This window comes from Coptis chinensis, chromosome 3 (assembly GCF_015680905.1).
Source record: "Coptis chinensis isolate HL-2020 chromosome 3, ASM1568090v1, whole genome shotgun sequence".
Lineage (NCBI taxonomy): Eukaryota > Viridiplantae > Streptophyta > Magnoliopsida > Ranunculales > Ranunculaceae > Coptis > Coptis chinensis.
In genome coordinates, this window is record NC_141458.1 from 11,334,994 (window position 1) to 11,407,082 (window position 72,089).

Genomic DNA, 72,089 nt, shown 5'->3' on the forward strand with positions numbered 1-72,089 from the left:
AGAGGATATCCCCGTGCCCAATAATCCGCGAGAGATTCAATTACAAAACAGTGTATTTAGAAGACGCTGCGATTGCAGACCTAGATTGGAGGAAACCTCAGGACTTGGAACAATGCTCCCTACATGGCCAACTACATTAGATACTGGACAATGTGATACTTCTGAGGTGCCTCTGTTCATGTTCTTTGTAAAAGCTTCCGCAAATGAGAGGGTTCCCCTTCTCGAAGTAACAGCAGTACGTAATGGTACTACCATTGCTTGAAGTGTATTCTTCTCTATATCTTGCTGGGTGTGAAATCTGTTGAGGAATGGATAGTAGCAGTAAATTTAAGTTTCCTTGATGTGAACTAGTCCTGTGTGCATCAAAATTTTGATTCGCTAACTGGTCTACTAAATAGCATCCTCCATGAGAAGAAGTCTGGATAAAATTAAAGGGCATTACATACAGGGGCGGCCCTGAGTTCTTAAGGGTCCTAGCCGAGAAATTAATGTGAGGCTCCCCCCCTACCATTGAGATTCTAAAAAAAACCCTATATAGAGAGTTGATTAAAATGAGGTAAATTTATAGGTTGGAGAAGAAGAAAGTGTCATTGTGTAGTACGCTTTCTGTCTTGTGAGCAAACTAGTGGTTTTCTTAGTCGACCAGTGAGAAAACATAAAAGGTGTAGTAATAATCATCACTGAATTCAGGGCCTTAGTTAAAAATTTGGGGCCCCAGCTGCTGCCTCTCTCGGCTACCCTCAGAGCCCCCCTGATTACATAAAGGACCAGAGAAATGATATTCAATTTAAAGCGCAACGATTAAAGTTTTGTGTTTGTAGCTAAAATTCTTGGTCTTAAGCTTTTAATCACACAGAAAATATTTTAGCCTTCTATTTATGGTTGTAGACTTGTAGTCAGAGCAAATTCACCCAAGTTCGTAAACATTTATGAACAAAAATCTGTACAAACTAAGTTGAACTGGATTTCGAGGACTAACGTAATCAAATTTGAACATTCGATAGGCAGTCTTAAATCCAACTGCGGTGAGCAAACCATGCTCATGATTCGAATTCGAGAATCTCAAACTTCTATCAGTTGGCTGATCAGAGACAGCTTCATAGATATTTCTTTGACCAGATTTACATTTTTCACCTTGCTGTGAGCATTTTGCACTATTTGCACCTTTTTCTTCACTCCCATCGCTTCTGCACGAAAAACAACCAACCGACCAAGTGCCTAAAATAACGTACCACCAAGAAGTTGCAATATATATCCTGTTATAATCATGTGGCAAAAAAATACAAATTATTAGTTAGTTTCGGTAACACCTTCAACTTGCTATAGGGAGCATAAAATCAATATCACACATAGTAGGGGTGGGCAATGGGCCGGGTAGGGCTAGCCCGGCCCTAAACATTTAAAGCCTTTAAGATATTAGAGCCGGGTCGGCCCGGCCCTAAAGTCAGCATAAAAAGAGGTCGGGCCGGTCACAAGTCGAAACCTCAGCTACTCGACCGACCCTCTTTAAAGGCTTTAGAATTAGGGCTTTAGGGAGCCTTTATATATTTTCTTTTTTTTTACTACATCGGTTTATAACTCATTTATATTACAAAAATGTATAATAATCTACAAACTCAAAGTCCAACCAATCTAAGTAATAATCTCCGTATAAGTCCAAAAATTTAAAATGCACATCCACAATCTAATGGCGGAAGACATCGAGAGTTCGAATTTGTTCTTCCTTGTACTCAAACCTCACTAAAATTACATTTAACATTGAAATACATAGACAAATAATTATATTATCATTTTAAAGGAAGAAGTAATCTCTATTAGTAGAGTATACCATAATTAACATGAACATTTAAATTGGACCAACCTTTTTTCTACCATGAAATACCCTTCATAAAATATTAAAATCAATTATTCAATGCTTTTAAAAAGGACTACTTAGTCATTTTAAAATTTACTACCATCTATACCCTTAAGATTATATAATAACTTAAGGACGTAAGTGTAAATTCAGGTGGGAAATCAACTATAGGCCCCTATTCAATTGTGCGCGACTTACCCAGCATTGATTGTCCAAATAAATACCTTTTATGAAATTAAAATCGAGATTCCAACCGTCTCTCTTCCACTTTACGACTTCCCCTCTTTTGCAAACAGAAAATGAACATATATCCTAGACGTCTTTCTCTTTTCTCTTTACTAAGTTTTATCTCTCTCAAATCTCCCCTGATTCAGTTACCAAAAAGGAATCTCCCCTCATTCCCTCTCTCTTAAAAAAGCTAAAAGCTAAAAAAAAAACATAGAACCCTCTCTCTACTACCGATTATCTCTCCATTGCCTCCACTGCCGATTATTACCTTAATTTTGTATTCTCCCTGCTGCTACAAAAAAGTGATTATTCAGATTTCTTCAATTAATGCAGGATGTGAATTGGGATCTATGCTAGATGACAATCAAAGTCTTATTAGTTGATTTTGTAAGATTGAGTAACTAAATTATGTTCTTATGGGAAAGCCGGACTTGATCAAGATATGTGGAGAAGCATGAGTTTTGTTTTGATGCTGTTTTGGATGAACAAGTTTCCAATGATGAGGTACCGTGTTTCATTTTTCAGAGTTTTCTTAGGTTCGTTATCTCTTTCGGTCTTTCCTACAGGCATTAACATTTAAAGTCGAACCAGATTAACTTGGCCCGAGTATTTAGCTCTTCATACGTATAAGCATAGGTTCTACATTTTTCTATTTACAGGATGGAACCTTTGAAGTTGAGGAGTGTGCTTAATATTCCACGTGACGTCGATAAGCTAAATTCTGTTGGCCAGGGATGGTTCTCAATTTGTGAGGTAGGCTTTGGCTTGCAATAGATTTATGAATAAACAATTTCTTAAAGTTTGATCGTTCAGATGAAACTCACCTATTGGAGAATCTATTTAAGACAAAATCCTTCCCTTCTCCCCCAATAAGAGCCTGGATGTTTGCTGTTCCAGGCGAGATGAAGGCTCAAGGCGAGCTATTTGATTCATCGCCTGGGGAGGTGGAGGGCCATGAGAACTCTAAGGCTCGAGCTCTACTTTCATTGATAATCGAGAAAGATAAAAATGTAGAAGAAGATTTGAATGAAAACTATTTTAAACCTAGAACTAACTTGATGGGCGGTTGTATTTTCGAATATCCGCTTTTGAAGTGAGAACTCCTAGCCAAGTGGGAGCTATCACTGGGGCCGATGACCCAACCCCATACCGGAAAAGCCCTTATGATGATGGGCGTGATCCATTGCCGATGTAGGCTAGAAGCGATATCGGTTGAAGCTATGGAGCACCCCTTCCGATTTCAGTCGATATTGAGTTCCATATCCTATTACAGATCCGGATGTAGAGAGAGCATTCTAAGCCATATGATCGAGATCGAAAGTAGCTATAGCAGATCTATTTAGAGATCGGAACCCGATTCGGGTACACCTATTTTAGTAGCAACGCCCCTAAGTCCTGCATTAGTCGGGTTTAGCCGCTAACTAATAGCATCAAAAGATTCAACTCTAATCGCGGTTTGAGGCGGACTAAAAAGTGATAAGACAACTTCTTTCGGTCGAACCGAACTTGAATCCAATAAATCGGTCTATCTTTTAGGGCTCACCGACACCGCTTTCGCTTCGGTTGTGTTCCACAAGTTGGTTTGGAACCTGCCTTGATTTCTCACTCGGTCTCCAGGGCGCCTTTTGATTTACCGAAGTCGAGGAAGAATTAGTAGTGGGCATTCATTTCTATAGTCAACAATATTATGCTCCCCTCCCGATTGTGAAAAACGCTTTTTTCGCTACATCCGCAAATGATCCGATTTCGATTTATCCGGTGGAATGAGAGATCACATGGACATCCACAAGAGTGACACCTCAAGCCCCGATGGCGGTGAGCCCATATATGAAGGAGAAGATTGGATACTACATTCATGAATCGATTATTATCGATCATAATTAAGTGCCCATGTATGAAGGAGAGGTAATTTTGGTGAACAATTTTGGAAAAGGCACAGACGAAGTCTCATGCCAATAATGATGTCACTCACCATAATGGTAAGGTTCTATTTGATAACAATGAAGATAGTGTAAACCGTACATAATTTTTGGCTAATTTGACGTATATTTTCTCTAACCACCGGTTTTTTCTCTTTTTTTCCAAAATCTCTTTGCGGGGAGAAGTAATTAGCAATTTTTCAAAAACAATGCAAGCCAACTAACTATATATGGGTACCGTAATGCCTCTTTCTTCTGTCTTTGGGATTTTCCCCATGTGTTTTGGTTGGTAATAATTTGATTTTTGGCAAACTTTTTTCTTATTTAGATTATTTTGCTTACTAGAAGGTCCGAAGGAACGTGAGCTCGTGTTTTCTTAGTAACAATCATTTCACCACCATGTTCAAGGTTACTTATCTGGCTATAGTTTCTATTGTTGATTTCTTTATTCTTCTTTTTCTCTTCTTTTCTTCGACAAATATATGTGGTTTTGACATGATGACTTTGCTTGCAGTTCAAGGAGAACTTTATCTCCTTTTTCTTGACCAAGGTTTCATAAAACCAGCCTGATTTGGTATGGGAAAATTTAAATAAGGTAATTTTGATACTATACTTCGAAGTCGCTTTTACATGTTGCAATTCTCGAGAGCGAGGGAAAAGGATCGTAGTGACCCGGACTCACGACCGCAATTATGGAAGGTAATTACTTCTATCTTATATCTCTAAGTCGGAGTTTACAACTTGCCATGTTATTAATGGACTGTTTAAATTGCAACAAGCATGTCAAATGCCTACTACCCAATCAGAGTTTCAGCTTGGGGCCTTACAAGACACAGTTTTCAACCTTCGTTTGTGCAGTATGCATGAGGTTGGTTTTTCAAAACATGGCATGTTGCCGAGGTCTCAAGCATCATTTCATTCTGTGTCTTCTACTCGAATATGAGCCCATTTGGTGTTGTTGGAGTAAATAAGGTATCTCGCAATGATGTACCACAATTTCGGTCATTATGAACAAGTTCGACATGCTATTTTCCAGGTAGGACTTAGTTGCAGAGTTTCGTGTGTACATTTAGTTTAAGATAACAACACAAGTATGCAAATGGTGCATTTTCCATTTGATTTGTCCATTTTTTTATATCTTAGTCATAAACTAGATCATATGGTGTGTAAGCCACCTAATTTGGCAGAATAGGATCAATTTTGGTTTTTGTTTTTTATTTTTTTTTGCGGAGAAAGACAATAAGAGTGTTGTCTCTCCATTGTTTGGACGGATTAAGCGTGAGATGTCATTGGATGAACATCTTCAAGGACTGGATTTGTTGTGGTTAAAAGGAAATAAAAATAGAATAATGAGGTGCCTAATGGAGGTCTGTGGTTAATTTGACAAAGAGAAACTTGAAATAGGTATGAGTTATTCACTTATATATATATATATTTGTTGGCCGGATTTACGGTCCAAGAAGTTCTAATATTTTTAGGATAGAAAAGAGTCTGAGATGGGAATTACGTTATATGTGCATAACGGCTAAAGTTTTTATTATTTTTTTCCTTTAATTTTTCTTTATCATACATAAATTTTTTCATTAACGACAGTGTGAAATTGTTCCTTTCAAAGTTTTCTTAACAACATATTGTTGCAATGTACATATTTCCCAAAATGAATAGTCATACTTCTATGTGTAGAATATCTTTTCCCATTTGCAATTCTATCAGTATTGATTCTTCATTTTTGCTTTTGGATAAATGTGATTCTCATTATACTTTGAATATTGTGGCAGGGAATGTTCCATTAAAATCGAGGTAAATGATGGGCAGAGGCATGATATGTGGGTTACCTCTTCAGAACATTAGAATGGGAACAATGCATGTGTTGTTAACTAGAAGGTACATAATTTCACTGCTCCATTCGAATTGTTTTGTCTAATATGTTCCTTTAACATTAGATAATTCATATAGGGAGGACATACCGTTCATTATGTGAATTATTAGATCATCCAACCAGAAAAGAATTATAGAAAAATATTGTAAGTTAACGCATTGGGAATATGGGTCCTTCTTCGAAGTGTTGTTGATCAAACCTCGAAATCATAATAAAAATGATGCATTTCAAATTCAAAGAGGATAATGATTCATTGGAAAACATGAACTTAGCAAATGGAGAATAGATAGTTGGCTGATTGGAAATCGTACGATAATCTCATGCGTCAGTTCAGGGACCGGTCGTTTTCTAAATTGTAAAGTTTGAACAAGATCAATATGACTTCTATTCATAGTTCGCTTTTGAGTTCAGGTCAGAGGCTTCTTTTGTACATTGTGCTGTTTAATGATGTTAATACAAGTAAGTTGACAAACAATTTTCATAAGTATTAGAAAATAATACTTGATTTTGATTTGTGCAATTACAATTAAGTTCTCTGTATTTGTTGCATATGCATTTCAACATTTTGAGAGAGACGGTCAATTCTTTTGTTTCGTTGGACAAACAAGCCAAGGAATTACAGAAATGTTAAGCTTATACAGAGCTTCTCAAGTTCTATTTCCTAAAGAGCAGATACTTCAAGAAGCAAAGGAGTTTGCGTCTAAGTTTCTAAGCGAGAAACAGAGTCTTGGACATACTCTTCTAACAAATGTACTAAAACTACTCCCCACACACACACAAAGAAGATGAAAATGTAATAGTTGAAGTCAGCCTCCATTAAGCCACAAGGTGAGGGGATGAATAAGAGGATCGACTGAATCAGCTTTAGCGAAATAGTAGAACAAAGCTTGGCCATGTTGTGCATCGCCATCTTGATACCCCAGAGTCTTGTTTGAATGAAACATTGCTTGGTTGGTCCGGGAGTGCTATTATAAGTTCACCATAAGATTTTGTAAAGAGTAAGAAAAAGAATAAGGATAAGGCTTTCAAGAACCCCAAAGCCATTTTGCTGTGTGAATAAATTAAAGAGTGGTGAATAAGCATTGATAAAGCTTGATTTAAGCAAAAGGGTTTGTAGCATTGTTTGGTGAAAACCGACATTGATATTTTTAATAATGTATAGATCCGGGTTGTAAATTAACATTGGAACAAACGTTCGATGGATTTTATTATCGTCGGTAGAAACTAAGTTAGAAATACATGACCATTCTGTTTGTAGCGGTACTATCAAAGTATCAAGTATCAATGTCCATAGTCCATAGTTGTTTGTTTGATTACTTGCTACTTAGCTATAACATACATGTCCACAGTTATTTTTCAAGTTTTAACACTTCAATTTATAGGAGTAGTAATAAGAGATGATCATGGGCAAGTTATACTAGCGCATTAATCGGAGGTGGTGGCCAAAGATCAGTTTTATATCAAGAACCGAGAGAGCTGTATGCAGGCCGGATTAAAAGGTTGTCAAATGTTGCGGGTGCAGAAAATCATAGTGCCATCGATTCAATGAGGGCTCATTAGAATTCTGAAGGATCGGAGAAGGCGTCTTGGCAATGTGCATACTTACTAGCTGCGCGCAAGACTATTAAAGCCATTTTGAGAAGTGTTTTAACTGTTAAGTTTCTACATGTATTTAGGGAATCTAACAGAGCAGCAGACTTCCTTGCTGCTCAAGAAAATGAGTTTGTAACTAACTATTTTGTACCTCCCCTTAACTCTCATGAACATTATTGAGGAGGATAAGAATGAGAGGGTTTAATTAAGATTCTAATGCTAGGTTGGGGGTCAGCTATAACCCCCCACTCTCTTCCAAAAAAAAATACATGTCCACAGTCATTTCTTCGAGGTACAAGGAATCAATAAACCAAAAGATTGATGGCCATTTGATAGGCAAGCGGCAGCAGACGTCAATACTTTAGGTGTACCAATATTGACTATAGAATGACTATGACTGACATTATCTTGGACTCTAGATACTTTAGGTGCGGGAGTGCAGGACCATCACACCATACAACGTCTGAGGATGAACAAAAGGGCAAATTGCAAGAACAAAAAAGTACCTATTCTGGCACTTAGATGATTGGGGAAGATAAGAAAATATAGCTAAGAGCAAATGAAAACAAAGAGTTGGAGACGAACAAACTCAACCCATCAATTGTACAAAGCACTAGATGGATGGGGCAATGGTCAATGGAAGCACATCAACTTTGATTATTTGTCGGTATACATACACTAACTGCTTAGCTAGAAGTCATATTATATTCGTTGTATTGTTGGACTTAAAATTTTGATCAATCACTTTGATAGTGAGCCACTGGGTTATACAAAACATATTGTTTACAAAACAGTGAAATGATTTTTACATGATTGTATTACGAGCTTTACAGCCTAATAATATAGTAGTGTTGCATTAATGGGGTTTCTTTTTTTTATAGATTTCGGGTGTAATGTCGGGGATGATCAGTCACAACCCTCACATTTGTGAATACAATCCAACTTTTTTCATCTTTTTTAAATAGCCTGTTATGATATAACTCACCAAATGTATTAATGGCTACTCATCTTGGGACCTTGATTCAAAACTGCCAATTTATTGTCTAATATCCTTTCTTTCAAACTGTTTATGCTGAGCTTACTTCATCAATCAATGATACTGAATTTCATTGTGACTTCATGATTTATGATTTAATGCAGCTAGCGATTAATGCATGGAACTCTACAGTATGGTGACTGAATGCAATTTCTACCGGATTTGCCTCGGCTTTACTGATCTTGCTCATCCATTTCGTGTGTACGATAACAAATTAGCTTTGATATATTAATTTTGTCTCATTTCACATATGCATGTTATGTACTCATCTTTTATTATTTTGGTCTTCCATTTCATTCAATTCTATCATTTGGATCTAAATACAGGTTTCATGTAATATCAACCAAACAATGACTTTGGAAATACTTTTACACCATCGCTCATTTGTTGTAGTTGTATTGAACCTTATGTGATGGAAAAAAAAAATACACAGTATCAGGTTATATTTTTTTGTTTTTAGTCATCTTACCAACCCTATATGTATATCTTCCCTATAAATGACATTATGAAACTCTTCTACGTAACTTATTTCTACGTAGTTTTTTACCACTAATGTTTTTCCCTTCTATGTATGCACAATGGATCACGCTTATAATTTCTCTGCACTTATTCACCGTGCACTCTGCACCTGCTACTAAATACTCGATCATTACACTTAATTTGGCTCTCAAAAACCAACATTCCATTGCATTGTGTTAATAACATTTTCAAAGTTTTGCATGTGGAGTTGAGTGCTAATAACATTTCTAGAATGGGACCAATAACCAATGTAAGAATTCATCTATGCAACTACCTAGCATCCATAATTTCTTCCTTTTGTTGCCTCTATACAAATAGTTTGAAAAAATCACCACTTCATCATTTGAATCATTCAATCTCCATACACATGAAATAAGATCCACATTATATTGAAAGCTTTTAAATTGTAATCTTGCCACATAGCCATCTTCCTGAAAACTATTATTTACACATTTAATTCACTCCACATATTACATCCGACTAATTAATAGATCTATAGAATAAATATTAACAATGTCCAATGCATTTTTTCTAATTGTTTCCCAATATGATCGTTTCTAAATAAATAAATAAATACTGCTTTTGTTAGCTAGCTACAAATTCTTTCTGTCTAAGCTACCTACTTATTTAACCGAAAAAAAAAAAAAATGGTTGATTAGCTAGATCATTTTGAAGACAATGATAAAAAACAGGTTATTTTTTCACATTTTTTTTTATATATTTTATTCTCCAGTGTAGAATAACAAGTATGTTGCACACCATGATATAATATTCTTATATCTTACAGGTAGTACACTCATATGAATCCAATAATGTTCCTCAATCACATATAAATGCTCGACAAGATAATTACACAACTAGCAACACACAGGTTAACTTCATTAACATAATGCCTTTTTTTTGGTAAATTAGTTTGTATGATATGCACTAATAATTATATTTTGACTAAATTACAGATGGTTAAATACCCCTTCGAATATATTTATTCGCAACATGGCTGATCAGCAAAAATTGAATTGAACAGCGTATTGAAGTGTTTTTTCTTATTGAAGTTTTTTGTCAGACCTCGGCCTGTATTAATCGAAAACATTTTACATAATCTGTTCAAACAAATGTAATATGTTACTATTCTAATTTATATGCGTTCATTCTTTTGATTTTCTTCAACCCGATTTTGTTGTTGAGTTTTTTATTCAACATGGCACCTCTGACATACATAAGTTCCGTCTATTGCAAGCAATATTAGAGTTTTTAATACCAGTCCAACAATTTTTTTTAATGAATAACTCTATCATTTTTCTCATTACCTATTTTTTTTGTTAAATTAGTTTGTGGGAAATGAACTGATAATTATGTATTGACTAAATTATAGACGGTTAAATACCTCTTTGAATATATATATTTGCAACATGGCAGAGCATCGAAAATCGAATCGAACAAAAAATACAACTAGCGTATTAAAGTGTTTTTTTCTCATTGAATTTTTTAATTTTCTTTTCTAATTTACATGACGTTCATTTCTTTGATTTTCTCCACCCCAATTTTTCTTTCCTAGCACGTGCAACGCATGTGCCCATTTACTAGTATATATAAAGAAGAAACATAATAGTTTTGGTTAAGGGTCATGGAAGTTGTTAAACTATTTGTAATATCATAAATTATTTCTATAATAGATTCAAACAAATATAATATTACATTTCTTCTAATTTAAAAGTGATTCAAGCTTTGTATATGGAAATGAAAATATTGGCTTTTGAACAAGTGATGGAGAAAGGTTTGAGATTACAAATGTCATTTTTCTGACAAAGGTTGTTTTTTGGTTTATATGTTACAAATGTCTGCTCTGTATTTTGCTTTAATGGTGTGGAAGGAAATCTTTAGTTTTAGACTTGGCTTGGATGTGAATAAAAATATAATTTATAAGAAATAAGTGAAAAGAAATTGAGAATAATAAGTTATGGACTTTGACTTGATGATCAAAGGAATAAAGTCTTATTTTTATTAGGCTAGTGCTCATTGTTCTTCATGGTCGCTAAGTTGACAAGTTTTGTTATATAAAACAAGTTATTGGAAGTACCCTTGGGTGTAAGTGATAAATTACAAAGGACAATGTTATTTTAATTGAAAATATTTAACAAAGAGTTGGACAATTATGGTATGTGTATTTATAGTGAAAGTATGAAATAGGGCGGTTAGGGCTTGGTTAGGGGCTTAGTTAGGGTCGGGCCTATGTTTTAGAATCTTAGCCCTAGCCACCCCTAGAAGGCATTAGGGTGACCCTACCGCCCTAAACTCTGTGAGGGCTTTATAGGGTTTAGGGTCGGGTCGGTCAGGGCCGGGTTAGGGTCGTTAGGGCCAAATTCCCACCCCTAACACATAGTATCCTTCAAATGAACTTTTATTTGCAAAATTGCATGTGTTAGACAGGTTACTGATTCCGAACGAAACTTCGAAATTTTATCTAATATTTTGGTTTTTCAAAAAACCAAAATTCCAAATATAAAGTCGGAATATTGAATATTCTGAAATTATTTGAAATTCCAAATATGATAGAATCGAAATTTGATGAATTTCAGTTTTTTGATTTGTCGGAATTTTGAGAATTCCGAAATCCCGAACTATGGTTATAGATGCTTCGCTGAACATAAGAAAATAATCAAAATGGCCAACCACAATGCTACTTACATGCATTGTTTAGAAGGAGAAAACTATTTCATGATTATGCAACAAAGTTAAATTGGTACAATTGAGAATTGAGATACAAATCAAAGGTGTAAAAGAAAAAGTTTGTTTGTAAGTGAGAAAAGAGGGGTAGGGGACCCCGTTAACAACCTCGCTTGCTGATCAAAAAAAAAAAAAAGAAAAAGAAAAGAGAAGGGTGATCTTGGACACACCCATAAAAACACTCCTGTACCCCCACTACTACAGAATCACACTTATACCACTGTTTTTAAGTGTGGTATAAATATATTTACCACTGTTATGCAACCGTGACAATAGGTGGTGTGGTATATGATAATAACAAAACTGTGGTATATATGTTTAACGGATACCATGGTTTTTCAAAAAACCGTGGTTTGTATGCCCATTATATACCACAATTGTCAACAGAACCGTGGCATATAAACTATTGAAACCGTGGTTTATATAAGTGTATGTGTTATAATATCGTGGTATATAGTTATACTAAACACTATGGTTTATGCCAAACCATGGTATATATATATATTTTTTATTTAATAATAATATTAGTAACAGTTTTCCACTTAAAACCGAACTGCATAATAAAAATTTACACACACGCCCTCACGTACAACATTTCCTTCTTCCCAACAAATTCCAAAATGTACAATAAACTATCAAACATTGCAAAAAAATATAATAATAATAATAAAAAAAAAAAACTTCCATTAATTTTTTGAGTGCACTAAGAAAACAAATTTCAAATTCCTTTTCATAAATTAAAAAGGTAAGACTCATAAATTAAACTTGAGGGGTCCGAACATAGCTAAAACTCATCCTCATTAACCTAAATTTGAAACACCCCCTTTTCCTGGATGAACTGAATAATATCGAGTCGAACATCGTCAAGTTCATCTTGTGTGTACGTCTCCTTCAGTTCTAAATTTGTCATCTGGATGAGTTAAAACACAACATGTGAGAGTTACTATATAAGAATAAAGGAGAGAGAATGTGCTATTATGAAGCATCTCCTGACCTTCAAATTCCTTATCATACATGTTGGTCTAAAAGGGAGTGTTAGTAGATATAGATTGTACATGTTGGTCTTTATGTTTTTGCATTCAATAGAGTTGTCAAAATTCACCATTCCTAAAGAGATTAAAGGATGTCCAAGTTTCATAGTGGATGACATTAATGAAAATGGAGGGATGAGGGTGTTAGTCTACATACTCCAACAAAAATATCTTCATATGAGAAGTAAAAAACTAAAAATAGATTCAATTTGTATTCTATCTTCTATATTTAGTGCCAAGTGTCAACTCTAAAAGCCTATTGTGTTCTCATCTTAAAGTTCATCAAATACTGTGGAAACCTAGACTGAAATCGACTCCACGAAAATGAAAGGTGACAGGTTGGTTGCCAGGTCATACAAATCTTCCTCGCTCTTGATATCATCTTCAAAAGACTCACAAACACAAGACAAGTAAAAGCATGCAGAAGTGAATACGCACCACCCTAGGCCATTCCATTTAATTACTATATTGGTGATATAGTTTGTGGATCAAAGACCAATAGTGTTGGTGAGGATGATCCAATTAACGCAAATAGAAGAACAGTTAGACAAAAAAATTCTTTGACGGCTTCTCTTCTTAACTAGACCAGATGCCAAAGTAAGAATGGCTGACAGAACATCTATTTAAGAGCTTCCTAGAGTCAAGTACTAATTTAAAGTAGACAAGGATACACAATTAACTTAAGACATGAAAAAACCCAAATATTGTCACTATTTCATAAATCCTACAGTACCAATAAAACAACAAAAGTAATCTTGAGGATGCACCAGCATTACCTGAGGGTTTTCTTGCTCTTTTCCCAAGACACTTCAAATAAAACAGATACCCATTATTAAAACAAACAATACAAAGACATCCCACAAAGGATCTTGACATAAAATTTTCAACAAAGTATTACCAGAGTATTAGGAAGAAGAAACAACTTCACAAGATTTTCTGATTGATAATGGCAATCTTCGGGAAGTGTGGTTTTACAAGGCACTCGATTTGTAGGTAGCAATAATGACTTCAGATTTTTCGGTGGGGCAAAGATGTCAGGCATTTCTTTCTCCAAACAATTTGTGAAATTTAGATCGGGTTCAACCTGCTTTCTGCAATTTGGTTTCTTAGCTGTTACTGTTGACCCACTTTCAGTTACAGTGTTTCCTTCAGGACCTTCAAATGACAAAATATAAATCACTAGAATTAAATAATTATGTTTTGACATACTTGAACATGCATACAGATATCCATATATGTTCACCCAGTCACATAAGTATGGAGGTGTGTACTGGTTAGTATGACACCTCTTTTTCCACACATCCCTTTTGGAACTCGCTAACAGGATCGACATGGACACGACTTACAAGTTTACTAGTTGTTAGTTATCATCCTCAACAATTCTATACACACAGTGGAAAATTGTGAGTAAAAGGGACTGTCCACAACAAGCACGACTTTCCAATTTGACATTCTCTTCTGACAAGCTTAAAAATGTTTGCACAAACTGATACGGAAGGATGATCATCACTATGAGATCATCTTCCAAAAGAAGTAGAACTTTCCTCTCTAGAACACATGGAAGGATTAAAAAAATGGAAAAATCAGCCCATCAACAATTTATGCTTAGATACATACCTTTAACCTTGCGAAACTTCCAATGATCAGGACCAGCCCAGGCATTTCTGTTTGAACTAAAGCCCAAGCCTAGAAATAGGAATTCCGCTACATTTTCAGAGTTATCAGCAATCTCAGGTTCATGAAATGCATGGGAATAATTCTCCTGAAAATGTAAACTTGTATATATAATTCATGAAAGGCGATTGCTATTTTTTATAAGAATATTTGATGATAAAAATACTTAAACATGCAACTTATACTACCTCTTGATGATTCGGAAAAACAGGTTCTCCATAGTTAGAGCTTTCATCAACCACACTTGACTGATCATCTTGATCAAGGCCCGAGTCCCCAAAATTGTCAAATGCATCAGCATTACCATCTGAATTAGCATGGTTTTGATTGGCTGCATCATCTTGTCCTCTTTCTCTCTGGTCAATGCAAAATGTATTCAATGGCCTTCTGTTATCTTCATCAAACTGATTAATTATACTCCTGAGAGTCGGTGATATCTCATCCTTTGCACGGACATTGATAACCATCTGCTCAATGTAATCTGTATACAGGGGAGGGAATAAGAGGGCAGGGGAGGTGTTTTTAACATTTCTGTGTATGCCAACACAAATGTCAGAAAATATTGAGTCTGTGAATGCAACACACCTTTCGCAAAAGATACATCAATCTTATCTGATGTATCACTTTGACCATCCCAGTACATACTCTTCCCTGGTACTTCAAACGAATCAAAAACTACGCGGCAACCACCATATACTCCAAGGTTATTCAAGAGGAGACCCTTGGCACCACCTTCGTCAAATTGTGCAGATGTTTGATGATACAAAGGATCTACTACAAATGCAACTAGGGCACAAAAGAAACAAACCATTTTACCATTTATACTTTAATCACTGCAAAAAGGAAATAAAAGTATAAGTTTATATTACCATCAAACTTCTTTACATTAAGAGCCTCGAAAGAAGACTCCAAAGTTGATAAAGGTGACATCTGCAAATGGTGTATCCTGTTAGCTAGAAGTCTCATGTATCAACATCTTCACAGCTTAAAGAAGTACCAACCTTCCTGTCGACATCCTTCTTAGAATGTCCTTCGCCTTGTCCGCTCCTTTGATCACCGTCTAGGATATTTTCTGTGGTGATAATATAAAGATCAGGTACCTCAAGAGTATGAACTAGGAAATAACTCATGCACAATATGCCAATACTTTAAGAGGTGTCTTTATGGATGGTGTTAGTCATCATTGCAAAATAACTAATATTAGACGCTCCTAAGGCCTGGATTGGTTACCAGAGTGGCACAGTTAAGAAACCATGTTTTTGGAGTTGTTACAAGTTTTAGATGGGCTTACAAAGTTAACGTGGAATTTTTAAATGTCAATCCAGGATATGAGATGTTCTAGATTTTTGGCTTGGATCAAACACAATTCAATGATGTCAAGATTAGAGTTTGAGCGTAATTTCTTATCTGTTTAAATCTACGTCCTCTATTTTTAGGTCTCACCAAAATAAAACTTGGAGGTTTGCAACAGTCATAAACAGATGTATGCTTCGTGGAGTTCCTTGGAGAGACTATTAAGCTTTATGAGATTATACTATACTTATTTTCTCTCGAGTCCCATCTATTGAAATTTCAATAATGCACTAAGCAAAATCGTCAAACCACATAAAAACTCCTTCAAAAAGAAGAGTATACCTTTAATCATGTCTTGTGGTCCTTGTTTGTTTCTCACTGCTAGGTTTGTAAACTGTTGTGTCTCATTTCATTTGTTTGATATACATGAGGTCTTTCAGCATCGGCAAAGGTTCATATTGTCCAGTTGCACTTTGATCCTTAGCTTGTTAAGAATTTTTATTCTTTCAGTCATGGCAATTGGCAAGTTCTGATTGGGAATAGTTGCAAAAGCATTGTGTTCCAAAGGGAAGCCAGTGGGCAATCAATTTTACGAGTAAAACTTTTGCACTTTTTAATACATAATAAATTTGACCCCCAAATAAATCTTGATCTCATAAAATCATAATATTAAAAAAACATGATTTTGACAATTTGATCCCTACTCAAGGAAACTACAGAAGATCAAAGTTCTTTTATCTGGAAAAACAAGCATTCTACAATTGGCTAAGTGAGGATTTAAGTCAGTATCCCTCTAGTTATTTTAAAATCATTTTTCTCTCCTAAGTATAAAAGCAAAGCAGGCTTCTTTGTAGTCAACCATATTAAACAACAACAATCATACCTTGTACATCATCTCGCCCGGCCCGATTAATCCCACCAAGAACCTTATACGCTTCCGAATGCACCGAATCAACTCTCGAAGCATATATCTTAACACCAGCCTCCAATGTACAACTTGCCTACACACAAAAACAAAACAAAACAATCAAAAAAAGACCCAACATTTAAAAAAAAAAAAAAAAACTTGAGTGGGGCGCACCTTTTGGAAATTAGTTTCTACGTCATTATCATCTTGAGTATCAATTCTAATAATCTCACAAATATAATCAATCAACCTTAACTCCCAAGTATTCTTCTGATTAATCTTATTCCCACTTGCTAATTTAATACAGTTTGTGAAAAGTTCAGTAATTTGCTCTTTACTGAAACATAAAGGGTCGGATTGAGATTGAAGTGGAGGAGGAGAAACGACAAGAATGGATTTGTGACGAATGGCTGCTGCACGTGCACGTTCGAGTTGGTCGTTGTTTGAGAATAATAATGGACTCGTTGGTCCTCATCCTCCTCCTCGTGTTGGGGTGGTTTTGGGTTTTACTGTCATTGCTTTTGATTACGAGGTGTGGTCTCGCTTTTTTCAAAGAGAGAAGAGGAAATGATTTTGAGTTTTTTCAGTGTGTGTTTTTTCCCTCCTCAAAAATTGAATATGAGAAGCTTTTTCGGGTTGGGCTTGCGAGTTGGAGGCCCAATTTAATAGACAATGGATTAAATCCATTAAGCGTATTTTTTTTTTTCGGCGTATTTGACTATTTGGCATAAAGTCATAAACCACGGTAGAAAGTGAAAAATTTATATACCACTTGTTTATGTTTAAGGTAGTGGGGATGTGGAGTACTCTCATCTGAAAAAAAAAACTAACCATGGTATATGGCCCAACTTATCCCACGGTTTTCATGTAACTGCGGTATATACTAGTAAACCAATGACCAAAGAAATTTCCGCCGTGGTATATAAGTATTTCCTACGGTTTTTGAAAGAACCGTGGTATAAATGTTCTTATTGACCGTGGTATATATGTCATTCTGTAGTAGTGCCCAACTTTGAAATAAATAAATAAAATTGTTTAAGACACATTTAGGTTCCTAAATTACCCTTTTTTTTATTAAGTACATCCAAAATAAAACAAGTGTTTATCCTTCCAGCAAACACAAACCCTTCGCACTTATTTTCCTTTTTTTCCTGTCACTTTCATACTTATTTTCCTTTTTTTCCTGTCACTTTTTTTCTCCCCCTTTTTTTCGCCCCCTTTATGAAAGGAATTAGAAAGGATAAAATTGTAAAATTTGGGAAAACAAATAAGTCTTCCTCCTCCTCTCACTCATCAGCCATTAGTGCATTTTTTTCTCATTGCAGCTCCTTGCTGTCTTTCTTATTTTTCGCTTGAGAAATTTCCAATTGGATATATTTTTATAAAACTCCTTTAACCCTTCTACAATGATAAAGAAGAAGTAATTGCAATAGGAAAAGGAAAATTAAATTTGAAGCAACTTCTAGAAGAGGAAAAAGATAATTTGTTTTTTGGGCATTCTTTTACCTTTATTAAAAGTTCTCTTATTGTGTAGTGTGCTCTAATAACACAAAGATTCTTCAAAGTCCAGAGTATTACTTTCAATTTTTTGTAGGCAAATGATAAGGAAAGATTGATCTCTCTAAATTTAGAGCGCACCAAATAGCCACCTTACGATAAGCTTTGGCTCATATCTCGAGAAAGACACTGTGATAGACAAAACCAAACCAAAACAAATTTAATATAGAGAATTGAAATGACTTTTAAACCCCTCATCTTCTTCTACTGATTTAAACATCTTTCACAAAGGGAAATTCTCATGAAGACTTGAACAGATGGGTCATGATTTTTTATCTAACACAATGGTAACAAATAATTCATACTTGTTGAAGAATAGAAGAGATGCAGAAAATTATAATTTTATTTTGTTTTATAGTACTTTTGTATTTATTTTTTATTGTTAAACACTTGAACCTACTCATGAAATATTTTCCTTTTATTCAATACAAATGGATTTGTAATGTTTTTGTTGATGAATTCTTTCTCTTCTTACTTTGATTTTCTTTAAAATATATTCATTGTAGATAAAGAAACGAACAAAGATGGAGAAGTTTTTTTTGATAGCACAAAAATGGAGAAGTTGAAGTGTGTTAAAAAGAGAAAGTGGATTAAAGGGTCATTTTGGTATTTGTGTCTTCTGTTTCGATCCTTATGAGTTACCAACCACCACGTGGAGTTTCCAAATCAAACACAAGTAGTTTTTTTTTTTTTTTTTTATTTTTTTTTTTTTTTTTATGTTTTATTTATGTTAACAGGATGAAATCAGCTCCCATCCGACGGCTGATGAAATAGATCTCTCCTCATCAGGACTCTTTTTTTTATTTGTTGTTTCCTTTTAGAATGGGTCTCTTGTTTTTTTGTTTTTTCTCTTTCTTTACCTCTATTGAAAATATCTCAAATTAATTTGGGAGATATTATTGGATTGAAGCGGTTATTGGGGTATGGCAAAAATTTGAGTTGAATTTGTTCACCAGTATTTTTGCTGGTAGAATCTACCAGCACCCTTAGTAGCCCACATGTCCAAAAACAGCTATCACTAATTTCCCTTTTTCTTTTTTATCTTTTTAACAAATAATTGAAATAAAAGAAAATCAATATTTCCCAAGATTCTCCCAAAATCTCTGTTTTTGGCTTCTCTGACTGGTCTTTCAGACACTTTTTTCTCTCTCTCCGTTCATCTTCTCTACGGAAAAAAAAACAAAAAAACTTTCACTTCATACTAGCTAGCATAAACAGGGGCGTAGAAGTCATCTTAAACTGTATCCTTTTTGTCTTTTTGAGGTCCATCTTGTACACTCACAAGTGATTCGTAAGAGGATTTGAGCTTCTCAAATTTAGAATTAGGATTGGGATCAATAGGGCCTTTGGTTGTATGCAATTTTTGGCTTTTGATCTATAGTATGTTTGAACTTTGAACCAGATTTTGACGATTAAGGAATCTTACACATTCATAGTTTATCTAATTTGCTTCAACTTTGAGTATGTTCAATAAAATGGTTAACATTCAAGTCATTTGTCACTAGTCCCGAAACAATGTAACTTGCAATGCATTGAAGTTTTACACCATAATGGGGCATCCCTAATAAATCAACAGCAAGAACCACCTACAAGCTATGTAAGTGTTGGAATTGGAAACAAAGCGCCCGGAAGTCTCGTTTTAACTTTTAAGTACTTTTTTACTTCTTGAAGTATTGTATTTTTATTTACTACTTGCTAATCTTATTAATTGTGTCCAAAATCAAACTTCGGTGCAAGTTAGAGTTTTCATTATTTGTTGCCTACTATTATTTTAGGTTGTTCTTATATTTTATTATTAGATGAGATCGACCGAAGAACAGGCCAACACAACTGTTTCTATAGAGAGGTCATTTGCCTCCTTCTTTTGTCATATCTCATGGAAAGAAATATCGCCGGAGAAGAAGAACGGAGAGAGAAAGAAGTGTGTGAGAGAGAATTCAGAGAAAAAGAGAAGTTTTATAGAGAGAATCTTGGGAAAAAATAATTTTCTTTTATTCAATTATTAACTAATTAATTTGCTTAAAAAAAAATTATAACTGTTGGCTGGACACATGGGCTACTAGGGGTGCTGGTAGTTTCTACCAGCAAAAGTGCTGGTGAACAAATTCAAACTCCAAAAATTTAGTTAGTTATAGGGTACGGGAGTATTTTTATGGGTGTGTCCAAGATCACCCAAATAGAAAGGCGGCCTTTCTGATTTGTGGGTTAAATACTTAAATTATTGAGAATGGATTAAGTTTTGGTAGGTTTAGTAGTTAAAGTGCAACTGAAATAACAATAAAGTAGGTATTTGTTACTGTCGGACCCCAATTTGTGTTGGGCGGACTCCCAAAAAAATGATTATTACAAGTGTGCCATTGGTTTCAAAAAATCCAAAAAAAACAATTATTACAAGTATGTCATTGATTCCCAAAAAATTGAATTCGAAACCCCAAACTTAAACGACCCGACTAGGTCGTTTGGACTAAGTCTCAAACGACTTGGCCACACCGTTTAGGACTTAGTCCAAACGACCCGGCCACACCGGTCAAGAGCCCAAAAAACAGAACTTTGAATTTTTTTCCAAAGTTCAAATCTCAAACGATATGGCCACACCGTCTGGACTGAGTCCAAAACGATGTGGCCATGTCGTTTGGGATTTGAACTTATAAAAAAATGACCACACCGTTTGGACTAAGTCTCCAACGATATGGTCACACCGTTTGGACTTAGTTCAAAACGATGTGGCCATGTCATTTGGGATTTGAACTTTGAATTCTGTTTTTTGGGCTCTTGACCGGTGTGGCCGGGTCGTTTGGACTAAGTCCCAAACGACTTAGCCGGGTCGTTTAAGTTTGGGGTTTCGAATTCTATTTTTTGGAGACTAATGACATAATGCATAATAATAATTGTTTTTTTTAGATTTTCAAAACCAAGATATCTTTGTAATAATTGTTTTTTTTTGGGAATCCATGACAACAAATTGGGTGTGGCAGTAATAGGACCATAAAGTATTGCCATTTTACTTAAGATCAACTTGGCAACTTATAAATATGATATTTTATAAGGTATTGCCACTTTACGAAAATTGCAAAAAGTTACAAATTTATAAATATGATCTTTACTTTTGTATTATTTTCTTTGGATTATTGTACTTGATTAGTGACTCGAACAATATTCCTCGTGTACGTACTCGCAGCTAGCGGGCAGAATCCCACACTTTCCTTTAAACCCTGCTATGGCAAGGTATCTTATTAGTTTTTAATTAAGTAGATCGCTTAATGTATCTTGTTGGCATTAATCCATGCTCATGCATCAGCACTCGCTTGACGAAGGGATTTCGCATGTGGTGGGCTTTGAATGCTAGACAAGTAGGCAACTTTGAATGTTATGCGCTGGACTTAGTAAATAGGGGGCAACTTTGCAAGACTAGTTTTGTTTGTTTAAAAAGTTACGCGAGCTGTATCCCAGTAGGCCCGTTTGTAGATACGCTCTTATGTATTAGGCATTCAGCATAGAGCCTTAACACAGAAAAACCAGAAAAGAAACATAGAAAATAATTCAAGTATCGAACAAATACACTCCTATTTCCAATTTGTTTTACTCTGCAATGACTTGGAAAGTTGGACTTGATTCCTTTCTTCCGATTTTAATCCAATTAATGTCCCCTGATTTTATAGGAACTCTGCAAATGTAACAGTTGATCATTGCCTCACTATAGAGGAAGTCCAATGAGTAGAGTTAGAGGAGTGTTTGAGTCCCGAATTTGAGCCCCGTCGCCCATCGAGCTTTTATGGCTAAATTTAGATCTAGAAAACGGGCCCATAGGACAAATTTGCAATTTAATTTCGCTTCTAGTTTCATTGCAAATAAGTATGGCTCTAGGACAAATCGGATTACAAAAATGGTATTGTCTTTTATTGCATTTGAACCCAACTCTTTCAGCTCTATTAAGTCACAACGAGTGAAAGCACAAAAGTCATCATTATTAATTTTGCATATAACCTCATCTCACCATCCACCTTTAATAATTTAAGAAAGCTAACATTTTTAAACATGGTCTTTTAATACCTGATTTAAACTCTAATCTATGAAATTTGAAAGCTCTCATTTCTAACAATTTGATAATGAGAAGTTCGGATCAACATAGTGATGAAGATTTAGAAAGAAATGAAGATTCATACAATGAAAAAAATGAATTACCATTAAAAGTAAAACCCTAGCTTCTGTGATTTATCTTATTTATATTTTTATTGTATGTAAATATGTGAGTTAGTTGTCTGAAAAGAATTAGAATAATAATTTTTAATTGACATGTCGTTATTCTATTTTTACTTTTATTTACAACTAATTTGAGCAACGAATTTACATGCATAAAGTTGTCTGCATGTTTTAACACGCATGCATAATCTTATTTGCATGTGTGTTGTATTTGCGTGAAATTAGCAAATGAAGTATTATTATGAATTTTTCAGGGTTATTATATTAAAAAAGTTTATTATTTTTCGAAAAGTTTTCAACCATTTGTATCGTATTATTGTTTGTTAGTGTAGAAGAATCATCAGAGGAAGTTGAAACTAAAAGTTTATAGAGAACAAAATGAAGAAGACATAGATCCAAACCTACGATGTTGCTATAATATTGGAGAAGCAACTTGTTGGGGCAAAACGTTAACCCGACACTCCCGATGTGATGGTGCTTCCGAAAGCTCGAAAAAGATGGGGATTAGGGTTTTTTAGGAAGATAGACTGTACCAACATTCTGGTTACCAACGTACCCAGAGAAGAATCCGGGATCAAGTCTCTTGAAAACGTAGTTTTGGAGGCTGCAGAAGCCTCCATATATATAGCAATCTCCAGCCTTGGCGGCTAAGAAAGTGATTCTCGGAGATTGCCTTCCTTGATGAATCCTAGTATAATCTTATCTAAAATAGGATCATTTCCTAATATTTCATTATATCCTTGTGCAAGATCTTATCGGATTGCACTAGGATTCCTTGCCTCTGCGGATTGGGTTACTAGATCAGAATCATCCGGACGGATTGAATCCATGAACTTGGGACACCCGGATGGACCCTGGACCTGTTGTGAACTCTGACGGATTAGAGGACCGGATGATCCAAAAGTGTTTATTTTATAGCCACCCGACTAATCCATTGCTGGTCCTACTCCCGGTCCATGGTCCGAGTACATTCCAAACCGAAAATATGATGTAGGGTGCAAATATTGTATTCATCATCCTCTGATAGGTGTGGCTCCTGCATTTTTCAGACCGAATGGCATGACTTTAAAGCAATACAGGCCTTGGTCCGTGACAAATGTCGTGTGCTCCTGGTCCTCCTTAAGCAGAGGTATCTGGTTATAACCAGAGGAAGCATCCATGAATGACAAACGCTCGACTCCTGAGGTTGCATCGACTAGATCTAAGATACGAGGTAATGGGTATGGATGCACTGGGCAAGCTTTGTTTAGGTCAGTGAAGTCAATGCAAACCCTGAGTTTCCCATTTTTCTTTGGAACCGCGACGATATTGGATACCCAAGTCAGGTATTCGACGGGCATAATGAACCCTGCTCTAAGCAGTTTACCAATCTTGTCATTGACCTTCAGTTTGCACTCGGGAGCCATCCTCCTTGGTCTTTGTCGAACCGGTTTGAATCTCGGGTCAATATCAAGCCTGTGGCAAGCGACATCCGTGTCGATTACGGGCATTTGGTCGATATTCCAAGCAAATATTTCTTGATAATCCCATAACAGGTGAATGAGAGCTCTTTTTTCGGCTGGGGGTAAGTCGGTAGCGATGAAAGTAGTTTCGTGGCTCTCCCCCCCTATCTGAACTTCTTCCAACTGATCGATCGAAGGACCTTCTTCAGAGTGTCGGGCTTCTCGTACCTGATAGGCCCAACGTTTCTGAAATTGCTATTTGGCATGATAAACCTAGAGAATCGTGTTGCCGCGAACTTCAGATTTCCTTGTATCTTCTAGTGCCAAATCGTGACATTGATGTGACATCATCTGGTCACTGCGGAACCTTACATACTCCTGTTGGCATTGGGAATTTCAACGCCTGGTGGAAGGTGGATACAATAGCCTGATTTGCATGGATCTAATCCCTACCGAAAATTGCATTATAACAAGAACCACAATCCACCAGAAGGAAATTTATCCCAACAGATTGATGCCCAACTGTGACAGGGAGATGAACCTTTCGAATAGCATGGGATGGTTCTCCGTTGAATCCAATGATTGGGTTACGGTCTTCTATGATCAGGTCATCTAATAGTTTCATTCTGAAATAATCCCTGGTGAATAACACGCTAGCTAGTTGAGCTTCCTGTGTCGATAAGAACTTTCTGCACCCTAAAGATTCCTATCCATGCAGTAATGACAACATCGTCATTGTGAGGGTAATAAACCCCCTTCTCGTTGTTCTCAGTGAACTTCAACTCCTAGTCTTCATAGGTCTCAATATTGATACCTTGGTTAAAACTGAAACTGTTGACCGGGTAATGATCTTGTAGATGATGAAGTTTCAAGCGAGTTTCTATCTTTAGCTGACGGTGGGAGATGCTATCGATACGTGCGTGACATACATCAATAACGTTGTGTTCAGCCAAGTTGATATAGGCTGACCGGGTTTCGTTTTGAACAAACTCAGTAAGTTGTCCATCATCAACAAGGCGCTGAACTTCTTTCTTTAAAGCTCTGCAGTGATCTGTTTCATGCCCAATATCATTGTGATATCTGCATTTTTTTTTTATTTTTATCCCACCTACCTGTAAGATCTTCTGGTAGCGGTCGAGCTGGCAGTAACATTTTCTTAGTTCTGATTTTTTCGTACAGGTCTGCAAGGCCAAGAGTCGAAGGGGTGAATACCTTTTCGTCTAGATTTGGGGCATTTGTACTATTCTGAGTACTCCTCTTGTTACCTTGATTGATAAGCTTATCCTTTTTGGAGTCCTTGGAAGCGGGATCTGCGCCATCTTTTCTCTGTCGAGATTTTTTATCATCTTCTACTCGAACGTACCCTTCAACTCAGGTGAATAAATCAGAGAGGGTGGTGGGTGGATTTCGAGTAAGAGAGTTGTAAAGTCCATCTCTGTCATAATGCAACGCTTGATGGAATGCCTGTATTGCAAAAGCATCACTCACATCTTGAACTTCGGCGTGAAGCTTCCTGAACCGTCGTACCAAACTCTTAATTATTTCACCTTTCTTCATAGCGAGATTGAACAGTGTGCTCGGACTCTTCTTCGTTTTCATATTGTATTGAAAACGTTCAACGAACATATCACTGAGCTTGGTAAATGAATCAATCGAACACGGCGTTGACTTGTTGAACCAGGATAGTGCGTATCCTTTCAATGTTGCTGGAAAAATACGACACATTAAGGACTCATGGAATTCCCATAAGGTCATAGCCGCTTGGTAGCTCATGACGTGCTCATTTGGACAGCCATCCACGTCATCGTAAGTCGGAAAAGGGACCTGTTTGAATGCCTCAGGATGAACACAGTCCCTGATGTCATTTACAAAGAGTGAAAATTTCGGACCTCGCACAACCCTTTCCAAGAGGAGGTCGTCTCGGATTGCTTGCCTGGTTACGGATTGGCTAATCAATTCATGAACCCTTTGTTCATTCATATTCTCATAACTATCATTATCTTGATTCTCTTCTCTCCAGATCCTATCATCGCACGCTAAGAATCAATTGGGATTCGGTCGTTGCCGAGGTTCGAGTCTACCCCGCCTTCTCCCTGCCACTCTGTTAGCAGGTAGTGAACTCTCATTCCGATTTGTGCGCTGGGATCCATATCTTGATCCGGACACTTCCACGGATGCTAGCGTTTCCGAACTGGAACTCAATGCAGTTGTTGGCGTTCCAGATTGTTGTGACTGGTGTATCCGAGGATTTGTGCCCAAACGATCGGACATTGTTTTTTTGAATGGAATGGGGGGGGACCACGATAGGGTGGATAGTCCGGCTTTGGCTTGGATCTCTAACTCGACCATTATTGTGATAAGGTTTTGGTCATTGTTAGGATCTTCGCGCTATTCTGATTCAGCCCGTTGCCTTTGCCTACATTCAGACAAAGGGGACTCGACCGATTGGTGCTCCTCAGGGTCTCTAGGCCGTTTGCCTAGTTGATTTCTCAAACTCTTGTTTTCTGCAACTATTCTTGTCAAAAGAGAGATGAGAGCTGAATCCAATTGGTATTGCAGGTTCCGGATGGAGGCTCGTTGGTTAGCATGTCGGCCTCCCCTGCCCCTTCTAGGACGTCGTGCAGTAGCAGTGCGAGTGGGTTCAATAGGACCATCTCTAACGTGTATTCTGGCAGCTCTTGTGCTCCACACAGCGTTGTGGCGAGGGATACGGGGATTAGATCCCTGAGTCCCTAGTGGCTCCCGAGTGTGTGGAGCTGCTTCGACGGTCCGTTTCCTCCGTTCTGAGAAAAAGATATACGACAGCTCGACTGCCCCACCTCTGTAGTGGTGCCTGGAACAGTCTCCATGTTATATTGAGTCGCTACATGCCGATTAGCAGCTTCTGTATTACTCATCGCAATTTTTTCAGCCATGGTAACAAGGACGTATGAAAAAATAAGGCCGATGATATCAAGCTCCGACGGAAGACCACGTGGAAGGAAATTTATCCCCACAGACGGTGCCAAAGAATGTCGAGGCAAAAAGTTAACCCGATACTCCTGATGTGATGGTGCTTCCGAAAGCTCGAAAGAGATGGGGATTAAGGTTTTTAAATAAGAGAGACTGCACCAACGTTCTGGTTGCCTACATACCCAGAGAAGAATCCGAGATGAAGTCTCTTGAAAACATAGTTCTGGAGGATGCAGAAGCCTCTGTATATATAGCAATCTTCTGCCTTGGCGGCCAAGAAAGTGATTCTTGGATATTGTCTTCCTTGATGAATCCTAGTATAATCCTATCTAAAATAGGATCATTCCTCAATATTTCATTCTATCCTTGTGCAAGATCTTATTGGATTGCACTAGGATTCCTTACCTCTGCGGACCGGGTTACTAGATCATAATCATATGGACGGATTGGATCCATGAACTTGGGCCACCCAGATGAGCCCTGGACCTATTGTGAGCTCTGACGGATTAGAGGACCGGATGATCCAAAAGTGTTTATTTGACAGCCACCCGACTAATCCGCCGTTGGTCCCACTCCCGATCAATGGTCCGAGTACGTTCTAGACCGAAAATATAATATAGGGTACACACACAACTCACTATAAAGAATTGAAGTGTGCTCCGAATGATGATTATTGTCATGCTCATAGTATTTTGAATAATGAGGACACGACAATAGAAGTTATGAATTATGAAATTGATGATGAGCATGAAGAAGAAGACGATGATGGTGAAGAAAGTGATGACAATCAACAACAAAATGAAGGCAATGATGGTGGACAAAGTGATGAAGAAGAAACTTATGAACAAACCGATGACGAGGTAAAACTACATTTATATTCTTTGACATGTGTATTGGTCTTTGCATATGCATTGTAGATAAAGAAACGAACAAAGATGGAGAAGTTTTTTTTGATACCACAAAAATGGAGAAGTTGAAGTGTGTTAAAAAGAGAAAGTGAATTAAAGGGTCATTTTGGTATTTGTGTCTTCTGTTTCGATCCTTATGAGTTACCAACCACCACGTGGAGTTTCCAAATCAAACACAAGTAGTTTTTATTTTATTTTTATTTTTTTATGTTTTATTTATGTTAACTGGATGAAATCAGCTCCCATCCGACGGCTGATGAAATAGATCTCCTTTCCATAGAGAGATCAATCTCTCCTCATCAGGACTCTTTTTTTTATTTGTTATTTCCATTTAGAATGGGTATAACACCCCGTGTTTTTATTTAATATTTTTCTAGTACAATAAATAATAAGAAGAATAATAATAATAATAGACAAAAAATTAAATTAAATTAAAAAAAAAAGGATAAAGATTATAAAGAGATAGGGTCAAGTGGATAAACCTCATTCCCTATTTTTCGGGGTGGTTTTAAAACAAAAAGAAAAGAGTTCAACCGTAGGGTTGATTGGGACACACAGAGAAGAAAAAAAAAAGGGAGTTTTTTCACATAAAGGAGAAGGGAGAATTCTTGCTGGAAATCTATTGATAGATAGCTGCCGGAGTGTATAACAGCAAGCCGTATCTTCTCCGTTGAAGTGACACTTCTATTTTCTTTCGCAAGTGCTCGATCAAGTGCTGCTTTCTTTGGTCCAGCAGTAAGTTTCACCTCTAATGTAAGATTTTGTAGCTCCCGTTCAACATCTCGAATTTTAGAATAGTTCTCTTGAATATATGGTGCTAAAATATTATTCGTACTTGTCCTCATTGTTGAGTATTATTAGTAATTGTAAACATCTTATTCGGTCTTGTCAAGGTTCACAATTTGGTACCTTGGATTAATTTAAGGCACTCTAGCACCCTCTCTTTTGTCCAAGTTATTAGATGAAACAAGACACAGCCTGGTCAAAGTTCATAATTTCATAATTTGATATTCTCCTAATAAAAAAAAACGTCACTGTTTCAGCAACCTCAGAAGGTTTGAGTTCAAAGTGCTCAGCACCACAAGCTCCATTATTTGTAGAGTCCTAATTTCAAAGACGAAGCTGGCGGGTTCGCCTGCAAATCTAGAGATGGAGGCACTACAGTCTCCTCCATTTTAACTGCTAATGATAAACAAGCTACAGCCAATAATTGTACTACCCAAGCTCTACCACTAGGGAGTTCAGTTTGACAGAAATCAATCTAAGTAACTAATTGATAAGTGGGCTGTTGAGGGAGATGAAGGAGACTAGGATATAGTGCTCCAGGGGTTAAGTTGTGTTTAAGTTGGGTTGAAATACTTATGGGGCTTGGGCCGGTTTTAAGTTTTTTGTGGGTTGGGTCCTTTTTATTTTAAGTGGACGGGATTCTATTAATTTAGATGGGATTTGGATTAGAGTTTGTTTTGGGCCAAATCTGTGCCTGGTTTGGAATTGAGTTTTCACCTAGTTAGGGTCAGATTCAAACACCCGCCAAAACATGAAAAAGTGAGTTTTCAGTGTCTTTTTCCACCCAATCGACCTCGTTGCATTCCGAGGTCTATGGAGATAGATATAAGGTTTGGAGTTTTGGTGGCAGAAAATAGTCGCCAGAAATCAGTTTTTGCACTATATTCGAGCCTAGTTTTAGCACATTTAGAATGAGATCGGGTATGTTTGTAAAACATAAGAAAGTAAGTTCTGTGTGTCAGCTTTTCAACACAAAAGCCTCGATGTATTTGGACACCTGTGGAAAAAGCGTGGTGTCATTAGGAAGATAGTCCGTCCGAGAAATCTAGTTCTTTGAATATTAGGATTTTTACCGTTTTCAACTTAAGTTTTCTTCTAGATAGGTGAGGTTGGGACTTCGAAGTTCCACATGAAAAAGTATGTCTACATACCCTAGTTTCTAGATATTAAGTTACATGTCATTTTGGTGAATGTAGAAAAAAAAACTATAACATTGACTATGTGGCTGATAAGAACTACGAAGGCTTGATTCCAATCTTAAAAGATTTGGATCGAGTGTGACTTTGAGCAAAAGTGTAACCACTACACTATATCTATAATATATATTAGTTTGTGTGATAACTATGTGATTGTGTTAGAAATTACTATTGTTTTGAGACTACATAAATATATATGTGTGAGATAGAAGTTGTATATGAATATATACTTTAGTATATGTGGATCTGTTTTGGACATTAGTGTGTGTGGACTTGAATTTGGGCAAATGAACTATTTGTTTACGATATTATGTACATGAGTGTGGTTATGTAAATTGTATTTGTTTGATTATAAGTTTGTTTACATTCAATGATATTTAAGTGTTTGATTTGCCTTGACGCGTGAAAATGACTCTCTACATGTGTGGTATGTTTTGACATGAGTAATGCTAGTATAATTATAAGTGATAATAATGTTTTAATGTGTCACCCACATCTTTAGAACTCTCCACATACCTCGGATTTGGTAATGAGATATTATGACTTGTGATGTCATGTGATAGATGGGTATTCATTGAATGTGCCATGAATGACCCAATAGTTTGTGTCATGAATGACCCAATAGAGGAACTAAGGTAGGTATTATTTACGGGTTGGTCGTATTCCTTGAATGTACAGGGAATGTAGGTTTGGGTATTCCTTGAATGTGGCGGGAATGACTCGGGGGCATTCATTGAATGTGCCATGAATGGCCCGTCGGTGTTATGATGGGTATTCCTTAAATGTGGCGGGAATGACCCAAGGTATTCATTGAATGTGCCATGAATGACCGATATTTTGTTATGCCCAAAAGAGGCTTTGTGATTATGTGTATGGAAAGCCCGAGAGATGGCTATGACTCACAAGTTATGAGTTTACAAGATGAAAGTATGTTTCCGGAAGCGATATCCCTTGGGACATATGTCTTGTAGTGGTACTTCGGTGTGAGTGAGGCACCGCGGGATATGTGATTTGGCAAAAATGTGTGTAATGCAAATCGTGGAGTAGGAACTAAAGGTCAATGTGTCTTTGAATAAATGAGTTAACGAGATAATTAATAAGCAAAGTAAAATATTCATTTTTACGTGTGATAGAATTATTGCATATGATGTATATGATTTCTTATGAGAAATGTTTACGTGGTTTGTATGAGTTGATACTCACAAGGGATGAATATACTCCCTGGGTTGTGACTTTTTCTTGTTCTCATAAGTAGACGAGTGATACTAAAGTAAAAGTATATGAATTGTGTGATGTTATGGATATGAAGTGTGACAGTGAATAATATTAGTAAATGATTGTGATTTTCTATGTGACTGTGAATTGACTATAACTTGATATGTTATTACGAAATTATTAATGACTTGTAATAGTCTGAGATCTATGGTTATGCACGCAGAAACTTTATGACGTAATGATGTCATATGAATGACTATTCTTGATGAAGATATTATGATAAGTGGTATTCCCCGAATATACGGGACGAACCAGGTTATATCAATTAGACTTAAATGTCTTAAATGAGGTTTAGTTATGAATGGAATTTTGACTGGCTGAGATAAATCATTTTATTGTGATGTCTAACTCTGTTTTGCAGGAGGGTAGGATCTATTAATCTTTTCTGTAGGGACGTAAATATCATACCCTAAGACGACGTGTTGGCTTAAAGGTGAGGTATACTAAACTCATAATTAATTAGGTTATCATATGTGCAGTTAATAAATGGAATGTAAGTGGTATTGTATTGTGAGTTATTTTGGAAAGTGGGAATGACGAGTACTGTTATATGAGATTCTTGGAATTTGTATGTTGGGGGTGAAATCTTACTTGGGAAGAAACTACACGCCATTTTTGGAAAACGGAACTAACTTGTCTTCCAAGTTGAAATTATTGTAATATTTTTATATGTGAATTAAGAGTTGTTATTTTGGTTTTAATTTGATCAAATATTTTAATATCGTGGTTGATAATGAGTTATTAGGGTTTGGTTTTATCCTGGATTTTCAGAAGATGGAATAGGGTGTGAATAATTCCCTATTTTAGATTTTCTGAAAATTTGGGGTGTGACAATGGGTCTCTTGTTTTGTTGTTTTTTCTCTTTCTTTACCTCTATTGAAAATATCTCAAATTAATTTGAGAGATATTATTGGATTGAAGCGGTTATTGGGGTATAGCAAAAACTTGAGTCCGAATTTGTTCACCAGTATTTTTGCTGGTAGAATCTACCAGCGCCCTTAGTAGCCCACGTGTCCAAAAACAGCTATCACTAATTTCCCTTTTTCTTTTTTATCTTTTTAACAAATAATAAATAAAAGAAAATCAATATTTCCCAAGATTCTCCCAAAATCTCTGTTTTTGGCTTCTCTGACTGGTCTTTCAGACACTTTTTTCTCTCTCTCCATTCATCTTCTCTACGAAAAAAAAAAACAAAAAAACTTTCACTTCATACTAGCTAGCATAAACAGGGGCGTAGAAGTCATCTTAAACTGTATCATTTTTGTCTTTTTGAGATCCATCTTGTACACTCACAAGTGATTCGTAAGAGGATTTGAGCTTCTCAAATTTAGAATTAGGATTGGGATCAATAGGGCTTTTGGTTGTATGCAATTTTTGGCTTTTGATCTATAGTATGTTTGAACTTTGAACCAGATTTTGACGATTAAGGAATCATAAACATTCATAGTTTATCTAATTTGCTTCAACTTTGAGTATGTTCAGTAAAATGGTTAACATTCAAGTCATTTGTCACTAGTCTCGAAACAATGTAACTTGCAATGCATTGAAGTTTTACACCATAATGGGGCATCCCTAATAAATCAACAGCAAGAACCGCCTACAAGCTATGTAAGTGTTGGAATTGGAAACAAAGCGCCCGGAAGTCTCGTTTTAACTTTTAAGTACTTTTTTACTTCTTGAAGTATTGTATTTTTATTTACTACTTGCTAATCTTATTAATTGTGTCCAAAATCAAACTTCTGTGCAAGTTAGAGTTTTCATTATTTGTTGCCTACTATTATTTTAGGTTGTTCTTATATTTTATTATTAGATGAGATCGACCGAAGAACAGGCCAACACAACTGTTTCTATAGAGAGGTCATTTGCCTCCTTCTTTTGTCATATCTCATGGAAAGATATATCGCCGGAGAAGAAGAACGGAGAGAGAAAGAAGTGTGTGAAAGAGAATTTAGAGAAAAAGAGAAGTTTTGTAGAGAGAATCTTGGGAAAAAATAATTTTCTTTTATTCAATTATTAACTAATTAATTTGCTTAAAAAAATAAATTATAATTGTTGGCTGGATACGTGGGCTACTAGGGGTGCTGGTAGTTTCTACCAGCAAAAGTGCTGGTGAACAAATTCGGACTCCAAAAATTTAGTTAGTTATAGGGTATGGGAGTATTTTTATGGGTGTGCCAAGATCACCCAAATAGAAAAACGGCCTTTCCGATTTGTGGGTTAAATACTTAAATTATTGAGAATGGATTAAGTTTTGGTAGGTTTGGCCTTTAAAGTGTAACTGAAATAACAATAAAGTATTGCCATTTTACTTAAGATCAACTTGGCAACTTATAAATATGATATTTTATGAGGTATTGCCACTTTACGAAAATTGCAAAAAGTTACAAATTTATAAATATGATCTTTACTTTTGTATTATTTTCTTTGGATTATTGTACTTGATTAGTGACTCGAACAATATTGCTCATGTACGTACTCGCAGCTAGCGGGCAGAATCCCACACTTTCCTTTAAACCCTGCTATGGCAAGGTATCTTATTAGTTTTTAATTAAGTAGATCGCTTAATGTATCTTGTTGGCATTAATCCATGCTCATGCATCAGCGCTCGCTTGACGAAGGGATTTCGCATGTGGTGGGCTTTGAATGCTAGACAAGTAGGCAATTAGGCAATGTTATGCGCTGGACTTAGTAAATAGGGGGCAACTTTGCAAGACTAGTTTTGTTTGTTTAAAAAGTTACGCGAGCTGTATCCCAGTAGGCCCGTTTGTAGATACGCTCTTACGTATTAGGCATTCAGCATATAGAGCCTTAACACAGAAAAACCAGAAAAGAAACATAGAAAATAATTCAAGTATCGAACAAATACACTCCTATTTCCAATTTGTTTTACTCTGCAACAATGACTTGGAAAGTTGGACTTGATTCCTTTCTTCCGATTTTAATCCAATTAATGTCCCCTGATTTTATAGGAACTCTGCAAATGTAACTGTTGATCATTGGCTCACTATAGAGGAAGTCCAATGAGTAGAGTTAGAGGAGTGTTTGAGTCCCGAATTTGGGCCCCGTCGCCCATCGAGCTTTTATGGCTAAATTTAGATCTAGAAAACGGGCCCATAGGACAAATTTGCAATTTAATTTCGCTTCTAGTTTCATTGCAAATAATTATGGCTCTAGGACAAACCGGATTACAAAAACGGTATTGTCCTTTATTGCATTTGAACCCAACTCTTTCAGCTCTATTAAGTCACAACGAATGAAAGCACAAAAGTCATCATTATTAGTTTTGCATATAACCTCATCTCACCATCCACCTTTATTAATTTAAGAAAGCTAACATTTTTAAACATGGTCTTTTAATACTTGATTTAAACTCTAATCTATGAAATTTGAAATCCCTCATTTCTAACAATTTGATAATGAGAAGTTCGGATCAACATAGTGATGAAGATTTAGAAAGAAATGAAGATTCATACAATGAAAAAGATGAATTACCATTAAAAGTAAAACCCTAGCTTCTGTGATTTATCTTATTTATATTTTTATTGTATGTAAATATGTGAGTTAGTTGTCTGAAAAGAATTAGAATAATAATTTTTAATTGACATGTCGTTATTCTATTTTTACCTTTATTTACAACTAATTTGAGCAACGAATTTACATGCATAAAGTTGTCTGCATGTTTTAACACGCATGCATAATCTTATTTGCATGTGTGTTGTAATTGTGTGAAGTTAGCAAATGAAGTATTATTATGAATTTTTCAGGGTTATTATGTTAAAAAGGTTGATTATTTTTCGAAAAGTTTTCAACTATTTGTATCGTATTATTGTTTGTTAGTGTAGAAGAATCATCAAAGGAAGTTGAAACTAAAAGTTTATAGAGAACAAAATGAAGAAGACATAAATCCAAACCTACGATGTTGCTATAATATTGGAGAAGCAACTTGTTGGGGCAAAACGTTAACCCGACACTCCCGATGTGATGGTGGTTCCGAAAGCTCGAAAAAGATGGGAATTAGTGTTTTAGGAAGAGAGACTGCACCAACGTTCTGGTTACCTACGTACCCAGAGAAGAATCCGGGATCAAGTCTCTTGAAAACGTAGTTCTGGAGGCTGCAGAAGCTTCCGTATATATAGCAATCTCCAGCCTTAGCGGCTAAGAAAGTGATTCTCGGAGATTCCCTAATATTTCATTCTATCCTTGTGCAAGATCTTATCGGATTGCACTAGGATTCTTCGCCTCTGCGGATTGGGTTACTAGATCAGAATCATCCGGACGGATTGAATCCATGAACTTGGGCCACCCGGATGGACCCTGGACCTGTTGTGAACTCTGACGGATTAGAGGACCGGATGATCCAAAAGTGTTTATTTGATAGCCACCCGACTAATCCGTTGCTGGTCCCACTCCCGGTCCATGGTCCGAGTACATTCTAGACCGAAAATATGATGTAGGGTGCAAACATTGTATTCATCATCCTCTGATAGGTGGAACCTGCATTTTTCAGACCGAATGGCATAACTTTAAAGCAATATATGCCTTGGTCCGAGACAAATGTCGTGTGCTCCTGGTCCTCCTTAAGCAGAGGTATCTGGTTATAACCAAAGGAAGCATCCATGAATGACAAACGCTCGACTCCTGAGGTTGCATCGACTAGATCTAAGATACGAGGTAATGGGTATGGATGCATTGGGCAAGCTTTGTTTAGGTTAGTGAAGTCAATGCAAACCCTGAGCTTCCCATTTTTCTTTGGAACCGCGACGATATTGGATACCCAAGTCAGGTATTCGACGGGCTTAATGAACCCTGCTACAAGCAGTTTACCAATCTTGTCATTGACCTTCAGTTTGCACTCGGGAGCCATCCGCCTTGGTCTTTGTCGAACCGGTTTGCATCTCGGGTCAATATCGAGCCTGTGGCAAGCGACATCTGTGTCGATTACGGGCGTTTGGTCGATATTCCAGGCAAATATTTCTTGATAATCCCATAACAGGTGAATGAGAGCTCTTTTTTCGGCTAGGGGTAAGTCGGTAGTGATGAAAGTAGTTTCGTGGCTCTCGCCCCCTATCTGAACTTCTTCCAACTGATCGATCGAGGGACCTTCTTCAGAGTGTCGAGCTTCTCGTACGTGATAGGCCCAACGTTTCTGTAATTGCTATTTGGCATGATAAACCTAGAGAATCGTGTTGCCCCGGACTTCAGATTTCCTTGTATCTTCTAGTGCCAAATCGTGACATTGATGTGACATCATCTGGTCACTGCGGACCTTACATACTCCTGTTGGCGTTGGGAATTTCAACGCCTGGTGGAAGGTGGATACAACAGCCTGATTTGCATGGATCCAATCCCTACCGAAAATTGCATTATAACAAGAACCACAATCCACCAGAAGGAAATTTATCCCAACAGATTGATGCCCAACCGTGACAAGGAGATGAACCTTTCCAATAGCATGGGATGGTTCTCCATTGAATCCAATGATTGGGTTACGGTCTTCTATGATCAGGTCATCTGATAGTTTCATTCTGAAATAAGCCCTGGTGAATAACGTAACACGCTAGCTAGTTGAGCTTCCTGTGTCGATAAGAACTTTCTGTACCCTAAAGATTCCTATCCATGCAGTAATGACAACAACGTCATTGTGAGGGTAATAAACCCCCTTCTCGTCGTTCTCAGTGAACTTCAACTCCTAGTCTTCATAGGTCTCAATATTGATACCTTGGTCAAAACTGAAACTGTTGACCGGGTAATGATCTTGTATATGATGAAGTTTCAGGCGAGTTTCTATCTTTAGCTGACGGCGGGAGATGCTATCGATACGTGTGTGACATACATCAATAACGTTGTGTTCAGCCAAGTTGATATGGGCTGACCGGGTTTCATTTTGAACAAACTCAGTAAGTTGTCCATCATCAACGAGGCGCTGAACTTCTTTCTTTAAAGCTCTGCAGTGATCTGTTTCATGCCCAATATCATTGTGATATCTGCATTTTTTATTTTTATCCCGCCTACCTGTAGGATCTTCTGGTAGTGGTGGAGCTGGCAGTAACATTTTCTTAGTTCTGATTTTTTCGTACAGGTCTGCAAGGCCAAGAGTCGAAGGGGTGAATACCTTTTCGTCTAGATTTGGGGCCTTTGTACAATTCTGAGTACTCCTCTTGTTACCTTGATTGATAAGCTTATCCTTTTTGGAGTCCTTGGAAGCGGGATCTGCGCCATCTTTTCTCTGTCAAGATTTTTTATCATCTTCTACTCGAATGTACCCTTCGACTTAGGTGAATAAATCAGAGAGGGTGGTGGGTGGCTTTCGAGTAAGAGAGTTGTAAAGTCCATCTCTGTCATAATGCAACGCTTGATGGAATGCCTGTATTGTAAAATCATCACTCACATCCTGAACTTCGGTGTGAAGCTTCCTGAACCGTCGTATCAAACTCTTAATTATTTCACCTTTCTTCATAGCGAGATTGAACAGTGTGCTCGGGCTCTTCTTCGTTTTCATATTGTATTGAAAACGTTCAACGAACATATCACTGAGCTTGGTAAATGAATCAATCAAACGCAGCGTCGACTTGTTGAACCAGGACAGTGCGTATCCTTTCAATGTTGCTGGAAAAATACGACACATTAATGACTCATGGAATTCCCATAAGGTCATAGCCGCTTGGTAGCTCATGACGTGCTCGTTTGGACAACCATCCACGTCATCGTAAGTCGGAAGAGGGGGCTGTTTGAATGCCTCAGGATGAACACAACCCCTAATGTCATTTACAAAGGGTGAAAATTTCAGACCTCGCACAACCCTTTCCAAGAGGAGGTCGTCTCGGATGGCTTGCCTAGTTACGGCTTGGCTAATCAATTCCTTAACCCTTTGTTCATTCATATTCTCATAGGTATCGTTATCTTGATTCTCTTTTCTCCAGATCCGTTCATCGCGGGCTAAGAATCAATTGGGATTCGGTCATTGTCGAGGTTCGAGTCTACCCCGCCTTCTCCCTGCCACTCTGTTAGCAGGTAGTGAACTCTCATTCCGATTTGTGCGCTGGGATTCATATCTTGATCCGGACACTTCCACGGATGCTGGCATTTCTGAACTGGAACTCAATGCAGTTGTTGGCGTTCCAGATTGTTGTGACTGGTGTATCCGAGGATTTGTGCCCAAACGATCCCAGACATTGTTTGACTGTGAATGAGTGGGGACAGGCACGATAGGGTGGATAGTCCGGCTTTGGCTTGGATCTCTAACTCGACCATTATTGTGATAAGGTTTTGGCCATTGTTAGGATCTTCGCGCTATTCTGATTCAGCCCGTTGCCTTTGCCTACATTCAGACAAAGGGGACTCGATCGATTGGTGCTCCTCAGGGTCTCTAGGCCGTTTGCCTAATTGATTTCTCAAACTCTTGTTTTCTGCAACTATTCTTGTCAAAAGAGAGATGAGAGCTGGATCCGATTGGTATTGCAGGTTCCGGATGGAGGCTCGTGGGTTAACATGTCAGCCTCCCCTGCCCCTTCTAGGATGTCGTGCAGTAGCATTGCGAGTGGGTTCAATAGGACCATCTCTGACGTGTATTCTGGCAGCTCTTGTGCTCCGCACAGCGTTGTGGCGAGGGATACGGGGATTAGATCCCTGAGTCCCTAGTGGCTCCCGAGTGTGTGGAACTGCTTCAGACGGTCCGTTTCCTCCGTTCTGAGAAAAAGATATACGACGGCTCAACTGCCCCACCTCTGTAGTGGTGCCTGGAACAGTCTCCATGTTCTGTCGAGTCGCTATATGCCGATTGGCAGCTTCTGTATTACTCATTGCAATTTTTTCAGCCATGGTAACAAGGACGTATAAAAAAATAAGGCCGATGATATCAAGCTCCGACGGAAGACCACGTGGAAGGAAATTTATCCCCACAGACAGTGCCAAAGAATGTCAAGGCAAAAAGTTAACCCGATACTCCTGATGTGATGGTGCTTCCGAAAGCTCGAAAGAGATGGGGATTATGGTTTTTAAATAAGAGAGACTGCACCAACATTCTGGTTGCCTACATACCCAGAGAAGAATCCGAGATCAAGTCTCTTGAAAATGTAGTTCTGAAGGATGCAGAAGCATCCGTATATATAGCAATCTCCTGCCTTGGCGGCCAAGAAAGTGATTCTTGGATATTGTCTTCCTTGATGAATCCTAGTATAATCCTATCTAAAATAGGATCATTCCCCAATATTTCATTCTATCCTTGTGCAAGAGCATATTGGATTGCACTAGGATTCCTCACCTCTGCGGATCGGTTACTAGATCATAATCATACGGACGAATTGGATCCATGAACTTGGGCCACCCAAATGGGCCATGGACCTATTGTGAGCTCTGACGGATTAGAGGACTGGATGATCCAAAAGTGTTTATTTGACAGCCACCCAACTAATCCGCCGCTGGTCCCACTCCCGGTCAATGGTCCGAGTACGTTCTAGACCGAAAATATGATGTAAGGTACACACACAACTCGCTATAAAGAATTGAAGTGTGATCCGAATGATGATTATTGTCATGCGCATAGTATTTTGAATAATGAGGACACGATAATAGAAGTTATGAATTATGAAATTGATGATGAGCATGAAGAAGAAGACGATGATGGTGAAGAAAGTGATGACAATCAACAACAAAATGAAGGCAATGATGGTGGACAAAGTGATGAAGAAGAAACTTATGAACAAACCGATGACGAGGTAAAACTACATTTATATTCTTTGACTTGAGTATTGGTCTTTGCATGTGCATTACCAACATGCATATTGGAATCAAAGAAAGTGTATATGCACGTGCTTTTCTTTTTGTGTTTTTTTCACAAAACTTCACAAGCATGTGTTAGCCTCTGCATGTGTATCATTATACACATGTTTTAATTGGTTTTTAATGTCTATTTATATCAGGGTTTAGGGTTTATGTTACAAATGGATGACTATATAATTTTTCTAAACCATTTTAGTATTTCATGCAGACGTCCGAATAAGATTTTGTTGTTGTACCTAAAAAAAGTAGAAAAAGAAAAAGAGTTGACAACAAAAGACAAGTGAGCAAAAAATATGCAGCGGTGGCAAGAAAAGGCACAAAGAAAGCTCCTCCCAAGAAGAGACGAAAGCAAGGAGGAATTGTGACAAGGAATGGAAAGGGGAATAAAGTTGTTTCACCTGTTTTGACAGAGAGAAAACGAGATTATGTTAAAGGTGAGCAACAACAGTTTTGGTGCAGCTTCTCACAAGTGATTACTTGATTGCAAAGATGAAAAAGAACAAATATTTTAGAGTGGCACATGTAGCGGCTATGGAGAAGACACATTTTTCTTGTATTTTTAAAGGTTTCTATGAAGAAACCTTTGGCAAGACGCATGTTCGGTTGTCCACAAAACGATTCTTCAGCTTTTAAAGCATTACTCGAAAGATATGAAAGCATTTAAGCTTGGAGACCAACACGTACAACTCACAATGGAGGATGTTGTTGTTACGTTTGGGCTACTCGTGAAAGGTATTTGCATACAATGTACTGCGACAGTGAAAGGAATTTGGTTGGATAAAACAACAAGGTTCATTCGAGCTTATCTCAGTGGAATGGGACGTATATTACGAAAGAAAGATATTGAAGGTGCAATCATGGAGTGTCTCAAAGTCAAAATGGAGACCGCATATGAAGACTTTACAAAGTTCATGGTGTTGTTCATGATGTCAACTGTATTCTTTGCAAACTCCAGTTATCATTTGGCGTGGCATTTTGTGAAGCTTGTTGAGAACTCTAAAATTTTCTATAAAGGAACATGGGCAGAGGCCATACGTGATGAGCTGATGGATGAAGTGCACTAGAACTGCGATACTAAGAAACCATTATGTGGGTGTATAGTACTATTTTTGGTAAGATAAGTTATTTATTTGAAGTTTTTCTGCTTGCTATGTTATTTAAATAAATGCAACTGAAGTGTTATCGGTTATTTAAATATTTGACTTTGTCTACTGTGCAGTTTTGGATGTGTGAGCATACGAAGCTCACACAAAAACTGCCAGGCACAGAGAAAGCATTTCCGAGATGTAGGAGGTGGGATCTACAAGATCTAGCATCAAGAATATATCATAAGACAATCCAAAACTTGAAAAGTACTCGGGTAATTGCACATGCACATTGAAATTTGCTTATTCATAATTTTTTTTCCTGCCAAGTTCGACATGCATACTGGTCTATACGTGTCTTGTGCCACATGCATAGTCCTCTTTACATGTTCATCAGGAATGTTAATTCTAGTCAGCCTCTTTTTTTTTATTCATTTTATAACATATGATTATTGAATTGAAATTGGGCGATGAAGAAAAATAGTTGTTAGAAGATGGTGCAAAAGAAGAAGAATAAGACTTAGAATCTTTGAAGAAAGTGGTTGTAGATTTGAAAAATGAGAACTTGGAATTGAAGAAATTGCTTGGGGAAAGAGAATAATAGAACAATGATGAGAGACGTGCATTAAATGTGAAAATTTCAAAGTTGAATGAAGTTGTGAGGGTCTTGACAGCGGAGAATCAGAGATTAAAATATTCAAAATTAGTTGAATACCAAGAACCCTCTTCAGATATTATTGCTATTGGTCTATATTGATGCTCCAACTCAAGTAGTGCATGCTGAAAACAATTTAGAAGTCTACCATACCCCCTCTGACACACTTAGTTTTGTTGGTTGAGAATGGTATGTAAGATTATGGATGATGATGGATGATGTTGACCAAAACTACGCGAGATCAAAACCTAATTATCCCTCAATGAGTAAAAGATGAGTAGGATATCGTTCCACTTTTAAGTTGTATTGTGAATAAGGACAGGATTGGAAAGGGGGTTTAAGGGATTAAAAACTATGGTTATAGAGATTGTGAATTACTAATGCTAAACTAAACTAAACTAGTGATTGATTCTATGAGAGGGAATTCAAGATATTTGAATCCACCGATACCTTTGATCCACGACCTTCTGCTTCATAGTTGTTTTCACAAGTAGACTACAATTAGGCAATCAAGCGAGTATTGATGCCTTATTGGACAAAACATCGTTAACACTTATTTCTACTTAAGGTTGTTCCTATGTTTATGCTATTAATATCTTCTTTCCTTTTATGTAAGCTCGGGCAGCCATTCAATGTATTATCGAGAGTAACATCAATGAGTACTTCATAATTAGGCAATCATTCAATAAATCACCCCTTAAGGCAAACACAAAGAATATTTCCCCTAGGCAGCCACTCCCTGAGCTACCTCCTTCTAGGGCAACACAAAGAATACTTCCCTAACTCTAAAAAACTATACTACTAAAAAAAAAAAAAGTAAAGAACACTAGCATGATATTAATATTGCAAAACATAAACCCTATTATATATTTCCATCCCATGGTGTGGGCAATTGGACTAATAACTAAAAATATAAAGAATTAACCTGATTGGAGAACATTATGAACCAAAAGAATCACCGAACCCTAAGCACCAGCTTCATCTCCTCCCTTGAAGGAGAAGATTAGTATTCCATCAAGAAGAAAGAACATGAAGAAGAAGAAAAGAAGAACATAAGACTATGGAGATTAATTTATTAAGACTTGTCTAGTAAAAACCGAATCTCTTATTATTAACCTCTCTTTGCCTCAAGTTCTGGAGACAAGAATAATGTGAATTGGCAATTACAACTGGCATTGAAGTGCTCCTTATATAGGGGTTACAATGAGATCTAGAAACATCTCAAAACATGGGCTTTTGGACCTAATTTCCTATTATATATCGACCTCCTTTCGATTCCATCTTCATTTCCAAAAGTATTAAAAGGTGGAGCTGTTGAGTCGATTCCATGCATCTGGACGCACCGGACAGTATAAATCCATGCGTCCCAGACGCATGAGTCTGTTTTCCTTTTTTGCTCCGTCTTTCTTTCCTCTTTTGCAAGCTTTAGTCCAAGTAATGGGTCTTTTTGCATTGGGCTTCTAAGTAAGCTCTAAAACAGGTCCAAGTTCTATCTTTTCATAGCTTCAAAACCTTGGGCCTTTTTCATAATTATCCATGAGCTCCCATGTTATCCTCAATGCTCCAAATTAATCATTTTTGCCCATTTAACTTTAATATTTGGCAAAACTCTCTTTTTCACTTGTAAAGTCATAAAACACAACTTACCAGTACTATTAGTCCAATAAGATGGCTAAACAAGAGGTATAACTGAGGGTCAAAATATATTTTTTGAGTACTTATCACCCTCCCCAATATGTGGGGATAGAGATGATAAGTTTCAGCAAGCACCTACTAAATAGGTGGTAATTGAGAAGGGAGAACCATCTCCGGTTAAACAACCATCTTATGTGCAGAGACTAAAGGATAAAGAGGAGACTAAAAACATTATCTAGTGGTAAGACACTGGTTTTGAAGAAGGCGAATAGAAAGAAGATTTTGAAAGGAAAGGAAATTCAAAAAAACGATGACAACGATTTTGAGGAAGGTTCAAGGAGGTTATTGAAATTGGATGATAACAAATTAATGCATCTACTCTCTAGAGAATCAGAGATCAGCAAACTAAGGTCAAGACATTCTTCACAATGGCAGACAACGAGTAAGTTAAATATTATGTCGTTCTTGAAGTTTTCAATTTGAATATCGTGAATCCTCTTATTTTCATTACTTGCCTGTATTAAGTATAATATCACACATGCTTATGTATTAATGTGTTTTCTAGTAGAATTTTAATGTTTCTTTCAATTTTAACTCAATGCAGGACTGTGACATGGAAAGACAATGACCTAGAAATAGTAGGATCCCAAGTTGAAGATCTCATGTTTGGAAAGGAAGTCGACTTTCAGGTATTTATTCGATATCGGGTAGTATTCTATTATTTGCTTGAGTTAATTACCATTACTAAATGTTTGAAATATTTTTTTGTAAAAAGATTATCGAGTGGTACTCTAGGATCCTTATTGACGACATTCGGAGTAAATCGAAATCATATGTCTTACCCCCAAACTTATGGGTATATTCTTCACCTTTTTTCCCCCCTATAAATTAAACATGAACTAGCAGTGCAGTCCATGGCAGTGAATAACACCTCTAACTCCTTTGCATAACATTGTTATATATAAGAACCCGAGTAATTTGTGTGTGGAAGAATTGTTGGGAGACATAGACCTCAGTTTTGACAACTTGATTATCACAATGAACTTTGGCAAGACAGATATGGGCACAAATGGGTACCATTAGATATTGCTGCATATGGATAGGTCAAGGGAGTGGGAGTATTACAACTCTGCCCAGACAAAGAATAACAAAAATAGCAAATTCATCAAAAGTGCAACTTATGGTATGATTAAATAATACTATTATCACCGAGTATTCTAAAGATAGACAGGAAAAGATATTTTTTAGCTAACATCACAAGGTCATTGTTAATGCAAAAAACAAGAGTCCTTGCTGCAATCAACAAACGTCTGGCTATAGAGAACCCAACATAAAAGTTGATATTAGATAGAAAATTGGATGTCATGCCCTACAACCAGCAAAAAACCCCGTAAGTACCATTCTTTTAAGAATTAGATGAATATATATTCTTTTAAGAAATTATTTTACTTTGACATATATGTTAATACTTTTTCACTATTTAGGAATGACTGTGCTATATACATATGTTTTTGAACTTGTAGTTGTAGTGGTAAGATCAAAGATTTGAGTGAGGTTCGTCATAAATTGTTTAAAACTTGGATGAATGGGAGTTAAAAGGAGAAAAGATAGATTTTTTTAGCTTTTAGGACTTGTTTTTGTTAACTCTAGTTGTATTGAAGAAACATTGGAAATAAACAACTTTAATGATTGAAGAAAACTTGAAAAGACTTTGTTGATTGATTGATTGAAAACACAAACTTTAAATAAATAACTTGATTGAAATGAAGAACAAAAAGTAAAGACAAGACTTGAATGTAAATGACTTGAAAAATAAATCATACACTACTCCTACATGACACTAGAATAAGTCTAGGCATATTCTCTCATCCTACTTTTGAGTTCTTATACCCCTACTTTTACAAAAGACTGATCTGCCCTCTCCCTCTACAATCAAGACACCTCACCATGGTTGTTTTATATTTTTCCTTTTGTTTTTTCATTTCTTCTTGATCAAGCTAGGTTTTAGAAAAAGCAGCCTTCTTTTGTATCAAGGTCATCCATCTTTAGTCTTCTGAGTTAAGAACGTGACTTTCAGCTCTCTTGTTTTGAGTCATTGATCTTTGACCTTTGACCTTTGACTTTGACTTTGACTTTTTCATAGCAGCTTCGAGTTTTCATAATAAGCGTAAATAAGGCTCCTTTTGGTGCTAATTATGACGCAGCTTTTATGATAAGTGGTCTGAATTGCTCTGTAATCTGAAAAAGGCGATAAAAGCTATGAGTTATCTTTTCATTATGCATAAGAAGGGATGTAATGCAGTAATGTAAGGGTAATAAAATGCACATTTGGGAGCTGATCAGCTTTTTCATGGGAACAATAATCATGGGGGCTGGTAAGTTTCTAACCTCAAAGTTGAAGAAATATGATGTGAACTTCTTGAGAGCAGAAATGGTATATTAATTATTGTGTGACGATAGAAGAAGTTGGAAGCTGAAGATCAATGACAGACAAGAATCAAGAGAAAGACAAGCAAAAGAAGCGGAACAAGGACTTCTTGAGAGCAGAAATGGCATATTAATTGTTGTGTGACGATACAAGAAGTTGGAAGCTGAAGATCAATGATAGTCAAGAATCAAGAGAAAGACAAGCAAAAGAAGCGAAACAAGGAAGTAATGAATGAAGCATTGAACAAAGATTGAATTGGTCAAGATAGAGCCTTGAGTGTCTGCTGTTAGTAATAGTAAATGTTTGAGGCAATCTCTAAGACAATGTTTGAGCCAATGTTTCAATTTTTCAAATGTTGTTTATTTTCAAATGGTAAATACATTTTCTACTTAATAGTGAAACTATTTTTTAGAATTGGTTGTACATGTATGTGTGTCTATTTTTGCGAAATGATTTTACATGCATATAGGTCTATACATGTGTTTAAAAGTACATGCAAACTGGTATATACATGTGCATTATCAGGGCCGGCTCAAGGCAAAGTGAGGCCTTAGGCGAAAACAAAAATTGTGGCCTTAAATAGAGAAAAATATCATATTTCATTATATAAAAATTTGAATTACCAAGTAACTAACTCCAACTTTCTAATGGTTATATATATATATATATGAAAATAAAACACGAAATCTACCATATAAGATTAGATCCAAAAAGAAAGATTAGACAAAAAAAACTACTTTACTTGTTTGAAAATAATAATGAACTCAAAATATAGAGAATGAAAATGAATGATAATACAAAGAGATGAAGGTATAGGAAGAGAGGAGAGAAGTGAAGAAGAGCTATGGGGAATATGGAGATTGGTGAAGAATTGAACATGGACTTTGGTTTGTTCTTCTTTCTTTTCATTTTAATTTTTTTTTTTTTTTGGAGAAAGAATTTTGATTAACTAACAACAAACTAAGCTATTGATTTACTTTTGATCATTGGATTATTGATAAACTTTGAGATTAGCATTTGATAGAAGACCACTAGATTGTGTACCCATGGGTAATTAATTATCTCCGAAATCTAGTGCGTGGAGTGAAAAAGGATTTAGTCAATTTCCATAAATGACATTTATATCTTTTGTTATTACTTGATTTAACACTTTGAAAATAGAAGTTAGTGGACAAACTAAGGCTAATTTAGAAACTTTGAGGCCTTCCCTAATTTTTGGCCTTAGGCAACCGCCTAACTCGCCTTATGGACGAGCCGACACTATGCATTATACACATGCATATTACCAATATGCATGTGAAGGTTTAGTACATATATAAATTTGGTAGCAACGATGAGCGGGGGATATTGAACCAAAGAGACTTGCAAATTAAATAGCAAAGACAAAAAAGAACTACTAACAACAGAATATATTACAAATTATATGCATTTTAAAGCTTCACTCGTTAGCCATTTATCTCGTAAAGTATTGTCCATCATTTCTACGATTGTTCTATCAATCCAATGTTGTCATGCATGTCATACCAACTAGATATTCTAAAGTTTAGTACATAAATTTGGTCTTTATTGTGTATATATGCGTGCGGCGCAATGTTTAAAAGCCAATAAAATTTTGGAGTATTAAAGTAGATATTAAAAAATAAAGAATTACATACTAGGAATAAGTAGAGTGGGAGAACTAATATTATGCGTATGCACGGTAGAAAGAAATGCACATGCAAATTGGTGTATGCATGTGCACTATACACATGCATATTGATAATATGCATGTGTAGCTTTAGTACATAAATTTGGTCTTTACCATATACCTGTAAAAACAAACTTCCAGCCTCTAAAGCACGGACACACCTCCTAATAGGTTGTGTCCACGTTGGACACGCGTCCGGACGTACAGACGCGGTATGGACGCATGGTCAACACGGTCAAGACGCAGTCAACTAAACTGGACGCGGGTCAAGACACAATCAGGACGCGGTCAACATGATCAGGACGCGGATTTTGACCTAAAAAAATAAAAAATAAATCAAAATAATATTAAAAAACTAAATTTTTTTCATTTTTTTTGTTTTGTTAAGACTCATGACATGTTTTTAAAGTTTGATTAGGAAATATTAAACTTAATTTTGTGGATATTTATCTTTAATAGTTTTGAATTTATGAATGTTGATACATTTAATTTAGTTTTTAATGTTTAATTTATATAAAATAAAATTATAAATATTAATTAATTTTCACGTCCTTTGCCGCGTCCACGTCCTACTTTTTTTAGATATAATCGAGTCGCCGCGTCAGTGTCCGCATCCGCATCCGTGCAACATAGCTTCCAACCATGAAAATAAAGATTGCATATATATTGGTATGAGAGTGGTAATGAATTAAACAACTAACAAATATATCTACTATGAGTAGACCTAATTGTTTGGAATATACAACTTAATTATACTTACTTTTTACCAATTACCAAACTATACAAACTTTTTGTCTTATAAGTGTCTTGTACTTCTTAGTTAAATCCGAGCCTAGTGTAGATACACTATGTCCTTATGACAGATTTTTCCCCTTACGGTGCTTGAAGGTTGATGGGAAACTGTCTCCTAAGATAGAACGTATTTCCTTCTATAGAAAGCTAGCACTTTAATTCTATAGAATCAGCGAACACAACATAGTATTTGACTAAGAACAGAGAGAGAAGAGAAAGATCAGAACTCTGTGTGATCTGGTGTGTCTTTCTCTCCAAATTCATCCACTATTTATAGGTGAGTGATGCCTCTTCGAATTGAAAGCAACACGGTGACTCTTGGGAAAAAGTAAGCAACTCTTTGAAAAGTCACATGTTTCCAAAGGACACAAATTTGGCATAAATCACTGTTTTGAACCAATGCCTATTTTGAAAGGTCACACCTTTTCAGCATGATGCATTGTTTCGAACCAGTGCACATTTTGAAATGTTGCACCTTTTCGACATAATGCACTCTTTCGAACCGGTACACCATTTTGAAATTGTTTTTCTCACTTTACGTACTGTTTCAAGAGAAACCCATTTCATCTTAAGTGAGGTAACTTGGGAGACAAATTACTCATTCATATCTCAATGGATTTGTGCAAATCCATTTTTCTAACAGTATTTATATCCTATCTCAATCTAGTACATGGTTAGTTTCACACGGAAATCACATGCTCCTTTAAATTTCTGTCCAACATGCGTAAACACCTTAGCCCAAGTCTTCATCTTGTTTTCACGAGTAAACTCAATATCATCATAAAAAAAAAAAAACAACAACAACAACCCCCACCTGAATTAGTACTCCCTTCACCCTCACAATTCCCAACAATAATTGAAGAAGACAAACCCAACACTACATTAAAATCAATCATACTTATATGTTTTGTGGAACTATAACAAACAATGGCTTGGAGCTCAGTATCAATTTCAATGATAGATTGCTTACCATCACGAGAAATCCATACATCAAAATTATTTGTACACAATTCATTCCACTTATTTCGGATCTCTTCCTTAATTTTAGAAACTGTTGAATCTATTCTGATACGAAAAGTGAAACTATCACGGTCATAGCAAAACACTGCTAGTACTGAAAAATCCATATCACTGCAAAGAAAAAAAAAACTTATATTCATTAAAAGTAAACTCATTATATTTGCATGCAAAGACATGTTTTGCATGTCATAGACAATAATAAAAAAACAAATTGCACAACACTATAAAAAAAAATCAAAACAAACAATGAATTAACTATGAATAACACTAAACCTTAATAAAAATGTATTGCAAATTGAAGAACACAATCCGTATCACATTGTCTCAAATTGAAGAATACATTAATACCGGCCTACATATGGAAAATGCACAATTCAAAACAATAAAATAAAATAAAATAAAATGGAAAAATGAGGAAAACAAAAATAAACCTAGATGAGCAACGATTGATGGAGAAAAGTGAAATGACATAAAGTAAACAAGCTTGCGTATGAAAGTTGGGTTTATTTTGAAAATTTTCTAATTTTATTATGTATAGGAGGAGAAAGTTATTATTGAAATTCAATAAAACAAAAATATAAAAATTTGTCATGGAGCCATAATTGCTTACACTGACCAATTGATTTGTATTAGAACCGTAAATATATCTAACCCGGTACTATATCCATAATTAATTTCCAATTTGAAAGATTGGGCTCCAAGTCGGTTTTAACTCAATCCAGTCCCACCCAAGTGGTACTGTGGTAGCCCTATAAATAGGTCCACGTACCAGCTATCAATTTACCATTTCTAACTGATAATGGGCATTGAACGCTTTCTTTGATTCCAGAGGGAAAAGTAGAATAATTTCATATAGCTGAAAAAGAATGTGATTGATAATGTGACTGCCAAATGCCAATGTTACTAACGAGTATTTAACATCAAATTTATAAATTTAACTTACCGAAAAAAAGTTGCATACATACTATACTATGGAGTTTAAAAGGATTTCATGACTACTGATTAATCAATATAAATGTGATGTTATTACTTGCCTGTCTCGCTCTTAAAAAAAATCTATCAAGACTGGTGATGCCCCTACTACAGTACTACTTATATATCATTGTTATATACCCAAAAAATTTTTGCTGAAAGGGGACTGAAGACGGAAGTTGATATATTGGCAACATTTGGAAAGCTGAGTTGACAGAAAGAACAATCCTAGTACAATACAAGTAGGCCAACTATAATTGTAATTTGATTTTTTATATGTAATAATCGCGCGTAACATTATTGTATGAACGATCTTTTATGACCGGACTTTTACATAGTTGTCCAAGAACAAAGCATGTTGGCAAGGTCACACAGGCCATTCTTTTGAACCATGAACTCAACCTGACTCAAAAACACAAATTTATTACCACTTGTGAGATTTGGTACTCTAGGAGGAAACACCGACCCTATAGAAGTCCAATAGTTGGACCCATGGTTGGTAATTAAACAGCAAAATTGCCTGACAGTACATGACAAAACCTTCATGGCTAACCATGTTCTGGTTCTATTTGTCCAAGTTGGGCTCACATCCATGTGATTCAATATCAAAACCACGTGAAGCTTTTGACACTAAGGCATGGCAAAACACACACAAGGAACAAGAAAGAAAAAATGAATCTGTAGGCATCCAACTTTAGGCTAATTCCCAAAAAAAACATACAACTGCCTTTTTTTTAACAAAATGGGCATAGTCGATTTCGATTGTAACAATGTAGGTATTCCGCCTGTCGCCATCTAAATTGACTAACATAATCATTTTTTTAAATGAAAAAACTAATTAAATAAAGTTTTTTAATTTGTGAATTGGTCAAAAGTTAGATGCTTATAGATTTTTTTTTTCTTTCAGTTTTTTGTTTATTTTCTTTTTCATGCTAAAATAATTCTTGTCCACGTATGTAATTAAGTGTCCACCTAAGCTTCTGTTAGTCAACATGGATGGCAGATCAACGAAGTGCCTACATTGTTACAATTGAAATCAATAGTGCCCATTTTGTTAAAAAATAGTTGTATGACCTTTTTGTAAATTGGCCTAAGATTGGATGCCTAGGAATTCATTTTTTCCGAACAAGAAAAGGAAACAAAAACTAGCCTTCAAACAAAGATTTTGTTGAGAAGTTAACCTAAAGATTTCGATGTGTACACACGACTCCTTTTTTGTTTGCTTATAAATGTGAACCACAACTAGACATGGGATGCTAGCTTAGTTCTACCTTGATTTTGAAAATATTGTCCTAATGACAGGCGACTATATGTATACTGCAGAATGTAGATCGATTAAAAAATTACCCCGCCACGCATTTTTTTAAGAACAAAATAAAATGACAAACGTCTGATGGTCAATCAAGCAAGACCCAAAATACGTATGTACTATATCATCTGATGATCGATATCTAGGACACTCCAAATTTTAGTATGTATCAACGATGTATCAATGCATATATTTTGAAAAAGGATTAAGAAATTGAATATGTAATGCTGATTTTAGAACATTATGCACTTCACAATATAAAAAAGAATATTATACATGCACTTCTGCTGTGGGTGATATTCGATATGCACACATACATACTGAATAAGGGTGATATTCTTTTCTTTTGTGGCAATAACGTACGTACATGTGTTTGCCTTTTGGTATATGCTACATATGCATGTATTTACTACAACAAAAGGGGTCATTTGCAGCGACTCTTTTGCCACGCCTAAAATTTGTTGCAATAAGTTATCTTTTACAACACCGTGTGGCGTTTGCTAAAAGTCATCCGTCTTAATAGAATTTTCATTTTGGGAAATACCTGAAGCGGCGCCTTGGCGTTGCAAAAGTGTTTCTTAAATTCACGATAAATAATTAAATTTATAATGTTTATTTTTGGCAACGAGTGTGTCTTTGCTATAGATTAAATATCTATTGCAACCCCCCCGAATCCTTGGTAATTCCGGGATAGACTATGTGTCTGGCGCTTGTTGTGGACGATTTCGATGTTGCCAATGGGCTCTGGTTTGGGCGGATATATTCGTTTTTGGCTGCAAATATTATTCGCGCTACAGTTTTCATGTTCCCGCTCCAAAATCCAAATCATAACAAAATTAGAAATACCGTAAAAACAAAACCTATTAAAACCCTAGATTGTCGTCTCTCGATCTCTCCATCTAAACCGAAACTTCTTTCCTCCATCTCCAAAACTCATCCTTTTTCTCTCCACATCTTCAAAGCTTATCTCTCCTCCACCCTCAACATCCACCGTTTCTGACTTTACTGAGGTGAAAAGAATTAAAGCGATAACAAAATCAAAAGCTTCGTTTTTTTGTTCCCTGCCCTAGTTGAAATCGTTTTTTTTTTTTTTTTTTTTTTTTTTTTTTTTTTTGTCTTGATTGATTGTTTTAGCTTTAAAGTGGAATTTTTGGTGTTCTTTGCGATTGATTTGTGGAGCGGGTAGAACTGCTTTCGAATTGGGGTTCTCTACGGTGAGTAAGATATATTTCTTTGCTTTTGATTTTGGGTATTTTGTTTTGTTTTGATTTGTGATATAAAGAACAAATCTTTATATTTCAATTTGAATGAATTTTAGCGTGTATTCTATTCCAATATCAATCTTACGTAAAAGTTCTGCGGCGACCTTTAGTTGTCCATTTTACTCTTGGTTTGATTATAGCATTCATAAAGATACAACAACAATATTGTGACCTTCCTCAAATACAATGTCACCTTGCGGTTAAATATAGTTACTTTCGTATATGGCTTTTGCTCCTCGTATCTCGTGACTTCAGTCCATAAAATTTACAACCTACATATCCGCTAGGAACCCAAAATAGGCCTACACCAATATCCTTCTATCTCACATTTGCATCGGGGACAATCATCGGCTAGTTTCACCCACCCCATACTTTCAGCGGCAAAGCTTCTTCTTGTTTGACATGCATGTCAAATGCTCTGCATTTTCCTCCATGGAGAAGGCTTCATCATCCCAAACTAGATAGAGGGCGGGATTTAGTTTCGAGATATGTTTGGGCTCTCTGTTAGATGTCAATGGCGGGGTCGATTGAAGGGCGACCATTATTTGGACCAGTTAGGATTTAGAGTTAACATAGTTAACAAATGTGACATATGTATTTTTCTGATTGAGAGCATGGTGAAGTGGGGGCGAAGCAGATACATATCTGGTTATGGCGGGTGAAAAAATTATTTGGTGGGGAGTGTGGATTCAGTCCAACACTTCGAAAGATCCAGTCCACTTTCTTTCGTTATGGAATAAGGATTCATCTGTTGTGTCAAGTCTCGTGATAGAAATCCCAACTTATTCGGTCTGTCATGGTCTTCTCCTCTATACCATCTATACCCCTCTGGCTCGTCCTATACCAAACCTACTACCTTTCGAAAGCCAAGATCGGAAAGCCGAATTTTCTATCGCCACCAAACGCATAGTATAGGGGAGGGGAGATTTTGATTGGGTTGGTGTTTAGTGTCGGTGAGATTTGAACATCGATCCGTCAACTCAAAACCCGTTGGGTAATTCTTTTCCCCCTTTCCACTCAACCCTCGGGGTTCACCTAGATCCATAGACCGGCTTGCTATTAAGGTAAAGCTATTCAGTCAAGCGCTTAACATAAGTGAAATATATGCATAACTTCAAAGAGATAGACTAACACTTGTCAAGGTGGACGACTTGGTGGAAGCTATAACATCTGGGATTACCAATTAGTCAATCAAGAGGACTTGTCGATGAAACATCTTGTGGTATCTCTTTCAAGACATCCATAAGACAATCATGGATCGGGACGCTTAGGACGGGCCTTGATTCACGTAATTTTCTATTCCACCTCCTCAATACTACAACCCGGATGGCTTTAACTTTGTTTAGAATCAGGCAGACCTAGCCCTATCTCTCCTCCTTAAGAGCCCCTTAACGATTCCATAACTGAATGAGCTTCCCCGAGTCAAAGTTAGGTGGACTACAATGCTCGGTTTTGAGCCTTGACGCACAACAGGTCGATCAAGACCTGCATAACTTCAAAGAGATAGACTAACACCTATCGGTGGCCGGACTTTCAGTCGAAGCTATAACATACAAGATTACCAATTAGTCAATCAAGAGGACTTGTCCGATGAAACATCTTGTGGTATCTTTTTCAAGACATCCATAAGACAATCATCGGCCGGGGCAGAAAGATGCCTTGATTCACAGAATTTTTCTATTCCACCTCCCTCAATACTATAACCCGGATGGCGTCTTAACTGTTTTAGAATCAGGCAGCCTTGCCCCTCTCTCTCCTTAAGAGCCCTTGCGCATTCTATAACTGAATGAGCTTCCTGAGTCAAAGCTAAGTGGACTACAACACTCACTTTTGAGCCTTGAGCGGCAACAAACAGGTCGCGTTTCAAACAAATCACGTGAAAATTAATGTTGGTGCCATTGAAGAGTTGTTGTTAGTAGTTTGAGTTTCCCCGTGAGTCCGAATAACGTGAATAGCCATTCCACTGGCGGCTTAAAACTGCTCATAATAGTCTTTGGCATTTGAAATGGGTTGATTTTGATGCCTATCAAGTACATCCTCATTTTCAAACTCTTGATCCGCGGTAGTAACAATAAGCATTCTCTTCTTCCATTGTTACTTTTCCCTACTTCCCACAACGGATATTTCTCACACCCTTTCTCCTCTTCAATAATATCAATCTTTCTATGGGAATAAGCGTTGCCTTTTAATATTCTTGTTATGCAATATATGAACCATGCCATACTATTGTAAAAATATTGGTATTATCGGTTAAAGAACAAATTGCATGACTATCATGTAAAGTTATGATATCAAGAAAGAAGAGTGGTGGCTCATTCCATACTTGAGTCGAAGCTTTTATATATGGTTCTCTTTTGCTAGAGCATATTGAAATAGAAGGGAGACCTTAGTTTCCCAACCATGACCCTATTGCTAAGAAGATATTAAAAAAAATGACCGACTTTTAAAATATTGAGTCAATTTTTGGATATGGATATCGCCTTGAAGAAAAGTGTTTTGAAAGTAGAAAAGTATGGTATGAATCTTTCCTTCACTTTTCTTTAGGTCAATTAAGGTTTATGCGATTTCAGCGATTGTAAGTGGTGCCTTGTTTATGGCGTAATGCGTGTGAATTTGGGTTTTGAGTTTACAAGTGAGAACCTTATATGTCTTATTTTATTTTGGCTAATTTTGTTGATTCCTCGATCTTTGCAACTTAATGTAATAGAGTGTGTTTGAAAACTTGGTTTCAGGTCCTCAACTTAAACACTTGCAACAAGGAAAATAGGTTGAAGCTGTAAACTTATTTGAGGGTAGCCTTTTCATGTTCTCTAGCTTGTATATTTTTTAGATTAAAATTGAACTTTTGTTTGTTGTAATGCAATTTTAGTAGTTATGAACAATTGGTAGCTATATTTTTAGAATTGAACTTTTGAACAATTGATAGCTATATTTAAGAAAGGTCTCGAAAGTGTTTTTTTAGTTGTTGTAGATTATCTAGAGGCAAGGTCCGATATATTTTATTAGTAGTTTCTCTCTGAGGAGATCTTAAGCTGAACAAGACCCAATCTAGGCATTCCCTGTCTTTGGAATAACTCACCATAAAAGTTCTAGTAAAAGCTTTTGAACATTGAGGGCTGGTGGAGACTTGTGGTAGCCTTTCTTTAGTGATATTACAATACTAACACAATGTCGAAATTCTCAATTTACAACGGCCACTAACCGTCCTAAATGGTTTAAAATGATGGCTATCGACCATCGCAATAATAGATCCTTAAATTCGCTATCGTTTTCATTAATGGCGGCTACTAACCGTTGCTTTATTTAAATAAATCGGCAGTTTTACGGTAGTTAATTTCAAATAATACAACTGCTTGAAGCCATGGTTAATTGAAAATATTCAGCCGGTTTTGGCGGTTGCTTAGTTTATTTTGTTGTCTTCAAAATTATGAAATTACATCCCTACCATGGTCGTCCTTTTTGGAATTTGTTTTTGTTCTTTTCCCACTGCAAGAATTTCCATTAAAACCTGTTGTAACAAGCACACAAATCACACTTTCACAACTTCATTTTCATTTTGCACCAAATTTCCATTAAAATACCAAAATATCAAGATAACTTGGCGTTTACAAAAAGCTTGACATCAAAAGTAGAGATAAATGCAACTTTAACTGTTTACTCTCTAAACACTTAGACAAAATACTACATATGTACTTGCTTACATATAAGACTAAATTTGATGTCTCAAAACTCATAAGAAAATAAATGTACAATCTTTAATTTTAAAGGTAGGAGAGTCGAGGAGCTTCATCAAGTAAAAAATACACATCTACTTGACCAGGGGATGACTTTACCAAATTCAGCATCTCCAACATTCCATCTCCATCCTAAAGTGGTTTATCACAATTAAGTATCTCATCAATGCGTCCGTTATAGGAAATTGTACATAGATGATGCCATACCAAACCACCCTTTTTGTTACGAACTTTTCACTTGAAAACTTGCATATGGAAGAAGGCCCATGTTTGATTGAACTGGTGAATAAAGAATAAGAGATACTAATCTTAGGAACAAATAACCATCAGAATAGTATATGCAAAAGAAAAAGTAAGTATAAAACAAATTGTAGACCATAAAATAAAGACAAGAATAACCATCAAGTATATATAAAGAAAGCGATTGAAATAAAGTGTAATGGCAAGATGATCGATATCAACACATGGTACACTAGTTGGAAAAAAAATTAAGCAAGTCTAAGATAATTATGGTATTATGCAAAATCAGATTATATGAAAATTTGACTAAAGAAAACAAAATACAAATGCATCTGCAGAGTTGTGGCTATTAGTTAGAAATGATGAAAGAGTTCATCCGTGTATAAGAGTAGAAGTCACTTCAATTACCAACTCATAATATAAGAGTTTGAGTTACGGGAACCATTCCAATATATGGGAACTATTTACCAAGTAACATATATAAAGCGAGGAAGAGAACACGAGCCAAAGGCGGCTTTATAGCGAGAGAGGTCTAAGATAAAGTCCATCAACTATCTAAGCTAAAAGATCAACTCCCAAAGGTGACCCACCCTCCACCCTTCCCGAAATTAATAAATGCACATATAAGGACTCATATGCTAAGGGAATTTAATCTTGATACTATTGATCTAAGGTGAGCGATATTAATGTCATACGGATAAGTTATGCAACTACACGGGGTGATGACAACTTCTCTGTGTTCATTCACTAGTTGAAGTTCTTGTGCCACTTTCTATTTTGAAGTGATTATCTTTGGTAAACAAGTGGAATAGACAAGGTAATTACCTCGGACCTATGGATTACTTGGGGATCGATTATCACTACTCTGCTTGAACTGATATGAGCGATTGCCGACTATATCATGCCCTTTGAACTGAGATATATATTTCATATATTCAATATCGAGAGCGTGTCAAATATCACAGTAAAAGCCCATGATTAAATTGCACATAACCAATAAAAGCGACAAAAATCCAATACATGCACACAACACAAAACACATGTTAGATACAAAAAGATGGAAAGTATATTGAACACTAGTGAATTAGAGCATACCTTTACACATCTTTAGATTCAGCTAAAGGTATATCCTCGTCACCTCGGTTGCTTCTATCTTTGTTATTCTAAATCATCTTGCTAGCATTTTTTAGTATTTGTAATTTGTTATTATTGTATCATATTAACTTGATGGATTTTTTTTTCTTTTGAGCTGATGGGAACATCAGCTACAAGCATTGCTGCTTGTAGGATCATCGTCCTCTCGGTTTGTTCTTATAAGAACCTAAGGAGTGAAATTTAAACATAACATCACTAAATCCCCATTTGCACTTGCACTTGCATCTCCACCATACTTGAGGGCTCTTATTAGGCACTTGGTTTAGTTATATACAATGAGATTTCCTCTGTTGTAGTGTATTTAATTTAACTATTTCTATTTTGATTGAAAAAATTGTAAATCTAATAAACTGCCATAACTATTGGAAAAAACTGGTTTTTAAAAACCGCCATAGTTATATACAATGAGCTTATGGGTGAATTATGTGCTTCTTGGGTTTCCATAGCGATGTGTGCATGTTTGCTAAGATGACTTATGTATTAGAACCGAGGGATTACGGTGATGATTGGGCCTTTTTCTCTGATTTTGGTTGCTTTTCAATCTTTCTATCATGTGTATGCATTTTAAGGACAAGTAGAAGTGCGGTTGAATGCAATCTTGAATACAAGACCACTTTGTGAAGTTAAATTACACATTGTTTTGGTAATTGTTAGTATATTCTTATATGCATGCCTAAATTAATTTCTATCAATAGTGGTGTAGGAAGTTGGATTGTTAATGGACTGTCCTTGTGTGGGTTTAAATGTTTGGGTTTTCTTATTTTGTGATGTACAATTATTATCTCGTAGTAGGGGGAAATGGATAAGAGTTGGATGCAATTGCCAAATAGGTTTTGTGGGTGTATCAAAATGAATTAGGGATTAGCTTGAGAAGTAGTCATGAAGAGCTACTATATAAATAAGATATATACATTTCTTATCTTTTATGATTAAATTTGGATCACGACAAGTCAAATATAAGTTATATTGTGGATGCGACAAGTCAAATTGTCCTTATCTGATAGTTTCAATTATTCATACCGACTTAAGTATGATAATAGATCGAAAGTGATCTTGCGATATTTTTTTCCTCATTTAATCTAGTAGTGTTGTTTTTGTTTCTACCATGTGGCGTGTACAAGTATTTTTTTTTTTCCTTTGGTGAGATATGTTTCCTTTGCCATATTTATTAAAAGGTGCAACATACTTGATTCATGTTTTCTTCTTTGATTACTAGAAATGGATAAGAGTTGGATCAATGTCCAAATAGGTTTAGGCGACTATAAAAAGGAATTATAGATTTTGTTGAGATTATGCATTGGTCATCTGATGAGCGGGAAGGACTAGATGTCCATGCAAACAATGCAAAAATAGAATTACAAACACATCGAGGAGTAAAAAGGCGATCTAGACCTTTACGGTATGGACAAGAATTACACCGTTGGGTTTTCATGGAAGACTATGAGGAACAAAGTGGCGATGATGTTGGTGAAGGGTACAATTTGATGAATTTGGATGACATGTTTGAAGATTTGAAGGCTCCATACACATTGATAATCTGGTGCCTAATGTGGAACATAGGGAATCGAGGGAGGTAATATAGATCCATTTGATGAACTTTTGGTGAAACACGTCAACCTTTGTATCCAGTTTGTAAATCTTCAAAAGTTAGATTGTTAGGGAAGTTGCTTCATTTGAAGATAATTAATATTTGGAGTAACAAATCATTCACTATGATTCTCCGGTTGATTAAAAAAAATATTACTTTTGAAGGTGAGACAACTCCCAAAGTCCCATTAATATTTGAAGGCATTAACCGCGTAACTTGGGACTTGGTTATATCTCAATCCATGCATGCAAGTATGATTGTGTGTTGTTTTGGAAAGAAAATGAAAATCTTCAAAATTGTCGAATGTAATGAGCGAGGTATCAAGTCTTGAAGGCAAGACTAAAAAATACCACGAGAAGGTGTTGCGTTACTTTCCATAAACCAAGGCTCAAGAGGCTATTCATGTCGGGGTTAATGCCGCTTGAGATATGAGATGGCATAAAGAAAAACTTGAGCATGAGGAGAAGCGTGCTTAGACACCAAAGCGATTCTAAAGCTTGGGGTGATTTTGACAAGGAACATGAGTGGTTTTGCCAATGATCCTCGCAATGTTAGCCTTGGTCTCTAGCGATGGATTTAACCGTTTGGCAATATGAGCGACCAATATAGTATGTGGCGATGATTGGTTATCTTGGTATAATTTACCAATCGTGGAAGTGTATGAAAGAACCATTCACCTTCATGTTTACTGATCGGGGGCCTACATTCTTTGGGAATGATATTGATGTCTATTTACGACCTTTGATTGATGAACTAAAAAGAGTTATGGAATGATGGGGTGGAGATGTATGATCAACGTGCAAAGGAAACATTTCGGTTGCATCTTCGCAGTTGTTATGGACTATAAATGATTTTCGACACTAGGTAATTTATCTGGTGAGGACCGGAAGGGAAAGCGGCTTGCCCTAATTGTAACAAGGATCTGGTTTCCATGTATTTAAAGAATGGCGAAAGTTGTGTTATATGGCCAATTGTTGTTTTACGCGCCAAAGGCATCCTTGGAGAACTCGTGGCAAACACTTATTTGATGGAAATAGGGAGGTAGGTTGCCACCTACTGAGTTGTCTAGGGATGGTGTTATCCGCAGTGAACTATGTAGAACATCTTCGGGAATTGAGGAAAGTCCTTTAACAAGAAATGTCTTTGAGATGGAGTTGAATTGGACAAAGAAAAGCATATTTTTTAGTTACCGTATTGGGTTTTCTTAAGCTCATGACACAACTTGGATGTTATGCATGTTGAGAGGAAAAGAACATCTGTGACAATGTAGTGGGGACATTGTTAGATATAGATAGCAAAACAAAAGATTAGATTAAAAGCTTCGATTAGATTTGGCGCTTTGGATATAAGAAAAAGAGTTGCATCTAATCCCAAAGAGGTGATAAGTTTGTAATGCCTCCGTGAGGAAACCATGTTGTCACCAATTAGCCAAATTAGTGAACGTTTTAACAATAACGGCAAAACTCTCTTTTTCCTTGTAAAGTCATAAAAAACACAACTTACGTCTACTATTAGTCCAATTAAGATGGCTAAAGCGAGGTATAAGCGAAGGGGTGAAAATATATTTTTTGAGTACTTATCCACCCTCCCCAATATGTAGGGATAGAGATGATAAGTTTCAACAAAAGCTACCTACTAAATAGGTGAGTGGTAGAGAAGGAGAGACCATCTCGGTTAAACAACCATCTTGTAATGGGAGACTAAGAGGATAAAGGGAGACTAAAAAACATTATCTGATGGTAAAATAACTGTGGTTTTGAAAGAAGCCCGAATAGAAGATTTTTGAAAGGAAAGGAAATTCAAAAAAACGATGATAATGATTTTGAGGAAGGTTCAAGGAGGTTATTGAAATTGGATGATAACAAATTAATAATCTACTCTCTAGAGAATCAGAGATCAGCAAACTAAGGTCAAGACATTCTTCCTGACAATGGAATGGCGAGTAAGTTAAATATTATGTCGTTCTTGAAGTTTTTCAATTTGAATATCGTGAATCCTCTTATTTTCATTACTTACTTTGTATTAAGTATAATATAATATCACACATGCTTATGTATTAATGTGTTTTCTAGTAGAATTTTTAATGTTTCTTTCAATTTTAACTCAATCAGGACTGTGACATGGAAAGAAAATGACCTAGAAATAGTAGGATCCCAAGTTGAAGATCTCATGTTTGGAAAAGTCGACTTTCAGGTATTTATCTGATGCTCGGGTAGTATTCTATTATTTGCTTGAAGTTAATTACCATTACTAAATGTTTGAAATATTTTTTGTAAAAAGATTATCGAGTGGTACTCTAGGATCCTTATTATTGACATTGAATAAATCGAAATCATATGTCTTACCCCAAAACTTATGGGTATATTCTTCACCTTTTTTCCCCCTATAAATTAAACATGAACTAGCGGTCATGATCCATGGCGATGAATAACACCTCTAACTCCTTTGCATAACATTGTTATATATAAGACCAGAGAGTAATTTTGTGTGGAAGAATTGTTGGGGAGACATAGACCTCAGTTTTGACAACTTGATTATCCTGATGAACTTTGGCAAGACGGATATGGCCTGAATGGGTACCATTAGATATTAACATATGGATAGGAAAAGGGAGTGGGAGTATTACAACTCTGCCTTGGACAAAAGAATAACAAAAATAGCAAATTCATCAAAAGTGCAACTTATGGTATGATTAAATAATACTATTATCACCGGTGTATTCTAAAGATAGACAGGGAAAAGATATTTTTAGCTAACATCACAAGGTCATTGTTAATGCAAAAACAAGAGTCCTTCTGCCTATCAACAAACGATCTCCCTATAGAGAACCCAACATAAAAGTTGATATTAGATAGAAAATTGATGTCATGCCCTCGCGACCAAAAAACCCCGTAAGTACCATTCTTTTAAGAATTAGATGAATATATATTCTTTTAAGAAATTATTTTACTTTGACATATATGTTAATACTTTTTCACTATTTAGGAATGGTAAGGCATATACATATGTTTTGAACTTGTAGTTGTAGTGGTAAGATCAAAGATTTGAGTGAGGTTAAGTCATAAATTGTTTAAAACTTGGATGAATGGGAGTTAAAAAGGAGAAAAGATAGATTTTTTTAGCTTTTAGGACTTGTTTTTTTGTTAACTTCTAGTTGTATTGAAGAAACATTGGAAATAAACAACTTTAATGATTGAAGAAACTTGAAAAGACTTTGTTGATTGATTGATTGAAAACACAAACTTTAAATAAATAACTTGATTGAAATGAAGAACAAAAAAGTAAAAACAAGACTTGAATGTAAATGACTTGAAAAATAAATCATACACTACCCTTACATGACACTAGAATAAGTCTAGGCATATTCTCTCATCCTACTTTTGAGTTCTTATACCCCTACTTTTACAAAAGACTGATCTGCCCTCTCCCTCTACAATCAAGACACCTCACCATGGTTGTTTTATATTTTTCCTTTGTTTTTTTCTTCTTCTTGATCAAGCTAGGTTTTAGAGAAAGCGACCTTCTTTTGTATCAAGGTCATCCATCTTTAGTCTTACGAGTTAAGAGCGTGACTTTTCAAATTTCTCTTGTTTTGAGTCATTGATCTTTGACCTTTGACCTTTGACTTTGACTTTGACTTTTTTCATAAGCGGCCAGTTTTCATAATAAAGTAAATAAGGCTCCTTTAGTGCTAATTATGACGCAGACTTTTATGATAAGTGAAAAGTCCGAATTATGCACAGAATCTGAAAAAGGCGCATAAAAGCTATGAGTTATCTTTTCATTACGATAGAAGGGGATGTAATGCAAGAATGTAAGGGTAATAAAATCGCATTTAAGGAGCCGGACAATTTTCATGGGAACAATAATCATGGGGGTAAGTTTCTAACCTCAAAGTTGAAGAAATATGATGTGAACTTCTTGAGGCGAAAATGGTATATTAATTATGTGTGACGATAGAAGAAGTTGGAAGAAGTTTGAAGATCGATGTGAGACAAGAATCAAAGAGAAAGACAAACCAAAAGAAGCGGAACAAGGACTTCTTAGAGGCAGAAATGGCATATTAATTGTTGTGTGGCGATACAAGAAGTAGGAAAATTTAAGATCAATGATAGTCAAGAATCAAAAGAAAAGACAAGCAAAGAAGCCAAAACAAAGGAAGTAATGAATGAAGCATTGAACAAAGATTGAATTGGTCAAGATAGAGCCTTGAGTGTCTGCTGTTAATAATAGTAAATGTTTGAGGCAATCTCTAAGACAATGTTTGAGCCAATGTTTCCAATTTTTCAAATGTTATTTATTTTCAAATGGTAAATACATTTTCTACTTAATAGTGAAACTATTTTTTAGAATTGGTTGTACATGTATGTGTGTCTATTTTTCTTGAAATGATTTTACATGCATATAGGTCTATACATGTGTTTAAAAGTACATGCAAACTGGTATATACATGTGCATTATCGGGGGCAGCTCAAGGCAAAGTGAGGCCCTAAGGCTTAAACAAAATTGTGGCCTTAAATAGAGAAAAATATCATATTTCATTATATAAAAAATTTGAATTACCAAGTAACTAACTCCAACTTTCTAATGGTTATATATATATATATATATATATATATATATATATATATATATATATATATATATATGAAAATAAAACACCGAAATCTACCATATAAGATTAGATCCAAAAAGAAGATTAGACAAAAACTACTTTACTTGTTTGAAAATAATAATGAACTCAAAATATAGAGAATGAAAATGAATGATAATACAAAGAGATGAAGGTATAGGAAGAGAGGAGAGAAGTGAAGAAGAGCTATGGGGAATATGGAGATTGGTGAAGAATTGAACATGGACTTTGGTTTGTTCTTCTTTTTCTTTTCATTTTTTTTTTTTTTTGGAGAAAGAATTTTGATTAACTAACAACAAACTAAGCTATTGATTTACTTTTGATCATTGGATTATTGATAAACTTTGAGATTAGCATTTGATAGAAGACCACTAGATTGTGTACCCATGGGTAATTAATTATCTCAAATCTAGTCGTGGAGTGAAAAAAAGGATTTAGTCAATTTCCATAAATGACATTTATATCTTTTGTTATTACTTGATTTAACACTTTGAAAATAGAAGTTAGTGGACAAACTAAGGCTAATTTAGAAACTTTGAGGCCTTCCCTATTTTTTGGCCTTAGGCAACCGCTAACTTCACCTTGATGGACGAGCCGGCACTATGCATTATACACATGCATATTACCAATATGCATGTGAAGGTTTAAAATACATATATAAATTTGGTAAATTATGATGGCCCGGGGGATATTGAACCAAAGAGACTTTTGCAAATTAAATAGCAAAGACAAAAAGAACTACTAACAACGGAATATATTATTACAAATTATATGCATTTTTTAAAGCTTCACTCGTTAGCCATTTATCTCGTAAAGAGTATTGTCCATCATTTCTAATGATTGTTCTATCAATCCAATGTTGTCATGCATGTCATACCAACTAGATATTCTAAAGTTTAGTACATAAATTTGGTCTTTATTATGTATATATCGTCTTGCGCAATGTTTAAAAGCCAATAAAATTTTGGAGTATTAAAGTAGATATTAAAAATAAAGAATTACATACTAGGAATAAGTAGAGTGGGAGAACTAATATTATCATTATGCCGCGGTAAAAGAAATGCACATGCAAATTGGTGTATGCATGTGCACTATACAATGCATATTGATAATATGCATGTGTAGCTTTTTATACATAAATTTGGTCTTTACCATATACCTGTAAAAAACAAACTTCCAAGCCTCTAAAGCACCCGCGGACACCTCCTAATAGGTTGTGTCCGTTAGTTTGACACACGATAGGACGTCAGATGTGACGGTATGGACGCGCAATCAACACGGTCAAGGCAAGACGCAAATCAACTAAACTGGGCGCTTGGTCAAGACCACAATCGGAATCCCAGTCAACATGATCGGGGCCTTGATTTTGACCTAAAAAATAAAAATAAATCAAAATAATATTAAAAAACTAAATTTTTTCATTTTTTTTTTTGTTAAGACTCATGACATGTTTTTAAAGTTTGATTAGGAAATATTAAACTTAATTTTGTGGATATTTATCTTTAATAGTTTTGAATTTATGAATGTTGATACATTTAATTTAGTTTTTTAATGTTTAATTTATATAAAATAAAATTATAAATATTAATTAATTTTCACGTCCTTTGCGCCCATCCAATCCTACTTTTTTAGATATAATCGAAGTCGCCGTGTCGGTCCGTCATCCGCATCCGTGCAAACATAGCTTCCAACCATGAAAATAAAGATTGCATATATATTGGTATGAGAGTGGTAATGAATTAAACAACTAACAAATATATCTACTATGAGTAGACCTAATTGTTTGGAATATACAACTTAATTATACTTACTTTTACCAATTACCAAACTATACAAACTTTTTGTCTTATAAGTGTCTTGTACTTCTTAGTTAAATCCGAGCCTTTAGTGTAGATACACTATGTCCTTATGACAGATTTTTCCCTTACGGTGCTTGAAGGTTGATGGGAAACCTGTCTCCTAAGATAGAACGTATTTCCTTCATAGAAAGCTAGCACTTTAATTCATAGAATCGTGAACACAACATAGTATTTGGACTAAGAAGAAGAGAGAAGAGAAAGATCAGAACTCTGTGTGATCTGGTGTGTCTTTCTCTCCAAATTCATCCACTATTTATAGGTGAGTGATGCCTCTTCGAATTGAAACAACACGGTGACTCTTGGGAAAAAGTAAGCAACTCTTTGAAAAGTCACATGTTTCCAAAGGACACACAATTTCGGCATAAATCACTGTTTTGAACCAATGCCTATTTTGAAAGGTCACACCTTTTCAGCATGATGCATTGTTTCGAACCAGTGCACATTTTGAAATGTTGCACCTTTTCGACATAATGCACTCTTTTCGAACCGTACACCATTTTGAAATTGTTTTTTCCTTTAATTTACTCACGTCTTTGTTTAAGAGAAACCCATTTCATCTTAAGTGAGGTAACTTGAGACAAATTACTCATTCATATCTCAATGGATTTGTGCAAATCCATTTTTCTAACAGTATTTATATCCTATCTCAATCGAGTACATGGTTAGTTTCACACGGAAATCACATGCTCCTTTAAATTTCTGTCCAACATGCGTAAACACCTTAGCCCAAGTCTTCATCTTGTTTTCACGAGTAAACTCAATATCATCATAAAAAAAAAACAACAACAACAACAACCCCCACCTGAATTAGTACTCCCTTCACCCTCACAATTCCCAACAATAATTGAAGAAGACAAACCCAACACTACATTAAAATCAATCATACTTATATGTTTTGTGGAACTATAACAAACAATGGCTTGGAGCTCATTATCAATTTCAACGATAGATTGCTTACCATCACGAGAAAATCCATACATCAAAATTATTTGTACACAATTCATTCCACTTATTTAGGATCTCTTCCTTAATTTTAGAAACTGTTGAATCTATTCCGATCTGAAAAGTGAAACTATCACGGTCATAGCAAAACAACACCTAGTCTTGAAAAATCCATATCAAACAAAGAAAAAAAAAACTTATATTCATTAAAAAGTAAACTCATTATATTTGCATGCAAAGACATGTTTTGCATGTCATAGACAATAATAAAAAACAAATTGCACAACACTATAAAAAAAATCAAAACAAACAATGAATTAACTATGAATAACACTAAACCTTAATAAAAATGTATTGCAAATTGAAGAACACAATCCAGTATCACATTGTCTCAAATTGAAGAATACATTAATACCGCCTACATATGGAAAATGCACAATTCAAAACAATAAAATAAAATAAAATAAAATGGAAAAATGAGGAAAACAAAAATAAACCTAGATGAGCAAATCGATTGATGGAGAAAAGTGAAATGACATAAAGTAAACAAGCTTGCGTATGAAAGTTGGGTTTATTTTGAAAATTTTCTAATTTTATTATGTATAGGAGGAGAAAGTTATTATTGAAATTCAATAAAACAAAAATATAAAAATTTGTCATGGAGCCATAATTGCTTACACTGACCAATTGATTTGTATTAGAACCGTAAATATATCTAACCCGGTACTATATCCATAATTAATTTCCAATTTGAAAGATTGGGCTCCAAGTCGGTTTTAACTCAATCCAGTCCCACCCAAGTGGTACTGTGGTAGCCCTATAAATAGGTCCACGTACCAGCTATCAATTTACCATTTCTAAGTGATAATGGGCATTGAACGCTTTCTTTGATTCCAGAGGGAAAAGTAGAATAATTTCATATAGCTGAAAAAAGAATGTGATTGATAATGTGACTGCCAAATGCCAATGTTACTAACGAGTATTTAACATCAAATTTATAAATTTAACTTACCGAAAAAAGTTGCATACATACTATACTATGGAGTTTAAAAGGATTTCATGACTACTGATTAATCAATATAAATGTGATGTTATTACTTGCCTGTCTCGCTCTTAAAAAAAAATCTATCAAGACTGGTGATGCCCCTACTACAGTACTACTTATATATCATTGTTATATACCCAAAAAAAATTGCTGAAAGGGGACTGAAGACGGAAGTTGATATATTGGCAACATTTGGAAAGCTGAGTTGACAGAAAGAACAATCCTAGTACAATACAAGTAGGCCAGCTATAATTGTAATTTGATTTTTTATATGTAATAATCGCGCGTAACATTATTGTATGAACGATCTTTTATGACCGGACTTTTACATAGTTGTCCAAGAACAAAGCATGTTGGCAAGGTCACACAGGCCATTCTTTTGAACCATGAACTCAACCCGACTCAAAAACACAAATTTATTACCACTTGTGAGATTTGGTACTCTAGGAGGAAACACCGACCCTATAGAAGTCCAATAGTTGGACCCATGGTTGGTAATTAAACAGCAAAATTGCCTGACAGTACATGACAAAACCTTCATGGCTAACCATGTTCTGGTTCTATTTGTCCAAGTTGGGCTCACATCCATGTGATTCAATATCAAAACCACGTGAAGCTTTTGACACTAAGGCATGGCAAAACACACACAAGGAACAAGAAAGAAAAAATGAATCTGTAGGCATCCAACTTTAGGCTAATTCCCAAAAAAAACATACAACTGCCTTTTTTTTAACAAAATGGGCATAGTCGATTTCGATTGTAACAATGTAGGTATTCCGCCTGTCGCCATCTAAATTGACTAACATAATCATTTTTTAAATGAAAAACTAATTAAATAAAGTTTTTAATTTGTGAATTGGTCAAAAGTTAGATGCTTATAGATTATTTTTTTTTTTTTCTTTCAGTTTTTGTTTATTTTTTCTTTTCATGCTAAAATAATTCTTGTCCACGTATGTAATTAAGTGTCCACCTAAGCTTCTGTTAGTCAACATGGATGGCAGATCAACGAAGTGCCTACATTGTTACAATTGAAATCAATAGTGCCCATTTTGTTAAAAATAGTTGTATGACCTTTTTGTAAATTGGCCTAAGATTGGATGCCTAGGAATTCATTTTTTCCGAACAAGAAAAGGAAACAAAACTAGCCTTCAAACAAAGATTTTGTTGAGAAGTTAACCTAAAGATTTCGATGTGTACACACGACTCCTTTTTGTTTGCTTTATAAATGTGAACCACAACTAGACATGGGATGCTAGCTTAGTTCTACCTTGATTTTGAAAATATTGTCCTAATGACAGGCGACTATATGTATACTGCAGAATGTAGATCGATTAAAAATTACCCCGCCACGCATTTTTTTAAGAACAAAATAAAATGACAAACGTCTGATGGTCAATCAAGCAAGACCCAAAATACGTATGTACTATATCATCTGATGATCGATATCTAGGACACTCCAAATTTTAGTATGTATCAACGATGTATCAATGCATATATTTTGAAAAAGGATTAAGAAATTGAATATGTAATGCTGATTTTAGAACATTATGCACTTCACAATATAAAAAAGAATATTATACATGCACTTCTGCTGTGGGTGATATTCGATATGCACACATACATACTGAATAAGGGTGATATTCTTTTCTTTTGTGGCAATAACGTACGTACATGTGTTTGCCTTTTTGGTATATGCTACATATGCATGTATTTACTACAACAAAAGGGGTCTGTTGCAACGCACTCTTTTGCCACGCCTAAAATTTGTTGCAATAAGTTATCTTTTACAACACCGTGTGGCGTTGCTAAAAGTCATCCGTCTTAATAGAATTTTCATTTTGGGAAATACCTAAAGCGACGCCTTGAGCGTTGCAAAAGTGTTTGCTTAAATTTACGATAAATAATTAAATTTATAATGTTTATTTTTGGCAACGAGTGTGGTGCTGCTATAGATTAAATATCTATTGCAACCCCCTTGCCGTCACTGGTAATTCCGGGATAGACTATGTGTATGCGCTTGTTGTGACGATTTCGATGTTGCCAATGGGCTCTGGTTTGGGCGGATATATTCGTTTTTGGCTGCAAATATTATTCGCGCTACAGTTTTCATGTTCCCGCTCCAAAATCCAAATCATAACAAAATTAGAAATACCGTAAAAACAAAACCTATTAAAACCCTAGATTGTCGTCTCTCGATCTCTCCATCTAAACCGAAACTTCTTTCCTCCATCTCCAAAACTCATCCTTTTTCTCTCCACATCTTCAAAGCTTATCTCTCCTCCACCCTCAACATCCACCGTTTCTGACTTTACTGAGGTGAAAAGAATTGAAGCGATAACAAAATCAAAAGCTTCGTTTTTGTTGAAATCGTTTTTTTTTTTTTTTTTTTTTTTTTTTTTTTTTCTTGTCTTGATTGATTGTTTTAGCTTTAAAGTGGAATTTTTGGTGTTCTTTGCAGTGATTTGTGGAGCTAGGTAGAACTGCTCGAATTGGGGTTCTCTACAGTGAGTAAGATATATTTCTTTGCTTTTGATTTTGGGTATTTTGTTTTTGTTTTGATTTGTGATATAAAGAACAAATCTTTATATTTCAATTTGAATGAATTTTAGCGTGTATTCTATTCCAATATCAATCTTACGTAAAAGTTCCCATCGGGACCTTTAGTTGTCCATTTTTACTCTTGGTTCGATTATAGCATTCATAAAGATACAACAACAATATTGTGACCTTCCTCAAATACAATGTCACCTTGCGCTTAAAATATAGTTACTTTCAGATATGGCTTTTTGCTCCCTGTATCTCAGTGACTCAGTCCATAAAATTTACAACCTACATATCCGCAGGAACCCAAAATAGGCCTACACCAATATCCTTCTATCTGCTGCATCAGGGACAATCATCTGGCTAGTTTCACCCACCCCATACTTTCAACAGCAAGCTTCTTCTTGTTTGACATGCATGTCAAATGCTCTGTTTTCCTCCATGGAGAAGGCTTCATCATCCCAAACTAGATAGAGGGCCGGGATTTAGTTTCCAGATATGTTGGGGCTCTGTTAGATGTCAATGGCAGGGGGTCGATTGAAGGACGACCATTATTTGGACCAGAAGCGCAGGATTTAGAGTTAACATAGTTAACAAATGTGACATATGTATTTTCTGATTGAGAGCATGGTGAAGTGGGGGCCGAAGTTGCGAATCTGATTTATAATCGGTGAAAAAATTAAGGGGAGTGTGGATTCATCCAACACTTCGAAAGATCCAAATCCACTTTCTTTCGTTATGGAATAAGGATTCATACTGCCGTGGTCAAGTCTCGGATAGAAATCCCAACTTATTCTCGGTCCCGTCCTATGGTCTTCTCCTCTATACCATCTATACCCCTCTGGCTCGTCCTGTACCAAACCTACTACCTTTCGAAAGCCAAGATCGGAAAGCCGAATTTTCTATCGCCACCAAACGCATAGTATAGGGGAGGGGAGATTTTGATTGGGTTGGTGTTTAGTGTCAGTGAGATTTGAACATCGATCCGTCCAACTCAAAACCCCGTTGGGTAATTCTTCCCCACCCTTTCCGACTCAAAATCCTCGAGTTCACCTAGATCCATAGACCGGCTTGCTATTAAGGTAAAGCTATTCACCAAGCTTTAACATAAGTGAAATATATGCATAACTTCAAAGAGATAGACTAACACTTGTCGTTAGTCGACTTCGTGGAAGCTATAACATACTGATTACCAATTAGTCAATCAAGAGGACTTGTCGATGAAACATCTTGTGGTATCTCTTTCAAGACATCCATAAGACAATCATGGATCTGGACGCAGCCGGGCCTTGATTCACAGAATTTTCTATTCCACCTCCCTCAATACTACAACCCGGATGGCCTTAACCTGTTTAGAATCAGGCAGCCTAGCCCCTATCTCTCCTCCTTAAGAGCCCTTAACGATTCCATAACTGAATGAGCTTCCCCGAGTCAAAGTTAAGTGGACTACAATGCTCGGTTTTGAGCCTTGACCGCACAACAGTCGATCAAGACCTGCATAACTTCAAAGAGATAGACTAACACCTATCGGTAGCCGACTTCAGTCGGGCTATAACATACAAGATTACCAATTAGTCAATCAAGAGGACTTGTCTGCGATGAAACATCTTGTGGTATCTTTTTTCAAGACATCCATAAGACAATCATCGACCGGACGCGGCATGCCTTGATTCACGAGAATTTTCTATTCCACCTCCCTCAATACTATAACCCAGATGGCGTCTTAACCTGTTTAGAATCAGGCAGCCTTGCCCC

At 36.0% G+C, this 72,089-nt stretch overlaps 1 protein-coding gene and 1 long non-coding RNA gene across 5 annotated transcripts; one reads left to right on the forward strand and one right to left on the reverse strand.

The window, feature by feature from the left end:
* Positions 1 to 12,558: 12,558 nt before the first annotated feature.
* On the reverse strand, positions 12,559 to 23,905 carry LOC147507913 (condensin complex subunit 2-like). The gene is made up of 10 exons (XM_086596580.1): positions 23,467 to 23,905; positions 16,833 to 17,128; positions 16,635 to 16,752; positions 15,460 to 15,530; positions 15,328 to 15,388; positions 15,044 to 15,244; positions 14,647 to 14,939; positions 14,402 to 14,546; positions 13,683 to 13,939; positions 12,559 to 12,663 (listed from the first exon to the last, which is right to left on the reverse strand). The coding sequence occupies exons 1-10, from the start codon at positions 23,903 to 23,905 to the stop codon at positions 12,559 to 12,561; spliced, it is 1,986 nt and encodes a 661-aa protein (XP_086452706.1).
* A 4,317-nt stretch (positions 23,906 to 28,222) lies between these two features.
* On the forward strand, positions 28,223 to 45,978 carry LOC147507914 (uncharacterized). Of its 4 annotated transcripts, XR_015217828.1 has the most exons (6): positions 35,595 to 39,688; positions 39,961 to 40,864; positions 40,972 to 41,112; positions 43,328 to 43,569; positions 43,732 to 43,816; positions 45,274 to 45,978. It is a non-coding gene; the product is annotated as an uncharacterized LOC147507914 (long non-coding RNA). The 4 variants fall into 4 exon arrangements; XR_015217826.1 differs by lacking the exon at positions 35,595 to 39,688 and adding an exon at positions 28,223 to 28,452 and having other exon boundaries at positions 43,732 to 45,978; XR_015217825.1 differs by having other exon boundaries at positions 35,596 to 39,688; positions 43,732 to 45,978.
* The last annotated feature ends 26,111 nt before the right edge of the window (positions 45,979 to 72,089 follow it).

What these genes read in the sequence shown, in the direction of transcription:
- LOC147507913 (XM_086596580.1), bottom strand. Translation starts at nt 23,905, where the DNA reads ATGCCCGTAATCGACACGGATGTCGCTTGCCACAGGCTTGATATTGAC. An exon ending in TGATGTATCTTTTGCGAAAG is followed by an intron (nt 14,940 to 15,043) that starts GTGTGTTGCATT and finishes CCCTGTATACAG; the next exon opens with ATTACATTGAGCAGATGGTT. An exon ending in TTCTTCTTCCTAATACTCTG is followed by an intron (nt 12,664 to 13,682) that starts GTAATACTTTGT and finishes TAACTCATCCAG; the next exon opens with ATGACAAATTTAGAACTGAA.